The sequence below is a fragment of the Phoxinus phoxinus genome (assembly GCF_949152265.1).
Source record: "Phoxinus phoxinus genome assembly, chromosome: 11".
Taxonomy (NCBI): domain Eukaryota; kingdom Metazoa; phylum Chordata; class Actinopteri; order Cypriniformes; family Leuciscidae; genus Phoxinus; species Phoxinus phoxinus.
Window position 1 is genome coordinate 11,382,668 of NC_136886.1, and position 72,089 is coordinate 11,454,756.

Genomic DNA, 72,089 nt, shown 5'->3' on the forward strand with positions numbered 1-72,089 from the left:
TGCGCCCAACAAGTATGTCAGATGTGGCTGCATTAAGCATCACCAGAATGACTCCAGTATAGGGTCTATTTAGAGACAAAACCTAGACAATTAGCCAGCTCATTATGGAACCTATGTGAAAAGCAAATCTGGATTAGCCCATACTCTGCAGAGACATTCAAGTCTACTAGAGAAAATCTTTCTTACGGTGCACTACATCATAGCTTTTTCCCAAAAGGCTGCAGCAGTGACGTGCTGCCTCTGTCACTCGGTGTCCTCGTGACATGAAAAGCTGAGCTGAAGACACTTAGCTTCCTCTGAGAATGAAAGAGAGGACTGTTGATAAGGGCAGCACTGCAGTAAATCAGATTGGTGGAATAAGAGAAACGTTTGGCTGAAAATGTACTTGTTTCTGATCAAAGTCTGTGCATATTATTCATATCTACACTCAGAAAAAAGGTACAAAAGCTGTCACTGGGGCGGTATACCCTTTCAAAAGGTAACCCTTTGTAGAATGCATATTAGTACCCCAAAGGTACATATTGGTACAAAAACATATTAGTACCTACATATTGGAACCCTTTGAAAGAATATCACGCAGGGACAGCTTTTGTAATTTTTTTGTGTATATGGCTGTAAAAAGTGTAAAAAATAAAGTGTAGTACAGTTTACTTGTTTGAATGATTAATGTTTCATGGTCTGCATTAAAATATAATGAATGAATGAATGAATGAATGAATGGATGAATGGATGAATGAATGAATGAATGAATGAATGAATGAATGAATGAATGAATGAATGAATGAATGGATGGATGAATGAATGAATGAATGAATGAATGAATGAATGAATGAATGAATGAATTTGAAAGGGGAAAATCATTCACAATCATTCAGAGCTCAAAAATATCTTCCTAAATTTCCATCAGGTTAGAACAAAGATTGATATCCATTCTATGCTTTATAATTCAGATATTACGAATTACAAGGCTCTTGTTCTTTAGTGAATTCTTTAGTGTCATTTCTAATCACGCTAGTGCAAACGAGGCAAAGCAAACTTGTAAACACGCGAGGCTCACAATCACATAGGCCTATCTTAGCCATCAAAAAAGTAATTACAATAGGGTATTTGCTTTGTAAAATAAAGGTAAGATGAACATTTAGCTGGAATTCAGATTTTGTATCTTGCCTTGAGATCTGTGACAGATGGCAAATGTTAAAGGGCGGCTTAGTCCTTATTAGTGGAACTTAATTTTCTATTGGCAGGAGACATGCTATTAAAAGTGATGTCTTTGCAAATGTTTCAATATATTATATGTTCATTTTACTCACTCACTCACTCACGCACTCACCCACTCGCATGTGCATAAGGTCAGCTCAGTTTAACTGATGCACATAGTATTTCAAGGGCTGAGGCCAAGAAAGAGTATTAGGTGGCTCAGATAGGCACTCAGGCCTAATCTGGGATTAACAATACAGCTCCGCAGATTGCCTTAAGGATTTCTCAGGTCTCATTAGCATGGCTGGGATGACCATGTTGATGCCAGAGCTGGTGATATCGGTATAGTGCCACAAATGCCTGCCACTTTTTTTCAGTCGATCACTAATCTCTCAAAGTGCTGGTTCACCAGGACAAAAACACTGCCTGGTAGCATAGCATGTTTTTTTTCTGACAATGCAATTATACAAACATAAATAAATTAAGATAAAATAAAAGTAACACATTTTAATATTATTTTCTGAAAAAAAGTCAAAGGATGTAATTGTCAATTCAAATAAATCATAAAAAGGGAAAGAAATCAATAAAAAAAAACAAAAAACAGAGCAATTACAAACATTAACGTTACGTTTCAGTTTGTTGTAAAAAAAAGAAAAAAAGGCATTGCTAATGAATATTAATTAGAAGACGAGCCGTACTCTCCGCCCACGACCACATCGAACGGTCATCTCATCGGAGGAGCTGAAGACTCCTGAGCGCATCCTTTAGCAGTCTATTCAAAATGTGGACATTTAGGAGACACACATTAGAAAAAGTGGGTGGAAACTGATGTCCAAAAATGCTAACTCGAATTAGTTCATTAAAGATGGGATTTTACATAACATTAAGCAGGATCACCAACTGCTTCAACCAAAGAGCAACTTGAACAGGATTTCTGGCTGAATCTGGTGCCATACATCTGTTGGACTACTAAATATTGTTGCTTCACAGGTAAGGTTAATCGATTACATGTTTACTAGACTGGTGTAAATGTTAAAAATTGGCTTTGAAGGTGTTGTAGATGCCCCATACTTTGTTGTCTTTGTTGTTCGTTAGTGTTTCCGACAGCATTTGTTGACGAGTCGATAAATAACTCGACAAGTCACTAAAATATTGCATAATGTCTCAATAAGGCTAGCAACAAATGGAAATGAGTTAACAGGATTCCCTTTCAGAGCGTTTTGGCGCACGTGCAGCAGTGCGCAGCTCTCCAACTAAACCGTTTAGTGACAATAAAGCAGTCCAGGTTTTCACTTGTTGTCGATATGTAGCCTAATTCTACTGTAATATATGAAAACGTTTTTGTATAAGGAAAATACTGAATTAACATAAATTATTACTTTATATACAATACATAGTATTTTAACATTATACAAATTTACTAACATATAAAGTTAGGAACTGTAAATATACAGTCACCCCATAATGCTTGTAATGATCCTCAATGTATTTTTACAGTGAAATTCTAGAAACCTCAAATTTTGGTACTGTAAACAAGAAATACATTAATTTAAAATAATAATGTATTTATTACTCTGTTTAATTTACTCTGTAAGTTTATTATTTAACGTATTCACCGATTAAGCATTTAAAACAAAAGAATCAAGAGAGCTGGTTTATCAAACCTGGTTTATTAAATTTATGATGACAGTACAACGAATGGAAAGAAAGACCACCCTGGGCTTGTCAAAGTTTTGATGTATTGTTTAGGGTGGGCACCGGGGACTTCAGATGCTCAGAAGACAAGAACCGTGATGGATGAAATCAGGACTGCTGACAAGAAGTTGCTGCGTGTCCTCAGCATAAGCATCATTCTAGATTTGGAATAGATTACACGAATAGCGTTGGTGGTGTTAGTCTAATTAGACTAATCTTCCCAGCCACAACAATACAATAAAACTAAACGTCATTAGATGGAGAAAGCCCAGCATCGCTCTTTTGGTCAAAGACCCTGAAACCACAAAGCAATATTTTGGTGAAAAAACGGTTTAGGAAATTTACTGTCATTTTTGTTGCATATGAAAAAGATGCTGTTTTTAATAAATGTATCACTCAGTTTAACCAAAAATAAAATTTCAACCGATTCTTGCTATATGCAGTTACACTTTCTAAGACGTCTATATACATGGTGGCAATCAAGTGGCTTTAAAGTACATCTGGGTCATGATCTAGCATAGAGATGGGCCGCTGATCTTGTTTAGTGTTTAAGCAGTAAGTATTTTTAGATGATGTGTGTTTAGATGGCATTGCTGTCAGAGTAAAAATGGGTTTGCAGAGATCAAGTCAATAACAGGTTCTTGTAATCTCTTCAGATTTTAATTCCACTGAACTTTGGGGTGACCTGATACAACGTTACTATCTGCAATGATTTCAGCCCATTGAAAGCCTTATTTCATTATGCTTTTCAGCATAATTTATTTTCTAAGATCAAAAACATGCTTTAAATGTTTAATAATTCATGCTTTTTTGTCATGGTGTTGTCCTTTGTTTGTCCTTATTATCAAGCACTGGATGCCTAGAATAGGCAAAGAAAAAAATGGCGAAGATTTGTACAGAGCAATCGTTCCCATCCCGACACAAGCTCTCGGTCCGGGCCTCTAAAGATGACCTGGATCAGACTGAAAATGGCGTAAGCAGGTTAGAATAACAAGACATGACCTTAAAGGGTTAGTTCAGGCAAAATGTTTAATTCTGTCATTAATTACCCACTCTCATGTCATTCCAAAACCGTAAGACTTTCATTCATCTTTGGAACAAAAAATTATCTTTTTGATGCAAGAGCTTTCTGTCCCTCCATTGACAGCCTACGCAACTACCACTTTCAAGCCCCAGAAAGGTAAATACATCTTTAAAGTATTCCATGTGACTCCAGACTCAACCTCAATTTTATGAATCGACGCAAGTGCTAACAAAAAAAAAAACTAACAACACAACACAGTCTTGTGAACGTGTGTAAATTATGTTTTTATGTACAAAAAAAGCACTCGCATCGCTTCATAAAATTGAGGTTAAACCACTGGAGTCACATGGACTACTTTAAAGATGTCTTTACTACCGTTCTGGGGCCTGGAAGTGGTAGTTGCCTAGGCTGTCAATGGAGGAACAGAAAGCTCTCAGATTTCATAAAAAATATTTAAAAAATTTGTTCCAAAGATGAATGAAAGTCTCATGGGTTTGGAACGACATGAGGGTAATTGATGACAGAATTTTAATTTATGGGTGAACTATCCCTTTAAAAAGGTCAAATAGTTTTTTTTAAAAAATCCTTTTTGTGCATCATTTACAATGTAGATGTTTTTTGTGTCAAAAAGTGTTTTTAATGGACAGTGAAATGGTTTGAGTGAATTTCCCGACTTTAATTTTGGTTTTCACAGACTGTTTTAGTAAACTAATTTTTTAAGTAATGACCTCTTCGCTAATGAAACATGAAGCTCTTAACCGAAGGATGCGGGTTTGTCGTCAGGTCAAATGTAGTGGACTCTTCCACCCTTTAATAACAGCTTTTTTGAAAATCTTTTTTGAAAAGTTCACAAAACAATATATGCTGAAAACAGCTGGAATTAGACTGAAATGATCTGGGATCTTGTTGATAATAAACTATAAAAAGTCGCTCTATCGGAACATTTAGAAATTTTAAGATTCTTCAGGAAGATACAATACGATTAAAAAGTTTGGGGTCAGTAAGATTTTATTTTTGAAAGAAATTAATGCTTTTATTCAGCAAGGATGCATTAAATTGATCAAAAGTGACATTTATAATGTTACAAAAGATTTTTATTTCAAATAAACGCTGTTATTTTGAACTCTCAATTCTTCAAAGAATTATTAGCTTCAAAGAAAAAATATTATCATGGTTTCCCCAAAAATATTAATCAGCAAAACTGTTTTCAACATTGATAAGAAATTAGTTGAGCAGCAAATCAGCATATTAGAATGATTTATGAAGGATCATGTGACACTGAAGACTGGAGTAATGATGCTGAAAATTCAGTTTTGCATCACAGGAATAAATTACATATTAAAATATAAAACAGCTATTTTAAATTGAAGTAATATTTCACAATTGTAGCCTACTGTTTTTGCTGTAAAAATGCAGCCTTGTTGAGCATAGAAGACTTCTTTCAAAAACATCAAAAATATTACAGACCCCAAACCTTTGTATGCAAGTGCTACACTGTGCTTTTTCTGATTGAACAGAAATAAAACGAAGTTTGGATCACTTTCTCACATTTTATTCTAACTAGTTCTGGTGTTTTGCCATTTTTGCTGCTTAGTTTCAATAGTTTCCATTTTGGAACATTATTTGAGTTCTGAAACATAATTCCCCCCGCACCTTTTCTCAGGGCACATTCTCTATGTGAGGACACCTCCTCTGACATGCAGGGGATCATTTCTACTGGAACCAGCCAGTTTCAGGAGTCCAGGAGAAGCTCTTACACAGGTGCTGGGGCTATGGCAAGGTAACATCCGAACTAAAGCTTGAACCTAGTTCACCATGTGACCCCTGATTACCACTAAACCAAGTCAAATGCACACTGAGCAGGAGATCTGTAGTAGTGAAATCTGGTTTTAACATGGAAAGAAGTGAACCTCTCATCAACCAAGCCAACAAAGTTTTAATGCGTCAAGTGTGCATTTGACATGGGTGGAACAGAAAGCTACATACTGTACAAAGAGCTTGGAAGTGTTTCTGTTTGACATCTTACGGTCTCCCAGGCTCACCCAATTTCTGGTAATGCTGAGGAACTGGGCTTCACACAGGCTTCACAGAGAGGTTGAGCGTCCCGACTCCTTCTTGGAGCGATTCCGTGGACCTGACCTCAAAGACTTATCTAGCCAAGGAAGTAATGCCCGATCCTCTATAGGCCTCCCTGACAAGCCTCATAAGAGGAAGTAAGTCACGATTTTCTGTACAGTTTCTTTGTACAGACAAAGATGCCTTTGGTATAAGGAGTCCTTGAAAATGAAAGATACGTGCAGGGAATCATGCTGGATCTTTGTGGAAAAATATCCATATTGTGTGCAGATGATTCATAAAACAGATCACAGAGCTGAGGATTCATTACTTGTTGGACCAGAGGTTATAAAATGAAAACAGTATGTAGATTTCCATGTAGAAATGTCCTTTAGGTAAAAGAGTTTTGCAATAAATTGTAGAATAGAAACAGATGTTGACCGTCACTGTAGATATAGATACTAAATCAGCAGTAGTGATTCTCTAGTTATCATAGAATCAGATCCCTCAGAATTTAATCCACAATAATAACACCAATATGAATGACTTTTGCTCCTAAAGAAAAGCTGGTTATTGGCCTCTGGCAGTTTACAATATGAACAACTGCAACAACACAGATGAGTAAGTACCCTGTAGAAACAGCTCCACAATATATAACCCCCTATTTAATACATTATAAATATGAACTAAAATATGTATATGGTAGATACTAGATTGTAGAATCCTAAATAATGAATGAATACTAATAGTGATGTATCTCAAATATGCAGTTAACAACAACAGATGATAGTCTGTCATGTTTTGTTTGAATTTAGTACATTGCCTTCACAGTGAATATTGGTAGTGTTAATGGTAGTGCTGCCCTCTGCAGGTTAAGATGAGAGATTACTAGTGGTAGTTCACAGTAGTGACCCGTAGATTTCGGACTAGTTGCGAATTCAAATAAAAACAACCCAAAATGTTACCTTCAGCAAAAAGGAGGACAAAAAGGAAGAAATAAAAAAAGATGAGAAAAAGGATGGAGACAAAAAGGAAGAGAAAAAAGATGAGAAGGAAGAGAAAAAAGACGAGAAAAAAGATGAGAAAAAGGATGAGAAAAAGGATGAGAAAAAAGATGAAAAAAAGGATGAGAAAAAAGATGAAAAAAAAGACGAAAAGAAGGATGATAAGAAAGATGATAAAAAGAAAGATGCTCCTCCTCCGCCGTGAGTATGCCACAAATGACATTTTAGTTTTAGTGGTCGATATTTACACAGTCTCGTCTAACAGTAATATCTTAAGATGAATGCTGTGATTTAGTATACGTGTTTATCTTTGAAAGTGGCCAGACGATAATCTAATATGTGTTTTAGGAAAGAAGTGTGGATCATGGACCCAGCCTCAGACAAGTATTACAGATGGCTTTCAGTCATTGCAGCCCCAGTGTTTTACAACCTGATGATGCTGGTGACAAGGTCTGTTCATGCAGGATCTCTCATGACATCGATACATTAAATGTGCGGAGAGATGTGGCATATGCTAAATTTTTCATATTTCTTCAGGGCCTGTTTTAATGAGCTTCAGAACTCTTACACAATGCTTTGGATCATCCTGGACTATTCGGCAGATGTAATCTACTACACAGACACATTTGTCAGAGCAAGAACAGGTATGGTGGTTACTCATTGAAAGAATAATATTGATTGAATATCTATTAAATAGGATTAATATTAAATATTAAAACACACTACCATTCAATAGTTTGGGGTCAGTTAGTTTATTTATGATAGAAAATGATACTGTTATTTAGCAAGGACACGTTAAATAGATCTAAAGTGACAATAAATGCTTTTAAATTGTTACAGAAAAATCTGATAAATGCTGTTCTTTTGAAAGAATCCTAAAAAAATCCAGAAAAAATATTAAAGGGGTCATGAACTGCATTTTTTTTAAATTCTTGTTTCATGAGGGGGGCTTATTATGTTTTAAATGTAAAAATGGTCATAATTTAGAAATAAAATGATTTGAATGCTCTGTTGGAAGGGGCGTGTCTGCTGTGAGATTTCAATGTAAACACTCACTGCTATGATTGGCTAAAATCTTTGCACATTAAATAAGTATTACATGTGGAACTCTCAAAATATTTTACTACGGTTACTATTACCTCTGTAGAGATGAACTAATCGTGAAAAGTGTTGATTATAGCATTATATTTAGATCTACTGTAGCTGATGACAGACATGTCTGTTGAGTGCATGAATGCAGTGATCTCGTTGATTTCTGTACCTTCATGAATGCTTTCATCATAACCAACAGTGCAAACACAATGTAAATAAGAGACTCAATGCGCAGTGTAGAGAGCATCATTGATTATAACGGGGAGTTTTGGCGAGAGTCCAGAACTCAGTCACTGATAAACTCACGCTCCGTGACTGACAACGCCAGCGATTGTAAAGGTTTGTTGATCGCTTACTGTATATAATTTATTCACAAATTAAATAACAGATAATTTTCATACGAAGAGAAACAATGTGAATTTGACCATTTAGTCACTGGCTTTATTTACTGACGCATAAACAGCAGTAAAATGATTTTGAGACAATGAACGTCTGACTGTACATGAATCATTACATATCAGAAATCACTGATCACAGATTAAGCATTAGAATCTAAGACAGTTACTTACATATTGTGGCATTACTGTCAAGGTCCATATCTTACAGTAAAAGTCTGTTTGCAAAGCCTGCACCAAAATTGCAGCTGATTTATCAAAGAATCCAATTAAATGTATCAAACAAGCAAATATTTCACAATATTACTGTTCTACTGTATTTGTAAACAAATACTACCAGCCTTAGTTAGCATAAGAGACTTTCAAAAATATTATGAAATCTTCAAAACCTTACCAACTTATGAATTAATGTGTATATTTGATATTAACAAGCATTACAACTAGATATTACATTAAGTTACACAAAGCTTGTTACATTTTTATTCTTAACATTTTTATTGTCATTTTCAGGGTTCTTGGAGCAGGGTCTTCTTGTCAAAGACGGCAAGAAGTTGATGGATTATTACAAGACAATCCCACAGTTTAAATACGACATGATCTCAATGATCCCGACAGATGTATTAATGCTGAAAGTGGGATTCAACAATCCTGAACTTCGCTTCAACCGCCTCTTCAAAATGGCACGTCTCTTCGAGTTCTTTGACCGCACAGAAACACGAACAAACTATCCGAACATTTTCCGTATTAGCAACCTCGTACTTTACATCCTGATTATTATTCACTGGAACGCTTGCATTTTCTTTGCAATTTCAAAAACGATTGGTTTTGGAACTGACACATGGGTATATCCTAACATCAGTCACCCTGAATATGGCCGCTTGGCCAGAAAATACATCTACTGTCTGTACTGGTCCACTCTCACTCTCACCACCATTGGAGAAACGCCACCTCCCGTTAGAGATATTGAATACTTGTTTGTCGTTATGGACTTCCTCATTGGAGTGTTGATTTTCGCTACCATTGTCGGAAACGTCGGCGCCATGATCTCCAACATGAACGCGTCTCGTGCTGATTTTCAGGCTAAGATCGACTCCATCAAGCAGTACATGCAGTTCCGTAAGGTCAGCAAGGACCTGGAGGCCAGGGTCATCAAATGGTTTGACTACCTTTGGACGGAGAAGAAAACTTGTGATGAGAAGGAAGTCTTGAAGAATCTCCCAGACAAGCTCAAAGCTGAGATAGCCATCAATGTCCATTTAGACACGCTAAAGAAGGTGCGGATCTTCCAGGATTGTGAAGCGGGACTTCTTATAGAGTTGGTGTTGAAGCTGCAACCTCAGGTGTTCAGTCCTGGAGATTACATATGTAAGAAGGGCGACATCGGCCGAGAAATGTACATCATCAAAGAAGGAAAGCTTGCCGTAGTGGCTGATGATGGCATCACGCAGTTTGTGGTGCTCAGTGACGGCGCTTACTTCGGAGAAATCAGTATCCTTGGAATCAAAGGCAGTAAAGCCGGTAACAGAAGAACGGCAAACATTCGTAGTGTCGGCTATTCTGACCTCTTCGCCCTGTCTAAAGATGATCTCGTGGAAGCGCTTACCGAGTACCCAGATGCCAAAAAAGCCCTGGAGGAGAAAGGAAAGGCTATTTTAAGAAAAGACAACCTTCTTGATGAGGCGGTGGCAAGCGCAGGTGCAGATCCCAAAGATCTGGACGAGAAGGTTCACCGCCTAGAGAGCAACCTTGAAATCATGACTAGCAAATTTGCCAAGCTCATGGCAGAGTACATGTCCTACCAGGGAAAGATCAAACAAAGGATAACCAACATGGAGAGCAAAGTGAAAACACTACGAGTCGAAGATCTCTCTGAGGTTGTTGAGGACAAAAAAGAAGAAAAGAAGACAAAATAGTTAACAGCATAGACATTGGGGTTAAAGGGGTTTCCTTTCTATGTACATATTCCTTAACATAGAATATTACTTTTAAACTGTTTATACTTATCTATTTATACATTTTACATATGACAACATTGTACTAATTGCCACACGTGTGTTAAAACTGAACACTTGTTTAATATATGCAGTATGGAACAACTCGGATGGCATAAAATGCAGGATTTTGTTTATATGCCCTCAGGAGAGATACACTATCGTTCAAAAGTTTAGGGTTGGCAAGCTTTTTTCAAAGAAGTCTCTTATGCTCACCTAGGCTGCATTTTTTTGATTTTCAAAAATACAGTATTATTACTATTTAAAACATGCTGATTTGGTGCTCAAGAAACATTTCTTATGATCAATGTTGGAAAAAGGTGTGCCGTTTAATATTTTTCTGAAAACCATGAAATGTTTTTTTTTTCAGGATCCTTTGATAAATAGAAAGGTCAAAAGAAAAGTATTGATTTTAAATAGATTTTTTTTGTAACATTATACATATTTCCTGTCAATTTCATGCTTAATAAAAGTATTAATTTCTTAAGAATTTATTTTAAAAATGACCCCAAACTTTTGAATGGTAGCATATGTTTATGGTGCATCCCAAAAACAAGTAAAAAGGGTACTTCAGACTGTATCAGGGCTACACTTGCAGACAAGGCATTAATACTCTAATTGTTCATTTGGCAGAAGCGTGAGGATATATAATTTATTCCTTTGATGATGATCTGATTAAGCTCATTGAACAATTACATTATTTCAATAATATATTACTAATAGAGTTGCTCGAAAAGAAAAAACTTAACCACATAGACCATGATAAAAACATCCCAAACACAAAGCATAACATTTCAGTGTACAAACAAAAGTACCCAAATGTGTTCTTTAATAAATGTTCTACCAAATGTTGTTCGTTTGATAAAAGCATTTCATTTAAAAGTAATGTAAAACAGAAGATGGACTTCTCAACAGACAAGGTATATGTGTGTGAGTTTAATACATGAAACGGATCATGTTAAGGATCAGAAACTACACTTGGAAAGATAACCTGGTATAGAAAAGGACAAGGTGACTGACTAACATATATATATATATATATATATATATATATATATATATATATATATATATATATATATATATACACGTCTACATTTACCTTATTTAAATGATTTATCTAAATTATTTTTTTTAAGTACCAGTCTGATGCCAAACACCATGACTGAATCCTAAAATGACTAAAATCTTAGTTTACTAAAAGCTATACAGTATTTTGACTTTGATATTGTGTTGGATATGTTAAAACAGACATTTAAATGGTGTATTTTTCCACTATAAACCGGGAATACGTAAAAAAAAAAAAAGCTGAATCTCAACATCACATTTCCACACTTGGTTTGTTTTTTCAGTTTTGAATTTATTTAAGAATAACTTGAAACAATCAAATGTTGTCATTCTCAATATCAAGTTCTGTTTCCCCCTTTTATGTTAGCGCCATCAGCAGTGGAACAAACCACAGTCACATTTAATATGCAAGAGGGAAAATGGAAAAACAAAAAAAAATGTAGAGGGCATTGCTCAAGTGGGTTTCCAGCTATGCATGTACAAACCGGAGCGGCAATTCTCAGGATAAATGTTTGGCACGACAAGACAGTGGTACAATTTGTGCCGATTTCCCCTCATTTTCATCCAACAGTAAAGGGCCAGACACTGTGCAGAGCAAGAAAAAAAAAAGCAACTAAAACAGAAACAGTTTCTTCACGGGGCACTGTCAATTAGCATTCACCGACTAAAAGTCTGAATTTTGAATAAAAACAAGATGGATAACAAAACAAAACACTTGTAGAAAACCATTGAGAGAGTTTTATGGGAAGGTTGGATCTCTCTTTTGTAACACTACATGTTTTTGTCAGGAGTGCACCGTGAGCGTAGATTCATTTTAGCAAACAGATCAATTCTGTGCGAAAGAAGCGAAATGCAGAACACTGGCCATAAAAGAGCAGCACAGCTTGTTCAAGCGGCATTACAAACAACGCAGTTCCTCAATAAATACAGATTCCTGGACACGAAATTGAGACTAGAGCTGCTCTGTACCTTTGAAAGCATTGCTGCAAATGTGAATGGACTAGGGAAGACCTATGAAATAAAAAAATTATAATCAAAGGGCAGACCAAGAACAAACAAACAAAAAACTAAGAGACATTCTGAATATTAAGTGCACTTTCACAGTTCAACCATAATACATCAATAAAGTTCCACTTCCTCCCTTTGATCTTGCTGTTTTATTAAGTTTAGATGGTGATCAGTCCTGCAGGTGTTGAAAACTTCTAACCGTCCCTCCTTTTTTTATGACTACGAAAGCAAAAAGTGAGTGGATTTCCTGGCAGACATGACAGAAGAGATTTCATCCCTTAAAATAAATAACGCAATATCTCAGTGCATACAAAAAGGGAACCTTAACACTTACATAAGAGGGAGAGAGAGCCAAGAGTCCAGTGTGGTTTAATCAAATATTTAGGCACAGGCACACGGCCACCAGAACTTTCCCATTTTAACCCATGTCACGTTGCCTTACATTTAAACTTGATATTTACTTTTAGTTGTCGATGTAGCTGAATTCTCATTTGACGGACAAATGAAACCTCTGAGGGCGAGTGAGTTCTTTTGCGGATCCTGGAGCCTCAGAGCATGCCGAAGCCTTTGGCGTAAGTGATGGCTTTAAGGAGTCTCTCTCTAAGTTTCTCTATGGTGGCGTATTCAGGGAGGAGCAGCACGTTGAAGCAAGTATGAGAGGTGGGTAACCTGATCATAGGAGGAAAAGAAGAGTATTACTTCATTTAATACTTCTACTGCATGTTTATTGCTGTGGAAAAAACTGTATACAATGTCATTAACATGATTTTAAAAAATGGTGAGAATGTAATGCATAATTTGTTTAGCATTACTAGTGCTATTCCAGCATCTGTTTTCGATCATGCATAATGTAAGTATGTCTGGAGTGGTAAAGGTGTAAAAACTTTCTGATGCATTATGGTCCTTTCTGCGTCGATTCTGAATGGATTCAGCTGTATGGTGGCACTTACGCGTGCGCGAGAGAGACATTCTGCCTAAAGTGGTGAAAATCCAGCTTTTGTTGTTGTTTATATGTTTATATGTGGTGTTTTTAAAATGCTTTAAGACAAACCATGTGCAAATGCATAAGTCATCAACACCATTGCTGAGTATTTTCTTCTTAAAACCGCAGTGAACCACAGACAGTCTCAAAAACGCAGTTTGAAATTGATATTGTACCTGGTGTTTCTGACATCACAAACTACCTTGTCACCGATCACGTCAACGTGTGATCGTCAGCGAGTGGATCTCTGAGATGTTGTGAGTGAGTGGAGGCGGGGCTAATTTGCATATTCATGTATACTAAATGAGGCAAGGGTGTAGAGTTACATTCAAGCTATTTTAAAGCAAGGAAAAAAACATGTAAATACGTAATTTTGAGTTTAAAGGGATAAAATTGACTACAGGACTTTAAGATTCAACTGATCTGATACATGATCATGCAACTATTTGAATACGGTGTGGTGTCAAAAACAGAACTCATTGTCCGAAAGTGTAGAGGCAGTATTTGAGTTTACCTGTCTGAGTCAGGGCCATTTTTGGCAATAATCATCTTGAGTTTGCCTAAACCTCCAACTGGAGCTCTATCTGTGCCAGTGGTGAACTGAAGAAAAAGCCTCTTCTTCTCCTGTCCAAATGAGTGCACGGTCTCCCAGAAATCCCTAATGAGAGACAAAAATATCCTTTTTCATCATTTTATACCACATATGAAGTAGGTTTTAAAATTAGTGGTCCGCTGATATCGTTCTTGCAAATGCTGATGCCATTATCTAGAGCGCAGGATTACTGATGGACAATATAAGGCCCAATGCCCATATTTAATTGACAGCAACTAGATGACAGTCTCGCACACGCACACACACACTTTTATTAAGCCTCCACATACTTAATAATGCGACAGTCTTTGTTGTATCCTCCATCATATTCTGTACTCTCTTCAAGTGCTAGGAAGTCAAGATTCTGCATGAGAAAGAATCAAATGGGTTTATAAGTATGGACGTGCCACATGTGAGAACATCCTCGAGATAGTTAACAATCTGTAGCCAACGTACCCTGCTGCCACATATAAGCAGCTCAATTTCCTCTGGTCGAAACAGATACTTCAGTGGAGACTCATTAGTGACCATGTGGAATCCTCTTCTGAAGGCCTTGAACTGTTTCTCCACACTTTTGTTCAGCATGTACTCTGCATAGAGTGCCACAAAATCCTGCAGAGACCCACTTCATGTTATGCGTATACTTGCAGATATGAAAATGTTAGTGGTTTTAAAAGTTGAATGAATGAATGTAATGCTTGTAAAAGTGAACTAACCTTTCTGTTCTCATTGGTAACTGGGATTTTATCACCGCCTTCCTTTAAATCATACATTAGTGGGTTTCCAAACAGGTCTGTTTGTGAGATCTGGAAGGTAATCATCATGTCTTCTTCCACATTACCTTCATATTCCTGTAGGTCCTTCAGACTCTGATAAAGAACCTGCAGAAACACACAATCAGCATCATTTTGAAAGAACATATATAATCATTCTCTTTGCACTGATACTACAAGCCTTTTTTATTTGCTAATCCAGTCGATTTAATAATTGCTATGTGACAGCAAGAATCTATTTAGATAATTATTCTTAATTATATTGGTTTGTATAGACATTACATACGGTCTTGTTGGATTTTGCCAGATTTTAATCTATATTTAAATCTGCCTGCATGTGAAAAAAGTATGCACAACTTTTTCTAAAATGTAGTTTAAATCGATTTACATGTAAACTTTAAAAATGCACACGACTGTTCAAAAGTTTGGGATCAGACACTTTAAAACAAAACAAAAAAGTTCACATGCAAAAGACACATTCAGCAAAGACACATTAAATTGATCAAAAGTGACGGTAAAGACTTTTACAAAACAAGATGAATGGTTTCCACAAAAATATTAAGCAGCACACCTGTTTTCAACATTAATAATAAGTATTGTTTATTTCTTGTAAACCAAATCAGCATATTAGAATTTGTGCGACACTGAAGACTGGCATTCAAATAATGCAGCCTTGGTGAGCATAAGACACTTCGTTCAAAAACATAAAATCTTACTGACCCCAAACTTTCTGTAATATTCGTGTTTTCAAAAATAAATGCTTGACTAGGATTGCTGAAGAACAAAGAAATGTAACCAGGCAAGTATTACCGGATGCGAGTCTGCAAGGTCTCGAAACGTTCCTTTCTTTCCCATTAATTTTCTGTAAACCACCATAGGGAAGTGCACATCGAGAATGCAATTATTGTAGATAGCTAGGCCCAGGACGATGCCTATCAAGGTGAATTGGCCTTCATTTTCAAACGATGAAGGGTTGAACCAGAAAAGCTTTGTGCTTTCATCATAGGTAAACATGCCTGTGGATTAAACAGAAAGAGAAAGCGTAAGATGGGTGCACAACAGATGTCAACCACCTCAACCTTAATGAATCAAGATGACAACGAGACACATCTGAAGTTCTGAGAGGAACGTTAAGGCCTGGTTTCACAAACGGGGCTTAGATTAAGCCAGGATTAGGGTTTAGTTCAATTAGGATATTTAAGTAACTTTTATAAACATGCCTTAGAGAAAACATTAATGTTGTGCGTCTTGAGACAAAACAATGGCATCTTGAGACAAAATAATGGCATCTTGAGACAAAACAATGGCATTGACATTTTAAGATATCTCAGTGCAAGTTGCTTTCGGTTAAAACAGCTCAAACATGCATTTTGTGACTAGCTAAGCCTTGTCTAAAACTGGGGGTAAGCCTACTAGGCCATACAAACAGTAACCTATCCATTCCAGTATGAATGAATATGAATTAAATTTAAATTAAATTGAACTTTGCGTTAGGATGCATGAAGAAAGACAAAGTCAAGTAGGAATTAAGTCCTCGTAATATTGTTAAAATACACCAATGACTGCCTGCAAGATGGCTGTGCTGACTGGCCCAATTATATCATATGCCTCTATCATGCGTGTTGACACATTAAAAAAACAATTCAACAGCAGTAGGGCTGTGCAGTGAATCAAATTTTAGTTTTGGTTTCGATTTTTGCTTCCAAGATTAGAAAACATGATAATCAAGATAAAATAATCATTGTGCCGCATGCCGTTCCTTTCCTTTAAAGCGGTGTGCTTTCGCCCCTCCTTAAAAGCCTAAACTTAACGTTCCAAATCAGTCAAATCATGTAACGTGACTGTCGTAAAATATAGTCTACTGCGGGACATGCTTTATTTTAAAAAGAGTTTTTAAAAGCGCATTAAACTGTGAAATTTGCGCATAAACAGTCAAATGTACACAACAATATGTAAAAATGTCTGTCTTGGTGAGAATTTACATAATGATGTCATAATGACAGGTAAATAAACAGTTGGGAAAGAAATGGGATGCGTGTCATTATATTAGATCCATGCATTTTGTCTTAAAGCCTAATGCAAATATCTGCTGCTGTTCGTCATTAATGTTAAACAAAAGACAAAATCACTGACTGCTCTTACTGAATCAAAGTCAATGTATATTTAATTCATACAGTGAAGAGCATGCAGTGTTTTAAAGTTTAACTCAGGGTTTAATGACTATTTTAGTCCATTGACTTGTTCCAGTCTGGATATTCTCAATAGCACATCTCAAAATGGAGAAGGTCGCGATTCAGATTGTGGATCATGATGGTTTGTTATAAGATCATGATATAAAATATTGAGAAGATCACCCCCCACTAGAAGAAAATTAGGAATTATTAATGATAATTACCTATATCTGGGTTAAAGATCTCCTCTACGACCAGTTGAAAGAACTCTTTGGATACTCCTCCTTCATCCACTCCTTGCTCACCCTCAAACTCCACATACAGCTGCTTCTTCAGGTCTGCTGGGTTTTCCATGGCAATCATCTCCAACTAAAAAAAAATCAATCACACATTCATTTTACATCCACAAATCATCTTCAAAAAGGATAAACTATACACAACACAAATATATAACTTTTTGAGCTCATTGGGACCTACCCTGACAAGAGCATCATCAATGACGTGGTCTCTGCGCACTTTGAGTCGCAGATAGGGGTTCAGCTGTTGTCCCTGCACCAAACTGTAGAGGGCAGTAATCCTGCGCTCGCTGTACATGCGGATCCGGTTGTCATAGTACAGGCCAAGATTCTTAGTCACAGGGTTAAGAATGAACGGGCAGGTCATAAAGGAGAACTTGCTCTCGGTCTCCACTTTAAAGAAAGTGTAGTCTTTGTCCATTTCCAGCACATCATTGAGCGGTTCATTGATGTACTCCTCGAAGGGGATGAGGGGTTTTCGACAGTCCGAGGCACGAATGCCTAGTTCCGTCTCCAGCGGATCCACCCGAGGGCCTTTCTTATTGCGTCGTTCCTCGCCCAGCAGCTCCTGCAGAGTCAACTCACTCGACTCCGGGATCGGCTCGTCGTCCTCCTCCTCGTTGTGACCTGTGTCTAGGTCGCCGCCCAACACGTTTGCATAGTAGACGATTTTCAAGCACTTGGTGGCTGCCACCACTCCATCATCCTCGTTGACCAGGTTTTCGCTGCTGAACTCGTTGCTGATGACTGTGTAGGTAATAAGCTGCTGGAAAGTCTCGACCAGACGTCGGATCTGGTCTGTGCCGTACTGCGACCACAACCACGCAAGCTTAGCCAGAGCCGGAAGAGGTAGCTTGCTCATTGCCTTACAGAATTGCGGCAGTGCGATTTCTAAGTATTCCGGACTGTGGAGGTTACTGTTCTCCATGACGATAATGAAGACGTTCAGGTAATTAGGGTCGGTGGCGTACACGTTGTGATAGGTGAGGTCACACTCTACGTTGGGCGACAGGTATACTAACGCGTTGAGGAATGCTGCTTCAATCTTCTCGTTCGATAATAGTCTGTCGTACACTCTTCTAACTGCCTCAATGTCTACAGAAACTTCTACAGGATCAAACTTTTGGACGTTGTTCTCCCCGTGAGACAGCCCATCTCCACTTGACGCTGAGGCTTCGGGTTCCACCTCCATCGCCGTGGACGAACCAGAGGCCGTTTCTTTCTCATCTTCGTCTTTGTCCTCATCCTTGGCCTGAAGGGACTTGAGCTCTTCCTTGGTATGTTGCTTCGCCTTGCGGAAACTCTGGACCAGACTCTCCGCACTTGAGAAAACCCTACCGATGACGCGAATTAGAGGAGAATAATCCTCAGACTCACTGCAGAGGCTCAGGATTTCATACACCTTCTCCTCCGTCAAGAAATTCAGATCTGCCAAAGAACAGAGTAACGCACATTTAAACATTTGCGAAGATTCCATTATTGAAAATGTCAATACTATTAGTATCGACAGAAATTCTGCTATCATGACAACGTTATTCACCTCTAAAGTCCTCCCTTGCGGGTTGTAGGTCCTTATGGTTCATCTTCCCGTTGCTGCAAGCAGAGAAGTTGTGGGCTCCTTTGGCACTGTTTTCCGGGAAGGCTGAACTGGCTCCTTTCTTAGAGGGATGAGGATCACACAGTTTGGCATTATTCTTATATAACTCCAGGGCCTTGATGGCCGCTGCATTGTTATCCATGCGCTGGAAACCCGGAGAAGAGCCACAAGCCTCATTCGTGCAGGCATCATTTCCACAGCCCTCTGTTAACTGGTGGTAGTAGCGCTCAATTAAATGCTTTGCAGCCGCTCGCTTCCTGCATCAGACATTCAAACAGGACAGCAGGGGGGATTAGTATGGTTCAATCCCGAAATAAGTGCAGAATAGTGCAAATACTTCTCTGCTCAATCAAACTTAAAGAAAACCGTCCATTTAAATTCTCTAACAGCCATCAAAACATGACTGTTGCATGTGCACATGACTGGCCTAATCTCAAAACGAAGGAAAAAGCAAGCATTAAACCTTAAATTCTTTAAGAGAATTATTAATCTGAATAACAGAATGATACGAGTCAAAATCTGCTAATGTAAAAAAAAAAAATCATGTAAAAATGTATCATCTTTTATTGGAAAATTTAACAACATTTTATCAAACTTTGATAATTGCATCAATCTTTTAAACAAAATGAGAAGATGGTGATCAAACTACATTTTATAAAATTCATCTGTCAAGTTCCCGAATCTTACATCAGCATGAGAGTAAAATTGGATGACCAGGGACTCAACTCAAGGACACTCTTTTAACAGTTTGTCTATTGCCAAAATTATGAAAAAAAAAAAGATCAGTTAAGAATAGGAAATTATTTTAAATATTCAAATCAGGAATGTCAGAATCAGAATGAGTAGTTTGTGCATAAAAAAAATGTCCTTCAAAATAGGCTACACTATAAAATACCCAGCCAAAAAAAAAAAGTCACTGTCTGGATTTAAAATCCAAATGCTTAAGAGTCTATGATGTTTTCATGTTCATGTTAACAGTTCTTCTAACCCTAGTTGATGGTGTGTGTAGCTTTTCATTTCTTAAACAACCATGTAGGAAGAAGCATCATGGCCATATTCCAGGATGACAACATCAAGATTCATCAGGCTCAAATTGTGAAAGAATGGTTGTAGGGATCATAAAGAATAATTTTCACACATGAATCCAGACCTTAAATTCATTGAAAGTCTTTGGTATGTGCTGGAGTAGATTTTACAGAGTGCTCGACTCTTGAATTGCCAATACATAATACTGACCAAAATTTGATGCACCTCTTGATGGAAATACATGTTTGATGTTATTGTGATGTTATTGCAGATTTTGACTCATATCTATAATGTTGCTACTCATGCAAAATGCTTTTTGCACTGACACCAAAATACCATGCATTGATCAGTCACAATGTGTTAAAAAAAAAACATTTAATTTACATTTATGTCTTCATATCATCATTATTATGACGCCATTCTAATATTAAGTTTTGGGTTCAACAGGTTGCTCTATTGACAGCATTTGTGGCTTAATATGGAATTAAATAAAAAATAATTGACTCGTCCCTTAGTATAAAAAACAAACAAACAAGCAAATAAAAATAAGCAACAGTAACAATTTACAATGGAAGTAAATGGAGGCAGATTTCCTTGGGGTTATACATGAAGCATATATAAAAGCATACATGAAGCTTGTATTTTTATTACAGCTTTCAAAAAACTCTTTATTAAAAAAATTCTTGAATGACACTTTAAGTGAATAAACTTCTGGTTATGTGCCATCAACGAAATATATAATAATTTTGAGGTCTTATGGCTTATACATTTTTTAAAACACTGCAATAATGTTTATTGCTTGGCCTTGTGTACTTCCAAGTGTATTACTGTAACATGACTTCTTTTAACGAGCCACCAGTGTGGTCAATAGTGCTTTTTCAACCAACCCACAAGGTGCGGACACATTAGTGAAATTTCAGGTAAAAAATTATGTGGGCAAAAAAAGAGACTAGCTGTCGATAAAGTAGCGATGCATAAAACACCGCTCACACAGACAGAAGTCACTTACTTTCAAACCAAGCAGCTTTCTGTTGGTCAACATCGTGAATTCACATGAGCAAAATAGTTCCCTAAATCTGCTTGGGAAACTTTTTTGCCCGCACACAGAAAACACTTAACCGTGCAGATTCCTGTTGAACAACAGTTTCGCCCAGAAATTGTAAATGTGACCGCACCTTTAGGATTATTCTTAATGCAAACTGTAAAATTGAGTCAGTAATTTGCAAACTGGCCATGTATGTTGATAAAAAAAGACGGTATAAACAAAGACACTTACATTAGACTTGCTTAAAGTTTCCAATATCACACTCTTCTTCAGCTTTGAACTCAAAGAGACCAAAAGATGGTCAGGTAGCAATCCTGCAGATTAACAGAGAGAACAGTCACTCACTCACACCAGTAACTTTACTGCTACATTAGAGACAATATCCACAGATGACTGGGAATATAGTTCACTTAATGCTGACTGATGAAAGGGATTAAAAATACCTCATTAACAACTGACAGAGACAGGCCAGGATGATAGAGAAACATTTTACTGTTGGTAAACACGAACTAACGTGCATCACGGGGCAGAATGTCATCATAGATAGTCTTAAAACTGAAACTACTACATAGACAGTAATTTGGGACCCTATGATGTCCAAACATACTGACTAGGTACGTGAGTCAGCTCGCCGGTATCTGACACGCACATGTGTCTGCAAGAACAGCAGCAACATAAACCTAAAAAGAGGCCATAGCTAAAAACACACCGTGTGCTTTCGCATTAGTACCATCCTGTGTACCGGTAAACAGTCGTTTACCCCGAGCAGGAGGAGGAGAGGCCGCAGAGGGGCAGGCAGGGGGTATGACAGTGCACAAACAACTTCAACCTTGCACACACACGGTCAGTCTACTTCAGATCATTTTAAAACAAACGAACACACACCCAATAGTCACGAATAAAGTGTGTTGATGATAATCGTTGCGCTTAAGGCAGAGTGAGAGCAGCAGATCTTGTAACCTTGCAGTAACTGTCATGGGGAGTAATGGCACGAAAGAGCTGAGTAACTAGTTAGCCTAGCTGCAGCTAACGTTAACCACAGTCTTGACAGTTAGACGCAACGTATGGGGTTTACTTAACGGTTATTGTTGCATAATAAAAAACGATGGAGTAATAAGGATATCGGCACTAAACAGATTTCGCTTGTTTATCAGAAACTCCCTCCGTCCCTCCCCAGAGCGGTTTAGCAGCGCGGCTAACTGGCCTAACAGCGCTTATTACGGCTTCGATCGAGCGCGATCGGGATGGGAAAAGGAGGGATTAATGTTTTGACAGCTTACTTCTGAAGATGTTCTGATGCAGACGAAAGAATCGGGTCTTTCAACATCACAATCGCTCGGTGTGCGGCGTGTATTCAACTCCAACCCCTCCACAAAATATTCGCGGCCATCTTGATCAACTGAGGCAAACACGGAGAGCGATCCCACAATGCACCGAGGCACGAAGACGACCATCAGTGTAAAACACGCCACAGACCTCTGGCAGTCAGTCAAGATGTGTGGAATACTGTGGAACGTTTAATATGGTATGCATGTGCTTACCGTACAAACTAACTTTTAAAACATGACTCAAGAGTCTTTGAAAATGTCACTATACATATATCAAAACCGAAACCATTGTAATATTAAGATTCATCAGCAGATGGCAGAATCCGAAAGGAAAAAAGCAAAACCTAGAGTTGCATTTGCTGGTGGAAATACCATGGAAATACCAGTAGCCGAGCCTGTCGATCGATACTGCTCTCATCGAACTAGTAGAGGGATTTTGATTTATCTCAGTGATTCGAATCGTTTGAGTCGGTTTACCAAATATATTTATCATTCATTTATGCTGTTTACAGAGGAACAATATCTTTGGAGTCACTTTCAAAATATTTTTTTAAACATAATTATGATATCTATGATAGTTATTTGTCATACATGCAGTTTACATAATATGACGCGGGAGCAATTGTTTGTCCAAAAAAACCGTTTCCCATCCACTGGAAAAGCTGGGCTTACTTGCTTGCTTATTTATTTATTTAATGCGTGTCCTTTCATCTAAATGGCAGTCTTTGTGACTTTTCCTACTCTTGAAATACTTCATACTTCAGTGCAAACAAATACTTAAAATAGTTTTTAAATTATTTTTTATAATAAATCAACTAAAAAGAATTGTAAAAGGGAGTGGAAATGGCAAATGAACCAATGAGTGGCCCTCTGCAGCCATCTACTGGTTATAGTGGTAATTTCATGTCACTTTCATGTTAAAAGTGTGTTTTCCATCGGGTGACAGAAATCCTCCACTGAAGCATGATACATTTTTTCCGTGTTATCTCCATGAATTAAACTTATAAATGTAGATCTTCATTAAAGTTAATTTTACTGCAAAAATGTTGCTAAAAAAATAAGTGTTTAAAAATATTAGGCCTACGTGTTGAAAAAACATTTTTGAGCCCCCCTAATATTGAAATCGCCCCTGGTTCACGTATGTTGAGAGAAAATGTTCTTAAAACAACATTCATGCAACATCCTTTTTTTATGTTATTTGTAGTTGATGAATGTTTTTTTTTGCAATGCTGAGAGAAATTTTTATTATAGGAACAATATTATCGGGATGTCCTTATGATGTTATCTTTATCGTTCTTTGTTACGGCTCTTTAATGAGTCATTGAATCATTTACATGTGTAATGAGTCACTGAATAATTTGCTCAACCGATTTGTTAAAAAATCACATTGCACATTCACAAGAGAAATAAGTCTTTGCGTATCTATAAATACTGAGAGACTTTAGGTTTTCAATAACGGGCCAATCACAATTCAGTTGTCACTGTTATTAACATTTGAATGTTGAACATTCTGTCAGTGTAAAGGCCCATTCACACCAAGAAAGATAACTATTATGATATAACTAGCCTACATTAGCATCCACACCAATGAACAATAATGCTGTTTACTATTAGAGCGTGCTGCAATTACAGGATGTTGTCTGTTGTCAGGATGTTGTCAATGTTTTTACTGCGCATCAGCTGGAAAAACTCGTTCCGAAAGTGATTTCAACAATATCGTTCCTTTGTGTCTTTGTTAGCCTATTATTGTTCCCTAAAAAATTAGAACATTATTAAAACTTTACTGTTATTATGGTCCTTGGTGTCAATGGAATATTCCAGAATTGAATATAAACCTATATTTTTTGAAATGGATAAAATGACAAAAAAAGGAAAATAGCACACATAAGACTGAATTTTTCTAATTAGTAAAGTTCGAATATAGTTTGTATATTGGTTTAGGGTGAATTTATCGCAGAAGGTAATGTTTAGTGGTTTAGAAAAAACCTGACAAGAATGTTAAAGAACAAATAAAGTGTTCCCTTGCAAGCACTGTAATGAAATATCCGTGAATAACCGAGTTTGAATACAGGAAGCACAAACTGAATAGCTTCCTATTTACTGGTTTCCATAAGACTTAGTCTGTTCCTGTATTGACAACCTATCACGTCACCAGACCCTGTTCACATCTCACTAGCCTTTTACAGCTGCAAGCAGCAGCAGTTGCGAAAGACTTCATTACCATTTATTGATCTGAACTTTTGTTCTTTATCTAACAGTGTAACACTGATTTATCAATTTGCTCAGACGTTTCTTAACAAAAATCGCAGATGTATCACAATAGCATGATGGTACGACTGCAGTAACTGAATATTTTAGAGTCAGCACAGTACATGGAGAAATTGTTAGATATTTGAACATCTAACTCTTATCCCAAGCTATTCATCACTGTAAAATGTATGAAAATCACCCGTTAGATTACACATGCATCCCACTGTGTGTTTTGCTTATCTCACAGGCTTACAAGAAAACCCCCCTTGAAAGACACAAGAGGCATTCTGTAAATTCGGAGGAAGCTCTTGTAGGCTTGAATAATGGAAAAGGTGACTTTATGATGATGCAGCTGTGGAGAATGAGGATCTCATGAATATAGACAGCTGTTTAGCCTGGAGTCAACATGGTTTGAGATCCCACCCCACTCATACAAATCTGCTCAAGCATTATGAGATGGAAAGACTGAACTAATCTAAAGAGTGCAGTTGTCGTGCTGCATTTCTATGGTAGACAAGAGGAGAAAACTATAGGCTATTCATATTTTTTTTTAATACAGAGACTCTGCATATGTTCAAAAAATGTTCATGGAATTAGCCTGCACTAAAGCACTAAAGACTTAAAAAGGCTTTTGGCCTAAAAAAAAAAAAAAAAAAGGATTACGTTTAGTGTAGTCTGTAAAATACTTAACCTATGAACATGCAAAAACACAGTAGAATAGTAATATTGCGCGATATTATTCACATTTAAAATAACTGTTTTTTATTTAAATGTTTTAAAATCAACGTTCCTGTGATCAAAGCTGCATTTTCAGTATCACTTCTTCAGTCTTCAGTGTCACATGATCCTCCGGGAATCATTATGATTCCTTGGCGCTCAAGAAACATGAAACTGAAATCCGTTTTTGCGGCTTACTGTTTTTGTAGAAACAGTACCGTTCAATAGTTTTAGTTAAGTATGATTTTTACTTTTCTGCAATTGATCAAATGTGTCAATAAGGCTTTTATAATGTTACAAAAGATTAGAATTTTAAATAAATAGTGTTCTTTTGACCTTTCTATTCATCAAAGATTCCTGAAAAAAAATGTGTTCAATTGATATTATAAGAAATGTTTCTTGAGCAGCAAATCATCATATTAGGATGTTTACTGACGGATCATGTGACACTGAAGACTGGAGCAATGATGCTGAAAATTCAGCTGTGCATCGCAGGAATAACTTACATTATAAAATGTGTTTAAAATAGCAAATAGTTATTTTATTTGTGAGCAAGATACATTTTCAAAAACATCTTAAAGATTCTACAGTTATATTATGTATTTCTGAAGTTAGTGATGGCTTCGAGGGGACTTTTTGCAACTGGGGAGGCTGTTTTTCACCACAAGCCCTCGGCCAGGTTGGCCACGTAAAGCGAGAGCCCATGAAACCCAGAACACTTCAGGCTCTTTTGTGAGATTAAAAAGTGCCCAACGCTTTAGGACACTCACTGCAGAACATAAACAAGCTACCAGTGAAAGACACGGCCATTATTTGACACACAAATAGTCAATTTGACATGCTATCTAAGGGTTAATTTCAGCCTAGAGTAAGTACACAGACCTCCACAGGGACTGCTGTAGAAATACACTCACACTGCTGACATGCAGTCAAGGTCTCTTGTGATGTTGTGTTCTCTTTCTAGACTGACGCTATAGGATTTAGGGCATGAGGTGATGAAGCACGGTTGAACGCATTGATTTGTAGGGTTGGAAATGCAAGATCACAATAATTTGACAGATTTATATTAAATCAGATTTGTAATGTGTTCCCCAGAATACATACTGTATATTTGAAAATTTTAAGGAGCACTTTATGAAAAACTGATTTTATCCGAATGGTTTGTCTTCCCACTGAAGAAAAAATAACCACCACTGTCTTTTATCCATTCATTTAATTTTAATTCCTGCAGCCTTTTCAAATACCAGAGGTCTAAAAAATTTATGAATCTGCTATGTGCTGAAGAATTCGATTTTTTAAGTAATTCATAACAAAATGGAATGTTGGGGGGAAAGTCTGTTGCTGTGGAGAAAAAGGACATCATACAATGAATGGATACATACCTTGAATTATTTCATTTAAAAGAAAAAGAGACATTATAGCTCCCACAAACCAATAAACAAACAGTAAGTGAATTGTCAATGTCTGAGGGGTCCTTTCCTTTCCCTCTCCATGTGTGCAAAAAAGCATCAATCTTCCAAGCTGTACCCTTGAGTCACATAGCCTATAAAGACTGAGAGCAAACTGGATTTGCAGCAAGTGTGATGGCCGAACAAATGGAAGCAAACATTGTGGTAACAGTTGAGGTGATTTCTCCATCAATTTGCCAAAAGATAACATCTTTGAGAAATGGAACGGTAGGTTATATTTGTTACTTGTTAGGGTTACTAACACTAAAACCTTTAATTAATATCCTGATAATAACCATACATATGTATGGAAATATTATGGATTTTTTTTTTCGGATGAAAAAAGCATTTATAGGGCTATATAGGATTGTTTGCTATCAAATGAAAGACGGAATTATATAAGCTTATCCAATACGTTTCCTGTCAAGGGGTAAGTTGAATCATTAGGCAATGTGAAGAATTTACATTTTATATAATAATAATATAATAATAAGCTATTTATGAATGCCCATACTCTACAGTCTTATTTTGCTGCATATAATTACCAATTTCCTTAATCACCCATAAAAGGCTCAATGCAGAACATAATAATTTAGTAATAGTAATAATTTAGCCCTAATTTCTTTCTTTCTTTCTTTCTTTCTTTCTTTCTTTCTTTCTTTCTTTCTTTCTTTCTTTCTTTCTTTCTTTCTTTCTTTCTTTAAATTGTTATTTTTATTTCTTATGCATAGGTTGTGATTATTTCATGATTATTTGAATTCCTTTTCTATATAAAGCACTTTGAATTACCATTGTATATGACATGTGCTACATAAATAAACTTGCTGTTAGACACTCATTCTTAGTTTCATTGTCATGGACTTTTAGTTTGTTTTCACCAGTTGCCTGTCTTCCTTTGTTTAGTTTTCCCGCCACTCTTTAGTTGTCATGGTAACAGATATGATTAGTTTTCAGTTCAGTTGTGTGTCATTAATTACCCCCTTTAACCGTAATTAACCATTTGCAGTGTTTGTATCACTCATTGTCCGTTTAAGTTTCCTCATAGCGGTTAGTTTCTTTTACTCATCTTGTTTGTATTGCCTTTTGAGTGGATTATTAAAGACGTTATACCTGATCTTCATCTTCATCTTCATCTCCATCGTGTGTTCCTTGCAACCGTTGGCGACACTTGCCTTGCCTTGCCCAATATAATATACGAGAATACAATTAAATATAATTTATATGGACATATTAATTGTTTTATATGAGTATTAATAGCTGTATTAAGATGAATATTATTAACATTATTGTGTGAAAATATGCATAGATGCAAATAGAGAACACTGTATGCCGGTTAAGCAGGAATTTAAAATAAAAGCAATCATACAGGCTATTGGTTGGGCTTCTAATCTGGACAGCTGTGTAGGACAAGCTGGCATGCAATGAGAGGGAGAGAGTGTGTGTTAGATAATTCCGACTGAAAAACAGCCCACTGACCATTCTAGAAAGTCCCCTTGGGGCTCAATCTTCCTCTCCCGCCATGTTTAAAATGCATTAGGAATATGTTCCCGTTGACCTTTGGAAGAGCAAGAAGGTCCAGTTATATTTGTCATATAGCTGTCCCCTCATCGCCTCGCTCCCTGTGACCTTTTCAGCAGGCCTGTTTAACAGGGTGATAAACTACAGCTTTAGGAGTAATGCTAGCTGCTACTGGACTCGGAAATCATTTTGAAATGATAAAGAGCGGATAGAAAGGGTTCTGGAGAATGTTTCTGTATTTTATTCACAGTGTGACAACTGAATTCTGATGTATTGCCCCACTTGTACTTAAAAAGATGTCACAATGCTAAAAAAAGAGAGATAAACATATTAACTAGTTTCTACTCAACTGTTATATAATTTACACACTTCATCACCAACATGCTATTTGGTTTTGTTCACTTATTTTCACACAGAGCAAAAAACAACAACAACAAAAAACAAGCAAAATCAAAATGCCAGAATGAGACATGAAGGACAGCACATTTGTATTTATTAGGATTCAGCAAGCATCCACACACAACAAGACCTTCTTGTCTTTTTTTTGTGTGAGAGCAAAGACATTACTTCAGGTTTACTGTTTTAAAGCAGCCAGTGCTTTTGCTATAATTTAAATGGATTTGGTCTTCCTGAGAAAATCCATAAATAAGTATTCCTGATTAGGTTGTAATTGCTTCTTCTAAAAATGACCGGTAGAAAGCATTCGCTTGAGTGATTGCAGCGAAAAGACATTTTATCCAGTTTCAGAACAGATACACTTTTAGGCATTATCATAATTCATTTGGTGGGATACTAAAAGGTGCTTTATAGTGTTCTCAGAATGGCTTAATTGACATTTGACAAATTATACATGAACACTTCAAGCAACATCTGTCCTCTCTTCCCCTTCTGAAACCTCAAAACAGAAGCATTTCAAGTCGACATGAAACGGAAGTTGCGATTGCATTTACTTCTCTATTGTGACATACAGGGGTTGGACAATGAAACAATATAGTGTTGGAGGTTTCATGCCCGTGGCCTGGTGGCCAATCTTCACTGAATTTACTATCCATCAGTAAGAACAGAGTGTGAAGGTTGAACTAGCAAAGAAACAGCACAGCTGTACATCAAATATTGCAGTCCACACAACAGAATGGGAGACCTATCAGAGTTCAAAAGAGGACAAATTGTTGGTGTGCATCTTGGTGGCTCATCTGTGACCAGGATAGCAAGTCTTTGTGGTGTATTGAGAGCTATCCAGAGTAATGTCAGCATGCCATCATGAAGAACCACATCCAACAGGAGTAACTGTCAACACAAGAGGAAGCTGTCTAAAAGGGACGTCCAAACCCGGATTAAATCCAAAAATCATAAAACCGCAGCTGCCCAGCTCACTGAAGAATTAAATGCGCACTTTGACTCTCCTGTTTTCACCAAAACTGTTAGTTGAGAGCTCTACAGAGTCAATATTCATGATCAGGCTGTTATAGCCAAACCTTTGGTCATTCGTGCCAATGGCAAATGTCAGTTTCATTGATGCCAACAGTGTAAATCTTGGGCTGTGGACAATGTGAAACAAGTATTGTTCTCTGATGAGTCCACCTTCACTGTCTTTTCCTCATCCGTGGGAAAGAGGCTTAACACCCAGACCCAGAGTGAAGCACGGGGGAGGTGATGGTTCAGTGATGGTTTGGGCTGCAATATCATGGCATTTCCTTCTGTGCTTGATGGGGGCGTCACTTCCAAGGACTACCGAACCATTCTGGAGGAACGTTTGCACCTAATGGTTCAAACATTGTACCCTGAAGGGGTTGCCGTGTATCAGCATGATAATTCACCAGTACACACATCAGCAAGACTTGTGACAGATTGGTTTGATGAACATGAAAGTGAAGTTGAACATCTGCCATGGCCTGTACAGTTCCCAGATCGAAATATTTTGAGCCACTTTAGGGTATTTTGGAGGAGCAAGTCAGAAAACAATTTCCTCCACCAGCATCACATAGTGACCTGGCCTGTTCTGGAAGAGAAATGGCTCAAAATCACTCTGGCCAGTGTGGAGGACTTGTATTCCCAAGATAAATTAATGCTGTTTTAACCGCAAAAGGACGCCTCACACCATACTAATAAATGATTGTGTTCTAAAACCAGGTGTTTTAGTTTCATTGTCCAACCACTGTATATCAAAGTGAAGCGGCTTCCTAAACAAGAAAAACATTAGGGCGGGACTTCATTTTGTCCATGGAGAATTGATTGAATGGTTAGACGGTTGTGATTTCCTATTGCTGTGATTTCATATGAGTGACAGGTTTTCCCTCTCTCGCGCCAGCAAACACGACATCAGGACGTCGTTATGAATCATTAATAATAAATACCGCAATATTTCCTATAAAAACAATAAGAATTGTTCATTTTGATTTCATGATGATTCCAATACACTACGAAGGTTAAAATGTGTGTAGAACAGATTGAAGAGTTCTAATCATTGGAGTAATAAGTTAATTCATGGCTATTGTTCAAACAGAAGCAGCGAGGAGCTCTTTAACATGACAGTCTTCAGTATGCACACGAGAGCTCATCGCTCTGTGCTTTCCTTCTCATCAGCTTTTACAATCTGGTTAAATGGCACTGACGAAGAAACGCTCATCAATCAGCCAGCCCCTGAGCCTTTCTGTCTTAATTCATTTTAATCTTGGATGGAAGCCATCAAAGTCACTCTCTCAAAGGCCTAATGGGCAAACAACTTTGCTAAGATCAGCACAAGACCTTTTTCAAAGGCAGAATGATACTGTTGTTGTAATCAACTGAGCGAGAAGAAAAATAACCATAAAGTGTTGATTTTTTTTTCCAACTTTTTTATTGAGTAAAGTGTTGATTCTTTATGTGTCTATTGTCTGTGTTTATACAGGGGAGAGTAGGGTAAGCAAAGCATGCAGTGACACTTTTTACTTAAATTATCCTCTAGGCAAGGAGAAATGAGGTAAAACTAATGCGTTTAATTATATTTCAGGATGCCTGCTATCAAATGTAATGAGAAGAAATCGTCTATAACACAGGCCCAAAGGGGTAAGCTGTGCCATGTCAAGGAGCAAGATGAATCATTCAATCATAAAAAAATAAAAATAAATAAAAAAAGAACATAAAATATATATATATATATATATATAAATAAATATAGCTGCAAGCAGCGATTACGGGCCCAAGCCGGTGGCACCACCACCCCGGTGCCTTTAGTTGCACTAAAGGCACCGAGGTGGCGGTGCCACCGGCTTGGGCCCTCCATCGCTGCTTGCAGCTATATTTATTTATATATATATATATATATATAAAAAAACCGCCACCCCGGTGCCTTTAGGGTTCCTGTGCACAACGGGCAATAACGTAACTCCACTTTGACTGTCGAGAAGAAGTCTGCTTTAGAGCTTGCATCAGTGTGGGTTCTGCAAAAGTGCGCATCGAGGGCACATATAAGAAAAAAAATTGTATATATACATATATATATTTACCGGTATGTGTGTATATCCCCCCCCCAACCCCCCCCCCCCCCCCCCCTATTTTTAACATGTATATTAGATATATGTATATATATATATATATATATATATATATATATATATTATTAAAATGTTTGGGTGCTAAACTATTCTTTATTATAGGCTTTGTATTTCACTCACGTTCCAATATTGAAAAATGATCCTCTTCAAATACGCAAAAATGTGCTTGGAGCGGTGCTTACTGTGAACGGTACGAACTGTACAACTGACTATTTAAACAGAGCAGTGTAATTTTTATATGTTAGGTTGACTATTATATTAAGGCTATAATGTACATACTGCGATGTCAAGATTGCAATGCACGTGTGTGTGTGTGTGTGTGTGTGTTGTTTTGTTCATACAGAACATCATTCAAACTGCAAGTGTTTCCTTATATTTGTGTACACTCGCAATAAAACACATTGGGCTTTTGTTAAACTATAAACTCTTGTCAAACTGTAACCTACAACTGTCACCCAACCAAAATATCTCTCTCTCTCTCTCTCACACACACACACACACACACACACACACACACACACACACACACACACACACACACACACACACACACACACACACACACACACACACACACACACACACACACACACACACACAGTTTAAAAGCAAAAAAAATTTATCCAACCTCATTTAAAAACAGTCTGTCGGTGCCATCTTTTGGACATTCATCATATTGCATTGGTTTTAATTTCTTGTCCTCAAACAGAGCAGTAATCTGTTTATTTTAAGCAGCAAAGATCAGCAGCAGGAGTCCGATTTCATTTACTGTAAGAACAATAGGCTATTGGACTCACAATTCAAGCAATCCACCCCGAACTATAGAGCCAAATCATGAAACTAAAAAGCGCACGGTTGAGACAAAGAAAATTTTACTTGCCCAACCTGATTAGAACATGACCCGGGACTTGAACTCATTTTTTTTGTGGATGGAGCTTAACTGCCATCAGTTTAAAGAATATCTTTGCCCAGGTCCCGGGTCATCGTTTTTTGTTTTTTTTCATACTTTCCTATCATTGTTAAAAGGCAAAAGATATTCTTTAAACTGATGGCAGTTAAGCTCCATCCACAAAAAAATTGAGTTCAAGTCCCGGGTCATGTTTTTTTTTTTTCATACTTTTGGGATTTTGACGACAGGTCCCGGGGTCATCGTTTTTTTTTTTTTTTCATACTTTCCTATCATTGTTAAAAGGCAAAAGATATTCTTTAAACTGATGGCAGTTAAGCTCCATCCACAAAGAAATTGAGTTCAAGTCCCGGGTCATGTTTTTTTTTTTTTTTTTTGTATTTTCATACTTTTGGGATTTTGACGACAGGTCCCGGGTCATCGTTTTTTTTTTTTTTTCATACTTTCCTATCATTGTTAAAAGGCAAAAGATATTCTTTAAACTGATGGCAGTTAAGCTCCATCCACAAAAAAATTGAGTTCAAGTCCCGGGTCATGTTTTTTTTTTTTCCATACTTTAGGGATTTTGACGACAGGTCCCGGGTCATCGTTTTTTTTTTTTTTCATACTTTCCTATCATGGTTAAAAGGCAAAATATATTCTTTAAACTGATGGCAGTTAAGCTCCATCCACAAAAAAAATTGAGTTCAAGTCCCGGGTCATGTTTTTTTTTTTTTTTTTTCATACTTTTGGGATTTTGACGACAGGTCCCGGGTCATGTTTTTTTTTGTTTTTTGTTTTTTCATACTTTTGGGATTTTGACGACAGGTCCCGGGTCATCGTTTTTTTTTTTTTTTCATACTTTCCTATCATGGTTAAAAGGCAAAAGATATTCTTTAAACTGATGGCAGTTACGCTCCATCCACAAAGAAATTGAGTTCAAGTCCCGGGTCATGTTTATTTTTTTTTATTTTTTTTTCATACTTTTGGGATTTTGACGACAGGTCCCGGGTCATCGTTTTTTTTTTTTTTTTTCATACTTTCCTATCATGGTTAAAAGGCAAAAGATATTCTTTAAACTGATGGCAGTTAAGCTCCATCCACAAAAAAATTGAGTTCAAGTCCCGGGTCATGTTTTTTTTTTTCATACTTTTGGGATTTTGACGACAGGTCCCGGGTCATCGTTTTTTTTTTTTTTTCATACTTTCCTATCATGGTTAAAAGGCAAAAGATATTCTTTAAACTGATGGCAGTTAAGCTCCATCCACAAAGAAATTGAGTTCAAGTCCCGGGTCATGTTTTTTTTTGTTTTTTGTTTTTTCATACTTTTGGGATTTTGACGACAGGTCCCGGGTCATCGTTTTTTTTTTTTTTTCATACTTTCCTATCATGGTTAAAAGGCAAAAGATATTCTTTAAACTGATGGCAGTTAAGCTCCATCCACAAAAAAATTGAGTTCAAGTCCCGGGTCATGTTTTTTTTTTTTTTCATACTTTTGGGATTTTGACGACAGGTCCCGGGTCATCGTTTTTTTTTTTTTTTCATACTTTCCTATCATGGTTAAAAGGCAAAATATATTCTTTAAACTGATGGCAGTTAAGCTCCATCCACAAAAAAAATTGAGTTCAAGTCCCGGGTCATGTTTTTTTGTTGTTTTTTTTTTCATACTTTTGGGATTTTGACGTCAGGTCCCGGGTCATCGTTTTTTTTTTTTTTTCATACTTTCCTATCATGGTTAAAAGGCAAAAGATATTCTTTAAACTGATGGCAGTTACGCTCCATCCACAAAGAAATTGAGTTCAAGTCCCGGGTCATGTTTTTTTTTTTTTTTTTTTTTTCATACTTTTGGGATTTTGACGACAGGTCCCGGGTCATCGTTTTTTTTTTTTTTTCATACTTTCCTATCATGGTTAAAAGGCAAAAGATATTCTTTAAACTGATGGCAGTTAAGCTCCATCCACAAAGAAATTGAGTTCAAGTCCCGGGTCATGTTTTTTTTTGTTTTTTAGTTTTTTAGTTTTTTCATACTTTTGGGATTTTGACGACAGGTCCCGGGTCATCGTTTTTTTGTTTTTTTTCATACTTTCCTATCATGGTTAAAAGGCAAAAGATATTCTTTAAACTGATGGCAGTTAAGCTCCATCCACAAAGAAATTGAGTTCAAGTCCCGGGTCATGTTTTTTTTTTTCATACTTTTGGGATTTTGACGACAGGTCCCGGGTCATCGTTTTTTGTTTTTTTTCATACTTTCCTATCATGGTTAAAAGGCAAAAGATATTCTTTAAACTGATGGCAGTTAAGCTCCATCCACAAAGAAATTGAGTTCAAGTCCCGGGTCATGTTTTTTTTTTTTTTTTTTTCATACTTTTGGGATTTTGACGACAGGTCCCGGGTCATCGTTTTTTTTTTTTTTTTCATACTTTCCTATCATTGTTAAAAGGCAAAAGATATTCTTTAAACTGATGGCAGTTAAGCTCCATCCACAAAGAAATTGAGTTCAAGTCCCGGGTCATGTTTTTTTTTTTCATACTTTTGGGATTTTGACGACAGGTCCCGGGTCATCGTTTTTTTTTTTTTTTCATACTTTCCTATCATGGTTAAAAGGCAAAATATATTCTTTAAACTGATGGCAGTTAAGCTCCATCCACAAAAAAAATTGAGTTCAAGTCCCGGGTCATGTTTTTTTTTTTTTTTTTTTTCATACTTTTGGGATTTTGACGACAGGTCCCGGGTCATCGTTTTTTTTTTTTTTTTCATACTTTCCTATCATGGTTAAAAGGCAAAAGATATTCTTTAAACTGATGGCAGTTAAGCTCCATCCACAAAGAAATTGAGTTCAAGTCCCGGGTCATGTTTTTTTTTTTTTTTTTTTTCATACTTTTGGGATTTTGACGACAGGTCCCGGGTCATCGTTTTTTTTTTTTTTCATACTTTCCTATCATGGTTAAAAGGCAAAATATATTCTTTAAACTGATGGCAGTTAAGCTCCATCCACAAAGAAATTGAGTTCAAGTCCCGGGTCATGTTTTTTTTTTTTTTTTTTTTCATACTTTTGGGATTTTGACGACAGGTCCCGGGTCATCGTTTTTTTTTTTTTTTTCATACTTTCCTATCATGGTTAAAAGGCAAAATATATTCTTTAAACTGATGGCAGTTAAGCTCCATCCACAAAAAAATTGAGTTCAAGTCCCGGGTCATGTTTTTTTTTTTTTTTTTTTTCATACTTTTGGGATTTTGACGACAGGTCCCGGGTCATCGTTTTTTTTTTTTTTTTCATACTTTCCTATCATTGTTAAAAGGCAAAAGATATTCTTTAAACTGATGGCAGTTAAGCTCCATCCACAAAGAAATTGAGTTCAAGTCCCGGGTCATGTTTTTTTTAGTTTTTTGTTTTTTCATACTTTTGGGATTTTGACGACAGGTCCCGGGTCATCGTTTTTTTTTTTTTTTATACTTTCCTATCATTGTTAAAAGGCAAAATATATTCTTTAAACTGATGGTAGTTAAGCTCCATCCACAAAGAAATTGAGTTCAAGTCCCGGGTCATGTTTTTTTTTTTTTCATACTTTTGGGATTTTGACGACAGGTCCCGGGTCATCGTTTTTTTTTTTTTTTTTTCATACTTTCCTATCATGGTTAAAAGGCAAAAGATATTCTTTAAACTGATGGCAGTTAAGCTCCATCCACAAAGAAATTGAGTTCAAGTCCCGGGTCATGTTTTTTTTTGGTTTTTGTTTTTCCATACTTTTGGGATTTTGACGACAGGTCCCGGGTCATCGTTTTTTTTTTTTTTTTCATACTTTCCTATCATGGTTAAAAGGCAAAATATATTCTTTAAACTGATGGCAGTTAAGCTCCATCCACAAAGAAATTGAGTTCAAGTCCCGGGTCATGTTTTTTTTTTTTCATACTTTTGGGATTTTGACGACAGGTCCCGGGTCATCGTTTTTTTTTTTTTATTATACTTTCCTATCATGGTTAAAAGGCAAAATATATTCTTTAAACTGATGGCAGTTAAGCTCCATCCACAAAGAAATTGAGTTCAAGTCCCGGGTCATGTTTTTTTTTTTTTTTTTTTTCATACTTTTGGGATTTTGACGACAGGTCCCGGGTCATCGTTTTTTTTTTTTTTCATACTTTCCTATCATGGTTAAAAGGCAAAAGATATTCTTTAAACTGATGGCAGTTAAGCTCCATCCACAAAGAAATTGAGTTCAAGTCCCGGGTCATGTTTTTTTTTTTTTTTTTTTTTTTTTTTTTTTCATACTTTTGGGATTTTGACGACAGGTCCCGGGTCATCGTTTTTTTTTTTTTTCATACTTTCCTATCATGGTTAAAAGGCAAAAGATATTCTTTAAACTGATGGCAGTTAAGCTCCATCCACAAAGAAATTGAGTTCAAGTCCCGGGTCATGTTTTTTTTTTTTTTTTTTTTTTTCATACTTTTGGGATTTTGACGACAGGTCCCGGGTCATCGTTTTTTTTTTTTTTTTTCATACTTTCCTATCATGGTTAAAAGGCAAAAGATATTCTTTAAACTGATGGCAGTTAAGCTCCATCCACAAAGAAATTGAGTTCAAGTCCCGGGTCATGTTTTTTTTTGTTTTTTTGTTTTTTCATACTTTTGGGATTTTGACGACAGGTCCCGGGTCATCGTTTTTTTTTTTTTTTATACTTTCCTATCATGGTTAAAAGGCAAAATATATTCTTTAAACTGATGGCAGTTAAGCTCCATCCACAAAGAAATTGAGTTCAAGTCCCGGGTCATGTTTTTTTTTTTTCATACTTTTGGGATTTTGACGACAGGTCCCGGGTCATCGTTTTTTTTTTTTTTTCATACTTTCCTATCATGGTTAAAAGGCAAAATATATTCTTTAAACTGTTGGCAGTTAAGCTCCATCCACAAAGAAATTGAGTTCAAGTCCCGGGTCATGTTTTTTTTTGTTTTTTTGTTTTTTCATACTTTTGGGATTTTGACGACAGGTCCCGGGTCATCGTTTTTTTTTTTTTCATACTTTCCTATCATTGTTAAAAGGCAAAAGATATTCTTTAAACTGATGGCAGTTAAGCTCCATCCACAAAAAAATTTAGTTCAAGTCCCGGGTCATGGTTTTTTTTTTTTTTTTTTTCATACTTTTGGGATTTTGACGACAGGTCCCGGGTCATCGTTTTTTTTTTTTTTCATACTTTCCTATCATGGTTAAAAGGCAAAATATATTCTTTAAACTGATGGCAGTTAAGCTCCATCCACAAAGAAATTGAGTTCAAGTCCCGGGTCATGTTTTTTTTTTTTTTTTTTTTTTTTTTTTTTCATACTTTTGGGATTTTGACGACAGGTCCCGGGTCATCGTTTTTTTTTTTTCATACTTTCCTATCATGGTTAAAAGGCAAAAGATATTCTTTAAACTGATGGCAGTTAAGCTCCATCCACAAAGAAATTGAGTTCAAGTCCCGGGTCATGTTTTTTTTATTTTTTTTTCATTTTTTTTTTCATACTTTTGGGATTTTGACGACAGGTCCCGGGTCATCGTTTTTTTTTTTTCATACTTTCCTATCATGGTTAAAAGGCAAAAGATATTCTTTAAACTGATGGCAGTTAAGCTCCATCCACAAAGAAATTGAGTTCAAGTCCCGGGTCATGTTTTTTTTTTTTTTTTTTTTCATACTTTTGGGATTTTGACGACAGGTCCCGGGTCATCGTTTTTTTTTTTTTTTCATACTTTCCTATCATTGTTAAAAGGCAAAAGATATTCTTTAAACTGATGGCAGTTAAGCTCCATCCACAAAGAAATTGAGTTCAAGTCCCGGGTCATGTTTTTTTTTGGTTTTTGTTTTTCCATACTTTTGGGATTTTGACGACAGGTCCCGGGTCATCGTTTTTTTTTTTTTTTTCATACTTTCCTATCATGGTTAAAAGGCAAAAGATATTCTTTAAACTGATGGCAGTTAAGCTCCATCCACAAAAAAATTGAGTTCAAGTCCCGGGTCATGTTTTTTTTTTTTCCATACTTTTGGGATTTTGACGACAGGTCCCGGGTCATCGTTTTTTTTTTTTTTTCATACTTTCCTATCATGGTTAAAAGGCAAAAGATATTCTTTAAACTGATGGCAGTTAAGCTCCATCCACAAAAAAATTGAGTTCAAGTCCCGGGTCATCGTTTTTTTTTTTTTTTCATACTTTCCTATCATGGTTAAAAGGCAAAATATATTCTTTAAACTGATGGCAGTTAAGCTCCATCCACAAAGAAATTGAGTTCAAGTCCCGGGTCATGTTTTTTTTTGTTTTTTAGTTTTTTAGTTTTTTCATACTTTTGGGATTTTGACGACAGGTCCCGGGTCATCGTTTTTTTTTTTTTTTCATACTTTCCTATCATGGTTAAAAGGCAAAAGATATTCTTTAAACTGATGGCAGTTAAGCTCCATCCACAAAGAAATTGAGTTCAAGTCCCGGGTCATGTTTTTTTTTTTTTTTTTTTTTATACTTTTGGGATTTTGACGACAGGTCCCGGGTCATCGTTTTTTTTTTTTTTTTCATACTTTCCTATCATGGTTAAAAGGCAAAATATATTCTTTAAACTGATGGCAGTTAAGCTCCATCCACAAAAAAATTGAGTTCAAGTCCCGGGTCATGTTTTTTTTTTTTTTTTTTTTTTTTTTCATACTTTTGGGATTTTGACGACAGGTCCCGGGTCATCGTTTTTTTTTTTTTTTTCATACTTTCCTATCATTGTTAAAAGGCAAAAGATATTCTTTAAACTGATGGCAGTTAAGCTCCATCCACAAAGAAATTGAGTTCAAGTCCCGGGTCATGTTTTTTTTAGTTTTTTTTTTTTTCATACTTTTGGGATTTTGACGACAGGTCCCGGGTCATCGTTTTTTTTTTTTTTTTTTCATACTTTCCTATCATGGTTAAAAGGCAAAAGATATTCTTTAAACTGATGGCAGTTAAGCTCCATCCACAAAGAAATTGAGTTCAAGTCCCGGGTCATGTTTTTTTTTGGTTTTTGTTTTTCCATACTTTTGGGATTTTGACGACAGGTCCCGGGTCATCGTTTTTTTTTTTTTTTTCATACTTTCCTATCATGGTTAAAAGGCAAAATATATTCTTTAAACTGATGGCAGTTAAGCTCCATCCACAAAGAAATTGAGTTCAAGTCCCGGGTCATGTTTTTTTTTTTTCATACTTTTGGGATTTTGACGACAGGTCCCGGGTCATCGTTTTTTTTTTTTTTTCATACTTTCCTATCATGGTTAAAAGGTAAAAGATATTCTTTAAACTGATGGCAGTTAAGCTCCATCCACAAAAAAATTGAGTTCAAGTCCCGGGTCATGTTTTTTTTTTTCATACTTTTGGGATTTTGACGACAGGTCCCGGGTCATCGTTTTTTTTTTTTTATTATACTTTCCTATCATGGTTAAAAGGCAAAATATATTCTTTAAACTGATGGCAGTTAAGCTCCATCCACAAAGAAATTGAGTTCAAGTCCCGGGTCATGTTTTTTTTTTTTTTTTTTTTCATACTTTTGGGATTTTGACGACAGGTCCCGGGTCATCGTTTTTTTTTTTTTTCATACTTTCCTATCATGGTTAAAAGGCAAAAGATATTCTTTAAACTGATGGCAGTTAAGCTCCATCCACAAAGAAATTGAGTTCAAGTCCCGGGTCATGTTTTTTTTTTTTTTTTTTTTTTTTTTTTTCATACTTTTGGGATTTTGACGACAGGTCCCGGGTCATCGTTTTTTTTTTTTTTCATACTTTCCTATCATGGTTAAAAGGCAAAAGATATTCTTTAAACTGATGGCAGTTAAGCTCCATCCACAAAGAAATTGAGTTCAAGTCCCGGGTCATGTTTTTTTTTTTTTTTTTTTTTTCATACTTTTGGGATTTTGACGACAGGTCCCGGGTCATCGTTTTTTTTTTTTTTTTTCATACTTTCCTATCATGGTTAAAAGGCAAAAGATATTCTTTAAACTGATGGCAGTTAAGCTCCATCCACAAAGAAATTGAGTTCAAGTCCCGGGTCATGTTTTTTTTTGTTTTTTTGTTTTTTCATACTTTTGGGATTTTGACGACAGGTCCCGGGTCATCGTTTTTTTTTTTTTTTATACTTTCCTATCATGGTTAAAAGGCAAAATATATTCTTTAAACTGATGGCAGTTAAGCTCCATCCACAAAGAAATTGAGTTCAAGTCCCGGGTCATGTTTTTTTTTTTTCATACTTTTGGGATTTTGACGACAGGTCCCGGGTCATCGTTTTTTTTTTTTTTTCATACTTTCCTATCATGGTTAAAAGGCAAAATATATTCTTTAAACTGTTGGCAGTTAAGCTCCATCCACAAAGAAATTGAGTTCAAGTCCCGGGTCATGTTTTTTTTTGTTTTTTTGTTTTTTCATACTTTTGGGATTTTGACGACAGGTCCCGGGTCATCGTTTTTTTTTTTTTTCATACTTTCCTATCATTGTTAAAAGGCAAAAGATATTCTTTAAACTGATGGCAGTTAAGCTCCATCCACAAAAAAATTTAGTTCAAGTCCCGGGTCATGTTTTTTTTTTTTTTTTTTTTCATACTTTTGGGATTTTGACGACAGGTCCCGGGTCATCGTTTTTTTTTTTTTTTCATACTTTCCTATCATGGTTAAAAGGCAAAAGATATTCTTTAAACTGATGGCAGTTAAGCTCCATCCACAAAGAAATTGAGTTCAAGTCCCGGGTCATGTTTTTTTTTTTTTTTTTTTTCATACTTTTGGGATTTTGACGACAGGTCCCGGGTCATCGTTTTTTTTTTTTTTTCATACTTTCCTATCATGGTTAAAAGGCAAAATATATTCTTTAAACTGATGGCAGTTAAGCTCCATCCACAAAGAAATTGAGTTCAAGTCCCGGGTCATGTTTTTTTTTTTTTTTTTTTTTTTTTTTTTTCATACTTTTGGGATTTTGACGACAGGTCCCGGGTCATCGTTTTTTTTTTTTTTCATACTTTCCTATCATGGTTAAAAGGCAAAAGATATTCTTTAAACTGATGGCAGTTAAGCTCCATCCACAAAGAAATTGAGTTCAAGTCCCGGGTCATGTTTTTTTTATTTTTTTTTTATTTTTTTTTTCATACTTTTGGGATTTTGACGACAGGTCCCGGGTCATCGTTTTTTTTTTTTCATACTTTCCTATCATGGTTAAAAGGCAAAAGATATTCTTTAAACTGATGGCAGTTAAGCTCCATCCACAAAGAAATTGAGTTCAAGTCCCGGGTCATGTTTTTTTTATTTTTTTTTCATTTTTTTTTCATACTTTTGGGATTTTGACGACAGGTCCCGGGTCATCTTTTTTTTTTTTCATACTTTCCTATCATGGTTAAAAGGCAAAAGATATTCTTTAAACTGATGGCAGTTAAGCTCCATCCACAAAGAAATTGAGTTCAAGTCCCGGGTCATGTTTTTTTTTTTTTTTTTTTTTTTTCATACTTTTGGGATTTTAACGACAGGTCCCGGGTCATCTTTTTTTTTTTTTTTTTCATACTTTCCTATCATGGTTAAAAGGCAAAAGATATTCTTTAAACTGATGGCAGTTAAGCTCCATCCACAAAGAAATTGAGTTCAAGTCCCGGGTCATGTTTTTTTTTGTTTTTTTGTTTTTTCATACTTTTGGGATTTTGACGACAGGTCCCGGGTCATCGTTTTTTATTTTTTATCATACTTTCCTATCATGGTTAAAAGGCAAAATATATTCTTTAAACTGTTGGCAGTTAAGCTCCATCCACAAAGAAATTGAGTTCAAGTCCCGGGTCATGTTTTTTTTTGTTTTTTTGTTTTTTCATACTTTTGGGATTTTGACGACAGGTCCCGGGTCATCGTTTTTTTTTTTTTTCATACTTTCCTATCATTGTTAAAAGGCAAAAGATATTCTTTAAACTGATGGCAGTTAAGCTCCATCCACAAAAAAATTGAGTTCAAGTCCCGGGTCATGTTTTTGTTTTTTGTTTTTTTCATACTTTTGGGATTTTGACGACAGGTCCCGGGTCATCGTTTTTTTTTTTTTTTCATACTTTCCTATCATGGTTAAAAAGTAAAAGATATTCTTTAAACTGATGGCAGTTAAGCTCCATCCACAAAAAAATTGAGTTCAAGTCCCGGGTCATGTTTTTTTTTTTCATACTTTTGGGATTTTGACGACAGGTCCCGGGTCATCGTTTTTTTTTTTTTTCATACTTTCCTATCATGGTTAAAAGGCAAAAGATATTCTTTAAACTGATGGCAGTTAAGCTCCATCCACAAAGAAATTGAGTTCAAGTCCCGGGTCATGTTTTTTTTTTTTCCATACTTTTGGGATTTTGACGACAGGTCCCGGGTCATCGTTTTTTTTTTTTTTTCATACTTTCCTATCATGGTTAAAAGGCAAAATATATTCTTTAAACTGATGGCAGTTAAGCTCCATCCACAAAGAAATTGAGTTCAAGTCCCGGGTCATGTTTTTTTTAGTTTTTTAGTTTTTTAGTTTTTTCATACTTTTGGGATTTTGACGACAGGTCCCGGGTCATCGTTTTTTTTTTTTTTTTTTCATACTTTCCTATCATGGTTAAAAGGCAAAAGATATTCTTTAAACTGATGGCAGTTAAGCTCCATCCACAAAGAAATTGAGTTCAAGTCCCGGGTCATGTTTTTTTTTGGTTTTTGTTTTTCCATACTTTTGGGATTTTGACGACAGGTCCCGGGTCATCGTTTTTTTTTTTTTTTTCATACTTTCCTATCATGGTTAAAAGGCAAAATATATTCTTTAAACTGATGGCAGTTAAGCTCCATCCACAAAGAAATTGAGTTCAAGTCCCGGGTCATGTTTTTTTTTTTTCATACTTTTGGGATTTTGACGACAGGTCCCGGGTCATCGTTTTTTTTTTTTTTTCATACTTTCCTATCATGGTTAAAAGGTAAAAGATATTCTTTAAACTGATGGCAGTTAAGCTCCATCCACAAAAAAATTGAGTTCAAGTCCCGGGTCATGTTTTTTTTTTTCATACTTTTGGGATTTTGACGACAGGTCCCGGGTCATGTTTTTTTTTTTTTTTTTTTTTTTTTTTTTTCATACTTTTGGGATTTTGACGACAGGTCCCGGGTCATCGTTTTTTTTTTTTTTCATACTTTCCTATCATGGTTAAAAGGCAAAAGATATTCTTTAAACTGATGGCAGTTAAGCTCCATCCACAAAGAAATTGAGTTCAAGTCCCGGGTCATGTTTTTTTTATTTTTATTTTATTTTTTTTTTCATACTTTTGGGATTTTGACGACAGGTCCCGGGTCATCGTTTTTTTTTTTTCATACTTTCCTATCATGGTTAAAAGGCAAAAGATATTCTTTAAACTGATGGCAGTTAAGCTCCATCCACAAAGAAATTGAGTTCAAGTCCCGGGTCATGTTTTTTTTATTTTTTTTTCATTTTTTTTTCATACTTTTGGGATTTTGACGACAGGTCCCGGGTCATCTTTTTTTTTTTTCATACTTTCCTATCATGGTTAAAAGGCAAAAGATATTCTTTAAACTGATGGCAGTTAAGCTCCATCCACAAAGAAATTGAGTTCAAGTCCCGGGTCATGTTTTTTTTTTTTTTTTTTTTCATACTTTTGGGATTTTGACGACAGGTCCCGGGTCATCGTTTTTTTTTTTTTTTCATACTTTTCTATCATGGTTAAAAGGCAAAAGATATTCTTTAAACTGATGGCAGTTACGCTCCATCCACAAAGAAATTGAGTTCAAGTCCCGGGTCATGTTTTTTTTTTTTTTTTTTTTTTTTTCATACTTTTGGGATTTTAACGACAGGTCCCGGGTCATCTTTTTTTTTTTTTTTTTCATACTTTCCTATCATGGTTAAAAGGCAAAAGATATTCTTTAAACTGATGGCAGTTAAGCTCCATCCACAAAGAAATTGAGTTCAAGTCCCGGGTCATGTTTTTTTTTGTTTTTTTGTTTTTTCATACTTTTGGGATTTTGACGACAGGTCCCGGGTCATCGTTTTTTATTTTTTATCATACTTTCCTATCATGGTTAAAAGGCAAAATATATTCTTTAAACTGTTGGCAGTTAAGCTCCATCCACAAAGAAATTGAGTTCAAGTCCCGGGTCATGTTTTTTTTTGTTTTTTTGTTTTTTCATACTTTTGGGATTTTGACGACAGGTCCCGGGTCATCGTTTTTTTTTTTTTTCATACTTTCCTATCATTGTTAAAAGGCAAAAGATATTCTTTAAACTGATGGCAGTTAAGCTCCATCCACAAAAAAATTGAGTTCAAGTCCCGGGTCATGTTTTTGTTTTTTGTTTTTTTCATACTTTTGGGATTTTGACGACAGGTCCCGGGTCATCGTTTTTTTTTTTTTTTCATACTTTCCTATCATGGTTAAAAAGTAAAAGATATTCTTTAAACTGATGGCAGTTAAGCTCCATCCACAAAAAAATTGAGTTCAAGTCCCGGGTCATGTTTTTTTTTTTCATACTTTTGGGATTTTGACGACAGGTCCCGGGTCATCGTTTTTTTTTTTTTTCATACTTTCCTATCATGGTTAAAAGGCAAAAGATATTCTTTAAACTGATGGCAGTTAAGCTCCATCCACAAAGAAATTGAGTTCAAGTCCCGGGTCATGTTTTTTTTATTTATTTTTTATTTATTTTTCCATACTTTTGGGATTTTGACGACAGGTCCCGGGTCATCGTTTTTTTTTTTTTTTTCATACTTTCCTATCATGGTTAAAAGGCAAAAGATATTCTTTAAACTGATGGCAGTTAAGCTCCATCCACAAAAAAATTGAGTTCAAGTCCCGGGTCATGTTTTTTTTTTTTCCATACTTTTGGGATTTTGACGACAGGTCCCGGGTCATCGTTTTTTTTTTTTTTTCATACTTTCCTATCATGGTTAAAAGGCAAAAGATATTCTTTAAACTGATGGCAGTTAAGCTCCATCCACAAAAAAATTGAGTTCAAGTCCCGGGTCATGTTTTTTTTTTTTCCATACTTTTGGGATTTTGACGACAGGTCCCGGGTCATCGTTTTTTTTTTTTTTTCATACTTTCCTATCATGGTTAAAAGGCAAAATATATTCTTTAAACTGATGGCAGTTAAGCTCCATCCACAAAGAAATTGAGTTCAAGTCCCGGGTCATGTTTTTTTTAGTTTTTTAGTTTTTTAGTTTTTTCATACTTTTGGGATTTTGACGACAGGTCCCGGGTCATCGTTTTTTTTTTTTTTTTTTCATACTTTCCTATCATGGTTAAAAGGCAAAAGATATTCTTTAAACTGATGGCAGTTAAGCTCCATCCACAAAGAAATTGAGTTCAAGTCCCGGGTCATGTTTTTTTTTGGTTTTTGTTTTTCCATACTTTTGGGATTTTGACGACAGGTCCCGGGTCATCGTTTTTTTTTTTTTTTTCATACTTTCCTATCATGGTTAAAAGGCAAAATATATTCTTTAAACTGATGGCAGTTAAGCTCCATCCACAAAGAAATTGAGTTCAAGTCCCGGGTCATGTTTTTTTTTTTTCATACTTTTGGGATTTTGACGACAGGTCCCGGGTCATCGTTTTTTTTTTTTTTTCATACTTTCCTATCATGGTTAAAAGGTAAAAGATATTCTTTAAACTGATGGCAGTTAAGCTCCATCCACAAAAAAATTGAGTTCAAGTCCCGGGTCATGTTTTTTTTTTTCATACTTTTGGGATTTTGACGACAGGTCCCGGGTCATGTTTTTTTTTTTTTTTTTTTTTTTTTTTTTTCATACTTTTGGGATTTTGACGACAGGTCCCGGGTCATCGTTTTTTTTTTTTTTCATACTTTCCTATCATGGTTAAAAGGCAAAAGATATTCTTTAAACTGATGGCAGTTAAGCTCCATCCACAAAGAAATTGAGTTCAAGTCCCGGGTCATGTTTTTTTTATTTTTTTTTTATTTATTTTTTCATACTTTTGGGATTTTGACGACAGGTCCCGGGTCATCGTTTTTTTTTTTTCATACTTTCCTATCATGGTTAAAAGGCAAAAGATATTCTTTAAACTGATGGCAGTTAAGCTCCATCCACAAAGAAATTGAGTTCAAGTCCCGGGTCATGTTTTTTTTATTTTTTTTTCATTTTTTTTTCATACTTTTGGGATTTTGACGACAGGTCCCGGGTCATCTTTTTTTTTTTTCATACTTTCCTATCATGGTTAAAAGGCAAAAGATATTCTTTAAACTGATGGCAGTTAAGCTCCATCCACAAAGAAATTGAGTTCAAGTCCCGGGTCATGTTTTTTTTTTTTTTTTTTTTCATACTTTTGGGATTTTGACGACAGGTCCCGGGTCATCGTTTTTTTTTTTTTTTCATACTTTTCTATCATGGTTAAAAGGCAAAAGATATTCTTTAAACTGATGGCAGTTACGCTCCATCCACAAAGAAATTGAGTTCAAGTCCCGGGTCATGTTTTTTTTTTTTTTTTTTTTTTTTCATACTTTTGGGATTTTAACGACAGGTCCCGGGTCATCTTTTTTTTTTTTTTTTTCATACTTTCCTATCATGGTTAAAAGGCAAAAGATATTCTTTAAACTGATGGCAGTTAAGCTCCATCCACAAAGAAATTGAGTTCAAGTCCCGGGTCATGTTTTTTTTTGTTTTTTTGTTTTTTCATACTTTTGGGATTTTGACGACAGGTCCCGGGTCATCGTTTTTTATTTTTTATCATACTTTCCTATCATGGTTAAAAGGCAAAATATATTCTTTAAACTGTTGGCAGTTAAGCTCCATCCACAAAGAAATTGAGTTCAAGTCCCGGGTCATGTTTTTTTTTGTTTTTTTGTTTTTTCATACTTTTGGGATTTTGACGACAGGTCCCGGGTCATCGTTTTTTTTTTTTTTCATACTTTCCTATCATTGTTAAAAGGCAAAAGATATTCTTTAAACTGATGGCAGTTAAGCTCCATCCACAAAAAAATTGAGTTCAAGTCCCGGGTCATGTTTTTGTTTTTTGTTTTTTTCATACTTTTGGGATTTTGACGACAGGTCCCGGGTCATCGTTTTTTTTTTTTTTTCATACTTTCCTATCATGGTTAAAAAGTAAAAGATATTCTTTAAACTGATGGCAGTTAAGCTCCATCCACAAAAAAATTGAGTTCAAGTCCCGGGTCATGTTTTTTTTTTTCATACTTTTGGGATTTTGACGACAGGTCCCGGGTCATCGTTTTTTTTTTTTTTCATACTTTCCTATCATGGTTAAAAGGCAAAAGATATTCTTTAAACTGATGGCAGTTAAGCTCCATCCACAAAGAAATTGAGTTCAAGTCCCGGGTCATGTTTTTTTTATTTATTTTTTATTTATTTTTCCATACTTTTGGGATTTTGACGACAGGTCCCGGGTCATCGTTTTTTTTTTTTTTTTCATACTTTCCTATCATGGTTAAAAGGCAAAAGATATTCTTTAAACTGATGGCAGTTAAGCTCCATCCACAAAAAAATTGAGTTCAAGTCCCGGGTCATGTTTTTTTTTTTTCCATACTTTTGGGATTTTGACGACAGGTCCCGGGTCATCGTTTTTTTTTTTTTTTCATACTTTCCTATCATGGTTAAAAGGCAAAATATATTCTTTAAACTGATGGCAGTTAAGCTCCATCCACAAAGAAATTGAGTTCAAGTCCCGGGTCATGTTTTTTTTAGTTTTTTAGTTTTTTAGTTTTTTCATACTTTTGGGATTTTGACGACAGGTCCCGGGTCATCGTTTTTTTTTTTTTTTCATACTTTCCTATCATGGTTAAAAGGCAAAAGATATTCTTTAAACTGATGGCAGTTAAGCTCCATCCACAAAGAAATTGAGTTCAAGTCCCGGGTCATGTTTTTTTTTTTTTTTTTTTTCATACTTTTGGGATTTTGACGACAGGTCCCGGGTCATCGTTTTTTTTTTTTTTTTCATACTTTCCTATCATGGTTAAAAGGCAAAATATATTCTTTAAACTGATGGCAGTTAAGCTCCATCCACAAAAAAATTGAGTTCAAGTCCCGGGTCATGTTTTTTTTTTTTTTTTTTTTCATACTTTTGGGATTTTGACGACAGGTCCCGGGTCATCGTTTTTTTTTTTTTTTCATACTTTCCTATCATTGTTAAAAGGCAAAAGATATTCTTTAAACTGATGGCAGTTAAGCTCCATCCACAAAGAAATTGAGTTCAAGTCCCGGGTCATGTTTTTTTTAGTTTTTTGTTTTTTCATACTTTTGGGATTTTGACGACAGGTCCCGGGTCATCGTTTTTTTTTTTTTTTATACTTTCCTATCATTGTTAAAAGGCAAAATATATTCTTTAAACTGATGGTAGTTAAGCTCCATCCACAAAGAAATTGAGTTCAAGTCCCGGGTCATGTTTTTTTTTTTTTCATACTTTTGGGATTTTGACGACAGGTCCCGGGTCATCGTTTTTTTTTTTTTTTTTCATACTTTCCTATCATGGTTAAAAGGCAAAAGATATTCTTTAAACTGATGGCAGTTAAGCTCCATCCACAAAGAAATTGAGTTCAAGTCCCGGGTCATGTTTTTTTTTGGTTTTTGTTTTTCCATACTTTTGGGATTTTGACGACAGGTCCCGGGTCATCGTTTTTTTTTTTTTTTTCATACTTTCCTATCATGGTTAAAAGGCAAAATATATTCTTTAAACTGATGGCAGTTAAGCTCCATCCACAAAGAAATTGAGTTCAAGTCCCGGGTCATGTTTTTTTTTTTTCATACTTTTGGGATTTTGACGACAGGTCCCGGGTCATCGTTTTTTTTTTTTTTTCATACTTTCCTATCATGGTTAAAAGGTAAAAGATATTCTTTAAACTGATGGCAGTTAAGCTCCATCCACAAAAAAATTGAGTTCAAGTCCCGGGTCATGTTTTTTTTTTTCATACTTTTGGGATTTTGACGACAGGTCCCGGGTCATCGTTTTTTTTTTTTTATTATACTTTCCTATCATGGTTAAAAGGCAAAATATATTCTTTAAACTGATGGCAGTTAAGCTCCATCCACAAAGAAATTGAGTTCAAGTCCCGGGTCATGTTTTTTTTTTTTTTTTTTTTCATACTTTTGGGATTTTGACGACAGGTCCCGGGTCATCGTTTTTTTTTTTTTTCATACTTTCCTATCATGGTTAAAAGGCAAAAGATATTCTTTAAACTGATGGCAGTTAAGCTCCATCCACAAAGAAATTGAGTTCAAGTCCCGGGTCATGTTTTTTTTTTTTTTTTTTTTTTTTTTTTTCATACTTTTGGGATTTTGACGACAGGTCCCGGGTCATCGTTTTTTTTTTTTTTCATACTTTCCTATCATGGTTAAAAGGCAAAAGATATTCTTTAAACTGATGGCAGTTAAGCTCCATCCACAAAGAAATTGAGTTCAAGTCCCGGGTCATGTTTTTTTTTTTTTTTTTTTTTTCATACTTTTGGGATTTTGACGACAGGTCCCGGGTCATCGTTTTTTTTTTTTTTTTTCATACTTTCCTATCATGGTTAAAAGGCAAAAGATATTCTTTAAACTGATGGCAGTTAAGCTCCATCCACAAAGAAATTGAGTTCAAGTCCCGGGTCATGTTTTTTTTTGTTTTTTTGTTTTTTCATACTTTTGGGATTTTGACGACAGGTCCCGGGTCATCGTTTTTTTTTTTTTTTATACTTTCCTATCATGGTTAAAAGGCAAAATATATTCTTTAAACTGATGGCAGTTAAGCTCCATCCACAAAGAAATTGAGTTCAAGTCCCGGGTCATGTTTTTTTTTTTTCATACTTTTGGGATTTTGACGACAGGTCCCGGGTCATCGTTTTTTTTTTTTTTTCATACTTTCCTATCATGGTTAAAAGGCAAAATATATTCTTTAAACTGTTGGCAGTTAAGCTCCATCCACAAAGAAATTGAGTTCAAGTCCCGGGTCATGTTTTTTTTTGTTTTTTTGTTTTTTCATACTTTTGGGATTTTGACGACAGGTCCCGGGTCATCGTTTTTTTTTTTTTTCATACTTTCCTATCATTGTTAAAAGGCAAAAGATATTCTTTAAACTGATGGCAGTTAAGCTCCATCCACAAAAAAATTGAGTTCAAGTCCCGGGTCATGTTTTTTTTTTTTTTTTTTTTCATACTTTTGGGATTTTGACGACAGGTCCCGGGTCATCGTTTTTTTTTTTTTTTCATACTTTCCTATCATGGTTAAAAGGCAAAAGATATTCTTTAAACTGATGGCAGTTAAGCTCCATCCACAAAGAAATTGAGTTCAAGTCCCGGGTCATGTTTTTTTTTTTTTTTTTTTTCATACTTTTGGGATTTTGACGACAGGTCCCGGGTCATCGTTTTTTTTTTTTTTTCATACTTTCCTATCATGGTTAAAAGGCAAAATATATTCTTTAAACTGATGGCAGTTAAGCTCCATCCACAAAGAAATTGAGTTCAAGTCCCGGGTCATGTTTTTTTTTTTTTTTTTTTTTTTTTTTTTTCATACTTTTGGGATTTTGACGACAGGTCCCGGGTCATCGTTTTTTTTTTTTTTCATACTTTCCTATCATGGTTAAAAGGCAAAAGATATTCTTTAAACTGATGGCAGTTAAGCTCCATCCACAAAGAAATTGAGTTCAAGTCCCGGGTCATGTTTTTTTTATTTTTTTTTTATTTTTTTTTTCATACTTTTGGGATTTTGACGACAGGTCCCGGGTCATCGTTTTTTTTTTTTCATACTTTCCTATCATGGTTAAAAGGCAAAAGATATTCTTTAAACTGATGGCAGTTAAGCTCCATCCACAAAGAAATTGAGTTCAAGTCCCGGGTCATGTTTTTTTTATTTTTTTTTCATTTTTTTTTCATACTTTTGGGATTTTGACGACAGGTCCCGGGTCATCTTTTTTTTTTTTCATACTTTCCTATCATGGTTAAAAGGCAAAAGATATTCTTTAAACTGATGGCAGTTAAGCTCCATCCACAAAGAAATTGAGTTCAAGTCCCGGGTCATGTTTTTTTTTTTTTTTTTTTTCATACTTTTGGGATTTTGACGACAGGTCCCGGGTCATCGTTTTTTTTTTTTTTTCATACTTTTCTATCATGGTTAAAAGGCAAAAGATATTCTTTAAACTGATGGCAGTTACGCTCCATCCACAAAGAAATTGAGTTCAAGTCCCGGGTCATGTTTTTTTTTTTTTTTTTTTTTTTTCATACTTTTGGGATTTTAACGACAGGTCCCGGGTCATCTTTTTTTTTTTTTTTTTCATACTTTCCTATCATGGTTAAAAGGCAAAAGATATTCTTTAAACTGATGGCAGTTAAGCTCCATCCACAAAGAAATTGAGTTCAAGTCCCGGGTCATGTTTTTTTTTGTTTTTTTGTTTTTTCATACTTTTGGGATTTTGACGACAGGTCCCGGGTCATCGTTTTTTATTTTTTATCATACTTTCCTATCATGGTTAAAAGGCAAAATATATTCTTTAAACTGTTGGCAGTTAAGCTCCATCCACAAAGAAATTGAGTTCAAGTCCCGGGTCATGTTTTTTTTTGTTTTTTTGTTTTTTCATACTTTTGGGATTTTGACGACAGGTCCCGGGTCATCGTTTTTTTTTTTTTTCATACTTTCCTATCATTGTTAAAAGGCAAAAGATATTCTTTAAACTGATGGCAGTTAAGCTCCATCCACAAAAAAATTGAGTTCAAGTCCCGGGTCATGTTTTTGTTTTTTGTTTTTTTCATACTTTTGGGATTTTGACGACAGGTCCCGGGTCATCGTTTTTTTTTTTTTTTCATACTTTCCTATCATGGTTAAAAAGTAAAAGATATTCTTTAAACTGATGGCAGTTAAGCTCCATCCACAAAAAAATTGAGTTCAAGTCCCGGGTCATGTTTTTTTTTTTCATACTTTTGGGATTTTGACGACAGGTCCCGGGTCATCGTTTTTTTTTTTTTTCATACTTTCCTATCATGGTTAAAAGGCAAAAGATATTCTTTAAACTGATGGCAGTTAAGCTCCATCCACAAAGAAATTGAGTTCAAGTCCCGGGTCATGTTTTTTTTATTTATTTTTTATTTATTTTTCCATACTTTTGGGATTTTGACGACAGGTCCCGGGTCATCGTTTTTTTTTTTTTTTTCATACTTTCCTATCATGGTTAAAAGGCAAAAGATATTCTTTAAACTGATGGCAGTTAAGCTCCATCCACAAAAAAATTGAGTTCAAGTCCCGGGTCATGTTTTTTTTTTTTCCATACTTTTGGGATTTTGACGACAGGTCCCGGGTCATCGTTTTTTTTTTTTTTTCATACTTTCCTATCATGGTTAAAAGGCAAAATATATTCTTTAAACTGATGGCAGTTAAGCTCCATCCACAAAGAAATTGAGTTCAAGTCCCGGGTCATGTTTTTTTTAGTTTTTTAGTTTTTTAGTTTTTTCATACTTTTGGGATTTTGACGACAGGTCCCGGGTCATCGTTTTTTTTTTTTTTTCATACTTTCCTATCATGGTTAAAAGGCAAAAGATATTCTTTAAACTGATGGCAGTTAAGCTCCATCCACAAAGAAATTGAGTTCAAGTCCCGGGTCATGTTTTTTTTTTTTTTTTTTTTCATACTTTTGGGATTTTGACGACAGGTCCCGGGTCATCGTTTTTTTTTTTTTTTTCATACTTTCCTATCATGGTTAAAAGGCAAAATATATTCTTTAAACTGATGGCAGTTAAGCTCCATCCACAAAAAAATTGAGTTCAAGTCCCGGGTCATGTTTTTTTTTTTTTTTTTTTTCATACTTTTGGGATTTTGACGACAGGTCCCGGGTCATCGTTTTTTTTTTTTTTTCATACTTTCCTATCATTGTTAAAAGGCAAAAGATATTCTTTAAACTGATGGCAGTTAAGCTCCATCCACAAAGAAATTGAGTTCAAGTCCCGGGTCATGTTTTTTTTAGTTTTTTGTTTTTTCATACTTTTGGGATTTTGACGACAGGTCCCGGGTCATCGTTTTTTTTTTTTTTTATACTTTCCTATCATTGTTAAAAGGCAAAATATATTCTTTAAACTGATGGTAGTTAAGCTCCATCCACAAAGAAATTGAGTTCAAGTCCCGGGTCATGTTTTTTTTTTTTTCATACTTTTGGGATTTTGACGACAGGTCCCGGGTCATCGTTTTTTTTTTTTTTTTTCATACTTTCCTATCATGGTTAAAAGGCAAAAGATATTCTTTAAACTGATGGCAGTTAAGCTCCATCCACAAAGAAATTGAGTTCAAGTCCCGGGTCATGTTTTTTTTTGGTTTTTGTTTTTCCATACTTTTGGGATTTTGACGACAGGTCCCGGGTCATCGTTTTTTTTTTTTTTTTCATACTTTCCTATCATGGTTAAAAGGCAAAATATATTCTTTAAACTGATGGCAGTTAAGCTCCATCCACAAAGAAATTGAGTTCAAGTCCCGGGTCATGTTTTTTTTTTTTCATACTTTTGGGATTTTGACGACAGGTCCCGGGTCATCGTTTTTTTTTTTTTTTCATACTTTCCTATCATGGTTAAAAGGTAAAAGATATTCTTTAAACTGATGGCAGTTAAGCTCCATCCACAAAAAAATTGAGTTCAAGTCCCGGGTCATGTTTTTTTTTTTCATACTTTTGGGATTTTGACGACAGGTCCCGGGTCATCGTTTTTTTTTTTTTATTATACTTTCCTATCATGGTTAAAAGGCAAAATATATTCTTTAAACTGATGGCAGTTAAGCTCCATCCACAAAGAAATTGAGTTCAAGTCCCGGGTCATGTTTTTTTTTTTTTTTTTTTTCATACTTTTGGGATTTTGACGACAGGTCCCGGGTCATCGTTTTTTTTTTTTTTCATACTTTCCTATCATGGTTAAAAGGCAAAAGATATTCTTTAAACTGATGGCAGTTAAGCTCCATCCACAAAGAAATTGAGTTCAAGTCCCGGGTCATGTTTTTTTTTTTTTTTTTTTTTTTTTTTTTCATACTTTTGGGATTTTGACGACAGGTCCCGGGTCATCGTTTTTTTTTTTTTTCATACTTTCCTATCATGGTTAAAAGGCAAAAGATATTCTTTAAACTGATGGCAGTTAAGCTCCATCCACAAAGAAATTGAGTTCAAGTCCCGGGTCATGTTTTTTTTTTTTTTTTTTTTTTCATACTTTTGGGATTTTGACGACAGGTCCCGGGTCATCGTTTTTTTTTTTTTTTTTCATACTTTCCTATCATGGTTAAAAGGCAAAAGATATTCTTTAAACTGATGGCAGTTAAGCTCCATCCACAAAGAAATTGAGTTCAAGTCCCGGGTCATGTTTTTTTTTGTTTTTTTGTTTTTTCATACTTTTGGGATTTTGACGACAGGTCCCGGGTCATCGTTTTTTTTTTTTTTTATACTTTCCTATCATGGTTAAAAGGCAAAATATATTCTTTAAACTGATGGCAGTTAAGCTCCATCCACAAAGAAATTGAGTTCAAGTCCCGGGTCATGTTTTTTTTTTTTCATACTTTTGGGATTTTGACGACAGGTCCCGGGTCATCGTTTTTTTTTTTTTTTCATACTTTCCTATCATGGTTAAAAGGCAAAATATATTCTTTAAACTGTTGGCAGTTAAGCTCCATCCACAAAGAAATTGAGTTCAAGTCCCGGGTCATGTTTTTTTTTGTTTTTTTGTTTTTTCATACTTTTGGGATTTTGACGACAGGTCCCGGGTCATCGTTTTTTTTTTTTTTCATACTTTCCTATCATTGTTAAAAGGCAAAAGATATTCTTTAAACTGATGGCAGTTAAGCTCCATCCACAAAAAAATTTAGTTCAAGTCCCGGGTCATGTTTTTTTTTTTTTTTTTTTTCATACTTTTGGGATTTTGACGACAGGTCCCGGGTCATCGTTTTTTTTTTTTTTTCATACTTTCCTATCATGGTTAAAAGGCAAAAGATATTCTTTAAACTGATGGCAGTTAAGCTCCATCCACAAAGAAATTGAGTTCAAGTCCCGGGTCATGTTTTTTTTTTTTTTTTTTTTCATACTTTTGGGATTTTGACGACAGGTCCCGGGTCATCGTTTTTTTTTTTTTTCATACTTTCCTATCATGGTTAAAAGGCAAAATATATTCTTTAAACTGATGGCAGTTAAGCTCCATCCACAAAGAAATTGAGTTCAAGTCCCGGGTCATGTTTTTTTTTTTTTTTTTTTTTTTTTTTTTTCATACTTTTGGGATTTTGACGACAGGTCCCGGGTCATCGTTTTTTTTTTTTTTCATACTTTCCTATCATGGTTAAAAGGCAAAAGATATTCTTTAAACTGATGGCAGTTAAGCTCCATCCACAAAGAAATTGAGTTCAAGTCCCGGGTCATGTTTTTTTTTTTTTATTTTTTTTTTTTTTTTCATACTTTTGGGATTTTGACGACAGGTCCCGGGTCATCGTTTTTTTTTTTTCATACTTTCCTATCATGGTTAAAAGGCAAAAGATATTCTTTAAACTGATGGCAGTTAAGCTCCATCCACAAAGAAATTGAGTTCAAGTCCCGGGTCATGTTTTTTTTATTTTTTTTTCATTTTTTTTTTCATACTTTTGGGATTTTGACGACAGGTCCCGGGTCATCTTTTTTTTTTTTCATACTTTCCTATCATGGTTAAAAGGCAAAAGATATTCTTTAAACTGATGGCAGTTAAGCTCCATCCACAAAGAAATTGAGTTCAAGTCCCGGGTCATGTTTTTTTTTTTTTTTTTTTCATACTTTTGGGATTTTGACGACAGGTCCCGGGTCATCGTTTTTTTTTTTTTTTTATACTTTCCTATCATTGTTAAAAGGCAAAAGATATTCTTTAAACTGATGGCAGTTAAGCTCCATCCACAAAGAAATTGAGTTCAAGTCCCGGGTCATGTTTTTTTTTTTTTTTTTTTTCATACTTTTGGGATTTTGACGACAGGTCCCGGGTCATCGTTTTTTTTTTTTTTTCATACTTTTCTATCATGGTTAAAAGGCAAAAGATATTCTTTAAACTGATGGCAGTTACGCTCCATCCACAAAGAAATTGAGTTCAAGTCCCGGGTCATGTTTTTTTTTTTTTTTTTTTTTTTTCATACTTTTGGGATTTTAACGACAGGTCCCGGGTCATCGTTTTTTTTTTTTTTTTTCATACTTTCCTATCATGGTTAAAAGGCAAAAGATATTCTTTAAACTGATGGCAGTTAAGCTCCATCCACAAAGAAATTGAGTTCAAGTCCCGGGTCATGTTTTTTTTTGTTTTTTTGTTTTTTCATACTTTTGGGATTTTGACGACAGGTCCCGGGTCATCGTTTTTTTTTTTTTATCATACTTTCCTATCATGGTTAAAAGGCAAAATATATTCTTTAAACTGTTGGCAGTTAAGCTCCATCCACAAAGAAATTGAGTTCAAGTCCCGGGTCATGTTTTTTTTTGTTTTTTTGTTTTTTCATACTTTTGGGATTTTGACGACAGGTCCCGGGTCATCGTTTTTTTTTTTTTTCATACTTTCCTATCATTGTTAAAAGGCAAAAGATATTCTTTAAACTGATGGCAGTTAAGCTCCATCCACAAAAAAATTGAGTTCAAGTCCCGGGTCATGTTTTTGTTTTTTGTTTTTTTCATACTTTTGGGATTTTGACGACAGGTCCCGGGTCATCGTTTTTTTTTTTTTTTCATACTTTCCTATCATGGTTAAAAAGTAAAAGATATTCTTTAAACTGATGGCAGTTAAGCTCCATCCACAAAAAAATTGAGTTCAAGTCCCGGGTCATGTTTTTTTTTTTCATACTTTTGGGATTTTGACGACAGGTCCCGGGTCATCGTTTTTTTTTTTTTTCATACTTTCCTATCATGGTTAAAAGGCAAAAGATATTCTTTAAACTGATGGCAGTTAAGCTCCATCCACAAAGAAATTGAGTTCAAGTCCCGGGTCATGTTTTTTTTATTTATTTTTTATTTATTTTTTCATACTTTTGGGATTTTGACGACAGGTCCCGGGTCATCGTTTTTTTTTTTTTTTTTCATACTTTTCTATCATGGTTAAAAGGCAAAAGATATTCTTTAAACTGATGGCAGTTAAGCTCCATCCACAAAGAAATTGAGTTCAAGTCCCGGGCCATGTTTTTTTTTGGTTTTTGTTTTTCCATACTTTTGGGATTTTGACGACAGGTCCCGGGTCATCGTTTTTTTTTTTTTTTCATACTTTCCTATCATGGTTATAAGGTAAAAGATATTCTTTAAACTGATGGCAGTTAAGCTCCATCCACAAAAAAATTGAGTTCAAGTCCCGGGTCATGTTTTTTTTTTTCATACTTTTGGGATTTTGACGACAGGTCCCGGGTCATCGTTTTTTTTTTTTTTTCATACTTTCCTATCATTGTTAAAAGGCAAAAGATATTCTTTAAACTGATGGCAGTTAAGCTCCATCCACAAAGAAATTGAGTTCAAGTCCCGGGTCATGTTTTTTTTAGTTTTTTGTTTTTTCATACTTTTGGGATTTTGACGACAGGTCCCGGGTCATCGTTTTTTTTTTTTTTTATACTTTCCTATCATTGTTAAAAGGCAAAATATATTCTTTAAACTGATGGTAGTTAAGCTCCATCCACAAAGAAATTGAGTTCAAGTCCCGGGTCATGTTTTTTTTTTTTCATACTTTTGGGATTTTGACGACAGGTCCCGGTTCATCGTTTTTTTTTTTTTTTTCATACTTTCCTATCATGATTAAAAGGCAAAAGATATTCTTTAAACTGATGGCAGTTAAGCTCCATCCACAAAGAAATTGAGTTCAAGTCCCGGGTCATGTTTTTTTAATTTTTTTTTAATTTTTTTTTTCATACTTTTGGGATTTTGACGACAGGTCCCGAGTCATCGTTTTTTTTTTTTTTCATACTTTCCTATCATGGTTAAAAGGCAAAAGATATTCTTTAAACTGATGGCAGTTAAGCTCCATCCACAAAGAAATTGAGTTCAAGTCCCGGGTCATGTTTTTTTTTGTTTTTTTGTTTTTTCATACTTTTGGGATTTTGACGACAGGTCCCGGGTCATCGTTTTTTTTTTTTTTATACTTTCCTATCATGGTTAAAAGGCAAAATATATTCTTTAAACTGATGGCAGTTAAGCTCCATCCACAAAGAAATTGAGTTCAAGTCCCGGGTCATGTTTTTATTTTTTCATACTTTTGGGATTTTGACGACAGGTCCCGGGTCATGTTTTTTTTTTTCATACTTTTGGGATTTTGACGACAGGTCCCGGGTCATCGTTTTTTTTTTTTTTTTCATACTTTCCTATCATTGTTAAAAGGCAAAAGATATTCTTTAAACTGATGGCAGTTAAGCTCCATCCACAAAGAAATTGAGTTCAAGTCCCGGGTCATGTTTTTTTTTGTTTTTTTGTTTTTTCATACTTTTGGGATTTTGACGACAGGTCCCGGGTCATCGTTTTTTTTTTTTTTTATACTTTCCTATCATGGTTAAAAGGCAAAATATATTCTTTAAACTGATGGCAGTTAAGCTCCATCCACAAAGAAATTGAGTTCAAGTCCCGGGTCATGTTTTTATTTTTTCATACTTTTGGGATTTTGACGACAGGTCCCGGGTCATCGTTTTTTTTTTTTTTTCATACTTTCCTATCATGGTTAAAAGGCAAAATATATTCTTTAAACTGATGGCAGTTAAGCTCCATCCACAAAGAAATTGAGTTCAAGTCCCAGGTCATGTTTTTTTTTTTTCATACTTTTGGGATTTTGACGACAGGTCCCGGGTCATCGTTTTTTTTTTTTTTTCATACTTTCCTATCATGGTTAAAAGGCAAAATATATTTTTTAAACTGATGGCAGTTAAGCTCCATCCACAAAGAAATTGAGTTCAAGTCCCGGGTCATGTTTTTTTTTGGTTTTTGTTTTTCCATACTTTTGGGATTTTGACGACAGGTCCCGGGTCATCGTTTTTTTTTTTTTTTTCATACTTTCCTATCATGGTTAAAAGGCAAAAGATATTCTTTAAACTGATGGCAGTTAAGCTCCATCCACAAAAAAATTGAGTTCAAGTCCCGGGTCATGTTTTTTTTTTTCCATACTTTTGGGATTTTGACGACAGGTCCCGGGTCATCGTTTTTTTTTTTTTTTCATACTTTCCTATCATGGTTAAAAGGCAAAAGATATTCTTTAAACTGATGGCAGTTAAGCTCCAACCACAAAGAAATTGAGTTCAAGTCCCGGGTCATGTTTTTTTTTGTTTTTTTGTTTTGTCATACTTTTGGGATTTTGACGACAGGTCCCGGGTCATCGTTTTTTTTTTTTTTTCATACTTTCCTATCATTGTTAAAAGGCAAAAGATATTCTTTAAACTGATGGCAGTTAAGCTCCATCCACAAAGAAATTGAGTTCAAGTCCCGGGTCATGTTTTTTTTTTTCATACTTTTGGGATTTTGACGACAGGTCCCGGGTCATCGTTTTTTGTTTTTTTTCATACTTTCCTATCATGGTTAAAAGGCAAAAGATATTCTTTAAACTGATGGCAGTTAAGCTCCATCCACAAAGAAATTGAGTACAAGTCCCGGGTCATGTTTTTTTTTGTTTTTTGTTTTTTCATACTTTTGGGATTTTGACGACAGGTCCCGGGTCATCGTTTTTTTTTTTTTTTTCATACTTTCCTATCATGGTTAAAAGGCAAAATATATTCTTTAAACTGATTGCAGTTAAGCTCCATCCACAAAGAAATTGAGTTCAAGTCCCGGGTCATGTTTTTTTTTTGTTTTTTTGTTTTTTCATACTTTTGGGATTTTGACGACAGGTCCCGGGTCATCGTTTTTTTTTTTTTCATACTTTCCTATCATTGTTAAAAGGCAAAAGATATTCTTTAAACTGATGGCAGTTAAGCTCCATCCACAAAGAAATTGAGTTCAAGTCCCGGGTCATGTTTTTTTTTGTTTTTTTGTTTTTTCATACTTTTGGGATTTTGACGACAGGTCCCGGGTCATCGTTTTTTTTTTTTTTTTATACTTTCCTATCATGGTTAAAAGGCAAAATATATTCTTTAAACTGATGGCAGTTAAGCTCCATCCACAAAGAAATTGAGTTCAAGTCCCGGGTCATGTTTTTTTTTTTTCATACTTTTGGGATTTTGACGACAGGTCCCGGGTCATCGTTTTTTTTTTTTTTTTCATACTTTCCTATCATGGTTAAAAGGCAAAATATATTCTTTAAACTGATGGCAGTTAAGCTCCATCCACAAAGAAATTGAGTTCAAGTCCCAGGTCATGTTTTTTTTTTTTCATACTTTTGGGATTTTGACGACAGGTCCCGGGTCATCGTTTTTTTTTTTTTTTCATACTTTCCTATCATGGTTAAAAGGCAAAATATATTTTTTAAACTGATGGCAGTTAAGCTCCATCCACAAAGAAATTGAGTTCAAGTCCCGGGTCATGTTTTTTTTTGGTTTTTGTTTTTCCATACTTTTGGGATTTTGACGACAGGTCCCGGGTCATCGTTTTTTTTTTTTTTTTCATACTTTCCTATCATGGTTAAAAGGCAAAAGATATTCTTTAAACTGATGGCAGTTAAGCTCCATCCACAAAAAAATTGAGTTCAAGTCCCGGGTCATGTTTTTTTTTTTCCATACTTTTGGGATTTTGACGACAGGTCCCGGGTCATCGTTTTTTTTTTTTTTTCATACTTTCCTATCATGGTTAAAAGGCAAAAGATATTCTTTAAACTGATGGCAGTTAAGCTCCATCCACAAAGAAATTGAGTTCAAGTCCCGGGTCATGTTTTTTTTTTTTTCATACTTTTGGGATTTTGACGACAGGTCCCGGGTCATCGTTTTTTTTTTTTTTTCATACTTTCCTATCATGGTTAAAAGGCAAAAGATATTCTTTAAACTGATGGCAGTTAAGCTCCATCCACAAAGAAATTGAGTTCAAGTCCCGGGTCATGTTTTTTTTTGTTTTTTTGTTTTGTCATACTTTTGGGATTTTGACGACAGGTCCCGGGTCATCGTTTTTTTTTTTTTTTTATACTTTCCTATCATTGTTAAAAGGCAAAAGATATTCTTTAAACTGATGGCAGTTAAGCTCCATCCACAAAGAAATTGAGTTCAAGTCCCGGGTCATGTTTTTTTTTTTCATACTTTTGGGATTTTGACGACAGGTCCCGGGTCATCGTTTTTTTTTTTTTCATACTTTCCTATCATTGTTAAAAGGCAAAAGATATTCTTTAAACTGATGGCAGTTAAGCTCCATCCACAAAGAAATTGAGTTCAAGTCCCGGGTCATGTTTTTTTTTTTGTTTTGTTTTTTTTCATACTTTTGGGATTTTGACGACAGGTCCCGGGTCATCGTTTTTTTTTTTTTTTTCATACTTTCCTATCATGGTTAAAAGGCAAAAGATATTCTTTAAACTGATGGCAGTTAAGCTCCATCCACAAAGAAATTGAGTTCAAGTCCCGGGTCATGTTTTTTTTTTTTCATACTTTTGGGATTTTGACGACAGGTCCCGGGTCATCGTTTTTTTTTTTTTTTCATACTTTCCTATCATGGTTAAAAGGCAAAATATATTCTTTAAACTGATGGCAGTTAAGCTCCATCCACAAAGAAATTGAGTTCAAGTCCCGGGTCATGTTTTTTTTTTTTCATACTTTTGGGATTTTGACGACAGGTCCCGGGTCATCGTTTTTTTTTTTTTTCCATACTTTCCTATCATGGTTAAAAGGCAAAATATATTCTTTAAACTGATGGCAGTTAAGCTCCATCCACAAAGAAATTGAGTTCAAGTCCCGGGTCATGTTTTTTTTTTTTCATACTTTTGGGATTTTGACGACAGGTCCCGGGTCATCGTTTTTTTTTTTTTTTCATACTTTCCTATCATGGTTAAAAGGCAAAATATATTTTTTAAACTGATGGCAGTTAAGCTCCATCCACAAAGAAATTGAGTTCAAGTCCCGGGTCATGTTTTTTTTTGGTTTTTGTTTTTCCATACTTTTGGGATTTTGACGACAGGTCCCGGGTCATCGTTTTTTTTTTTTTTTCATACTTTCCTATCATGGTTAAAAGGCAAAAGATATTCTTTAAACTGATGGCAGTTAAGCTCCATCCACAAAAAAATTGAGTTCAAGTCCCGGGTCATGTTTTTTTTTTTTCCATACTTTTGGGATTTTGACGACAGGTCCCGGGTCATCGTTTTTTTTTTTTTTTCATACTTTCCTATCATGGTTAAAAGGCAAAAGATATTATTTAAACTGATGGCAGTTAAGCTCCATCCACAAAAAAATTGAGTTCAAGTCCCGGGTCATGTTTTTTTTTTTCCATACTTTTGGGATTTTGACGACAGGTCCCGGGTCATCGTTTTTTTTTTTTTTCATACTTTCCTATCATGGTTAAAAGGCAAAAGATATTCTTTAAACTGATGGCAGTTAAGCTCCATCCACAAAGAAATTGAGTTCAAGTCCCGGGTCATGTTTTTTTTTTTTTTTTTTTTTTCATACTTTTGGGATTTTGACGACAGGTCCCGGGTCATCGTTTTTTTTATTTTTTTTCATACTTTCCTATCATGGTTAAAAGGCGAAAGATATTCTTTAAACTGATGGCAGTTAAGCTCCATCCACAAAAAAATTGAGTTCAAGTCCCGGGTCATGTTTTTTTTTTTCATACTTTTGGGATTTTGACGACAGGTCCCGGGTCATCGTTTTTTTTTTTTTTTTCATACTTTCCTATCATGGTTAAAAGGCAAAAGATATTCTGTAAAACTGATGGCAGTTAAGCTCCATCCACAAAGAAATTGAGTTCAAGTCCCGGGTCATGTTTATTTTTTTTAATTTTTTTTTCATACTTTTGGGATTTTGACGACAGGTCCCGGGTCATCGTTTTTTTTTTTTTTTCATACTTTCCTATCATGGTTAAAAGGCAAAAGATATTCTTTAAACTGATGGCAGTTAAGCTCCATCCACAAAGAAATTGAGTTCAAGTCCCGGGTCATGTTTTTTTTAGTTTTTTAGTTTTTTTGTTTTTTCATACTTTTGGGATTTTTACGACAGGTCCCGGGTCATGTTTTTTTTTGTTTTTTGTTTTTTCATACTTTTGGGATTTTGACGACAGGTCCCGGGTCATCGTTTTTTTTTTTTTTTCATACTTTCCTATCATGGTTAAAAGGCAAAATATATTCTTTAAACTGATGGCAGTTAAAGCTGCAGTCCGTCGTTTTTCCTCTTTGTCGCCATCTCTGTTAGAAATCTGCAATTGCAGTTATTCGCGGAATTATTAACTGTGCGTGGGTAGTAAATCGGCATGAAACAGCGCAGATGAACACAATGTATTGAGGCTGCTGCGTCGCTGTGGATACTGTAACGTTACTGTCATCAGCAATCTCAGAGTATACTTTTTGAAAGTGTCAACATTAGAATTTTCATCGGAAAATGTCATCTGAACAAGTAAGTAACATTCACTTTTGTTCTGACCAAATTCGGGGGGTGGGGGGAAGCATTGCAGTAGCTATATCATGCTGATTAAATCTAACGATTGCTTATATCACGTCAAAACGTGAAAAATATATTTTTTTTGTAGCCACTCTGAAGTCCGAAGTCTTTGTGTTTTACAACTGGTGAATCTCCAGTTGTCACTGGTGATTGTCGCTTTAAACTTTCGGGATCCGCCATACCAAGTGCTAAGCTAAACCTCCACCTCCATCATATCCACACACGCTAGCCGGGGACTCCTTCTCTATGTGTACAGAAGTGACGTAATGACGCAAAGACATGCTCGAAATTCTAGCGGAAATCCACCAGTACCACTGGAATTAAAATCATTATTACAAGCTTACCGTTTTGAATCGAGGTAAGGCAAGCAGATCGTTTTGAACACTGGCTGGTTACGTTTTTTTTCAAAAATGTCTTTTTTGATATTTTTAAACCCAAAAAAGTGCCGGACTGCAGCTTTAAGCTCCATCCACAAAAAAAATTGAGTTCAAGTCCCGGGTCATGTTTTTTTTAGTTTTTTAGTTTTTTTGTTTTTTCATACTTTTGGGATTTTGACGACAGGTCCCGGGTCATCGTTTTTTTTTTTTTTCATACTTTCCTATCATGGTTAAAAGGCAAAAGATATTCTTTAAACTGATGGCAGTTACGCTCCATCTACAAAGAAATTGAGTTCAAGTCCCGGGTCATGTTTTTTTTTGTTTTTTGTTTTTTCATACTTTTGGGATTTTGACGACAGGTCCCGGGTCATCGTTTTTTTTTTTTTTTTTTTTCATACTTTTGGGATTTTGACGACAGGTCCCGGGTCATCGTTTTTTTTTTTTTTTCATACTTTCATATCATGGTTAAAAGGCAAAAGATATTCTTTAAACTGATGGCAGTTGAGCTCCATCCACAAAGAAATTGAGTTCAAGTCCCGGGTCATGTTTTTTTTTTTTCATACTTTTGGGATTTTGACGACAGGTCCCGGGTCATCGTTTTTTTTTTTTTTTCATACTTTCCTATCATGGTTAAAAGGCAAAATATATTCTTTAAACTGATGGCAGTTAAGCTCCATCCACAAAAAAAATTGAGTTCAAGTCCCGGGTCATGTTTTTTTTTTTTCATACTTTTGGGATTTTGACGACAGGTCCCGGGTCATCGTTTTTTTTTTTTTTTCATACTTTCCTATCATGGTTAAAAGGCAAAATATATTCTTTAAACTGATGGCAGTTAAGCTCCATCCACAAAAAAAATTGAGTTCAAGTCCCGGGTCATGTTTTTTTTTTTTTTTTTTTTCATACTTTTGGGATTTTGACGACATGTCCCGGGTCATCGTTTTTTTTTTTTTTTCATACTTTCCTATCATGGTTAAAAGGCTAAAGATATTCTTTAAACTGATGGCAGTTAAGCTCCATCCACAAAGAAATTGAGTTCAAGTCCCGGGTCATGTTTTTTTTAGTTTTTTAGTTTTTTAGTTTTTTCATACATTTGGGATTTTGACGACAGGTCCCGGGTCATCGTTTTTTTTTTTTTTTTTCATACTTTCCTATCATGGTTAAAAGGCAAAAGATATTCTTTAAACTGATGGCAGTTAAAGCTGCAGTCCGTCGTTTTTCCTCTTTGTCGCCATCTCTGTTAGAAATCTGCAATTGCAGTTATTCGCGGAATTATTAACTGTGCGTGGGTAGTAAATCGGCATTTTTTTTTTCATACTTTTGGGATTTTGACGACAGGTCCCGGGTCATCGTTTTTTTTTTTTTTTTCATACTTTCCTATCATGGTTAAAAGGCAAAATATATTCTTTAAACTGATGGCAGTTAAGCTCCATCCACAAAAAAAATTGAGTTCAAGTCCCGGGTCATGTTTTTTTTTTTTTTTTTTTTCATACTTTTGGGATTTTGACGACAGGTCCCGGGTCATCGTTTTTTTTTTTCTTCATACTTTCCTATCATGGTTAAAAGGCTAAAGATATTCTTTAAACTGATGGCAGTTAAGCTCCATCCACAAAAAAATTGAGTTCAAGTCCCGGGTCATGTTTTTTTTTTTTCCATACTTTTGGGATTTTGACGACAGGTCCCGGGTCATCGTTTTTTTTTTTTTTTCATACTTTCCTATCATGGTTAAAAGGCAAAAGATATTCTTTAAACTGATGGCAGTTAAGCTCCATCCACAAAGAAATTGAGTTCAAGTCCCGGGTCATGTTTTTGTTTTGTTTTTTTGTTTTGTCATACTTTTGGGATTTTGACGACAGGTCCCGGGTCATAGTTTGTTTTGTTTTTTCATACTTTCCTATCATTGTTAAAAGGCAAAAGATATTCTTTAAACTGATGGCAGTTAAGCTCCATCCACAAAAAAATTGAGTTCAAGTCCCGGGTCATGTTTTTTTTTTTTCCATACTTTTGGGATTTTGACGACAGGTCCCGGGTCATCGTTTTTTTTTTTTTTTCATACTTTCCTATCATGGTTAAAAGGCAAAAGATATTATTTAAACTGATGGCAGTTAAGCTCCATCCACAAAAAAATTGAGTTCAAGTCCCGGGTCATGTTTTTTTTTTTCCATACTTTTGGGATTTTGACGACAGGTCCCGGGTCATCGTTTTTTTTTTTTTTCATACTTTCCTATCATGGTTAAAAGGCAAAAGATATTCTTTAAACTGATGGCAGTTAAGCTCCATCCACAAAGAAATTGAGTTCAAGTCCCGGGTCATGTTTTTTTTTTTTTTTTTTTTTTCATACTTTTGGGATTTTGACGACAGGTCCCGGGTCATCGTTTTTTTTTTTTTTTTTCATACTTTCCTATCATGGTTAAAAGGCGAAAGATATTCTTTAAACTGATGGCAGTTAAGCTCCATCCACAAAAAAATTGAGTTCAAGTCCCGGGTCATGTTTTTTTTTTTCATACTTTTGGGATTTTGACGACAGGTCGGGTCATCGTTTTTTTTTTTTTTTTCATACTTTCCTATCATGGTTAAAAGGCAAAAGATATTCTGTAAAACTGATGGCAGTTAAGCTCCATCCACAAAGAAATTGAGTTCAAGTCCCGGGTCATGTTTATTTTTTTTTATTTTTTTTTCATACTTTTGGGATTTTGACGACAGGTCCCGGGTCATCGTTTTTTTTTTTTTTTCATACTTTCCTATCATGGTTAAAAGGCAAAAGATATTCTTTAAACTGATGGCAGTTAAGCTCCATCCACAAAGAAATTGAGTTCAAGTCCCGGGTCATGTTTTTTTTAGTTTTTTTGTTTTTTTGTTTTTTCATACTTTTGGGATTTTTACGACAGGTCCCGGGTCATGTTTTTTTTTGTTTTTTGTTTTTTCATACTTTTGGGATTTTGACGACAGGTCCCGGGTCATCGTTTTTTTTTTTTTTTTATACTTTCCTATCATGGTTAAAAGGCAAAATATATTCTTTAAACTGATGGCAGTTAAAGCTGCAGTCCGTTGTTTTTCCTCTTTGTCGCCATCTCTGTTAGAAATCTGCAATTGCAGTTATTCGCGGAATTATTAACTGTGCGTGGGTAGTAAATCGGCATGAAACAGCGCAGATGAACACAATGTATTGAGGCTGCTGCGTCGCTGTGGATACTGTAACGTTACTGTCATCAGCAATCTCAGAGTATACTTTTTGAAAGTGTCAACATTAGAATTTTCATCGGAAAATGTCATCTGAACAAGTAAGTAACATTCACTTTTGTTCTGACCAAATTCGGGGGGTGGGGGGAAGCATTGCAGTAGCTATATCATGCTGATTAAATCTAACGATTGCTTATATCACGTCAAAACGTGAAAAATATATTTTTTCTGTAGCCACTCTGAAGTCCGGAGTCTTTGTGTTTTACAACTGGTGAATCTCCAGTTGTCACTGGTGATTGTCGCTTTAAACTTTCGGGATCCGCCATACCAAGTGCTAAGCTAAACCTCCACCTCCATCATATCCACACACGCTAGCCGGGGACTCCTTCTCTATGTGTACAGAAGTGACGTAATGACGCAAAGACATGCTCGAAATTCCAGCGGAAATCCACCAGTACCACTGGAATTAAAATCATTATTACAAGCTTACCGTTTTGAATCGAGGTAAGGCAAGCAGATCGTTTTGAACACTGGCTGGTTACGTTTTTTTTCAAAAATGTCTTTTTTGATATTTTTAAACCCAAAAAAGTGCCGGACTGCAGCTTTAAGCTCCATCCACAAAAAAAATTGAGTTCAAGTCCCGGGTCATGTTTTTTTTAGTTTTTTAGTTTTTTTGTTTTTTCATACTTTTGGGATTTTGACGACAGGTCCCGGGTCATCGTTTTTTTTTTTTCATACTTTCCTATCATGGTTAAAAGGCAAAAGATATTCTTTAAACTGATGGCAGTTAAGCTCCATCCACAAAGAAATTGAGTTCAAGTCCCGGGTCATGTTTTTTTTTGATTTTTTGTTTTGTCATACTTTTGGGATTTTGACGACAGGTCCCGGGTCATAGTTTGTTTTGTTTTTTCATACTTTCCTATCATTGTTAAAAGGCAAAAGATATTCTTTAAACTGATGGCAGTTAAGCTCCATCCACAAAGAAATTGAGTTCAAGTCCCGGGTCATGTTTTTTTTTTTTTTTTTTCATACTTTTGGGATTTTGACGACAGGTCCCGGGTCATCGTTTTTTTTTTTTTTTCATACTTTCCTATCATGGTTAAAAGGCAAAAGATATTCTTTAAACTGATGGCAGTTAAGCTCCATCCACAAAAAAATTGAGTTCAAGTCCCGGGTCATGTTTTTTTTTTTCATACTTTTGGGATTTTGACGACAGGTCCCGGGTCATCGTTTTTTTTTTTTTTTCATACTTTCCTATCATGGTTAAAAGGCAAAATATATTTTTTAAACTGATGGCAGTTAAGCTCCATCCACAAAGAAATTGAGTTCAAGTCCCGGGTCATGTTTTTTTTTGGTTTTTGTTTTTCCATACTTTTGGGATTTTGACGACAGGTCCCGGGTCATCGTTTTTTTTTTTTTTTCATACTTTCCTATCATGGTTAAAAGGCAAAAGATATTCTTTAAACTGATGGCAGTTAAGCTCCATCCACAAAAAAATTGAGTTCAAGTCCCGGGTCATGTTTTTTTTTTTTCCATACTTTTGGGATTTTGACGACAGGTCCCGGGTCATCGTTTTTTTTTTTTTTTCATACTTTCCTATCATGGTTAAAAGGCAAAAGATATTATTTAAACTGATGGCAGTTAAGCTCCATCCACAAAAAAATTGAGTTCAAGTCCCGGGTCATGTTTTTTTTTTTCCATACTTTTGGGATTTTGACGACAGGTCCCGGGTCATCGTTTTTTTTTTTTTTCATACTTTCCTATCATGGTTAAAAGGCAAAAGATATTCTTTAAACTGATGGCAGTTAAGCTCCATCCACAAAGAAATTGAGTTCAAGTCCCGGGTCATGTTTTTTTTTTTTTTTTTTTTTTCATACTTTTGGGATTTTGACGACAGGTCCCGGGTCATCGTTTTTTTTTTTTTTTTTCATACTTTCCTATCATGGTTAAAAGGCGAAAGATATTCTTTAAACTGATGGCAGTTAAGCTCCATCCACAAAAAAATGAGTTCAAGTCCCGGGTCATGTTTTTTTTTTTCATACTTTTGGGATTTTGACGACAGGTCCCGGGTCATCGTTTTTTTTTTTTTTTTCATACTTTCCTATCATGGTTAAAAGGCAAAAGATATTCTGTAAAACTGATGGCAGTTAAGCTCCATCCACAAAGAAATTGAGTTCAAGTCCCGGGTCATGTTTATTTTTTTTAATTTTTTTTTCATACTTTTGGGATTTTGACGACAGGTCCCGGGTCATCGTTTTTTTTTTTTTTTCATACTTTCCTATCATGGTTAAAAGGCAAAAGATATTCTTTAAACTGATGGCAGTTAAGCTCCATCCACAAAGAAATTGAGTTCAAGTCCCGGGTCATGTTTTTTTTAGTTTTTTAGTTTTTTTGTTTTTTCATACTTTTGGGATTTTTACGACAGGTCCCGGGTCATGTTTTTTTTTGTTTTTTGTTTTTTCATACTTTTGGGATTTTGACGACAGGTCCCGGGTCATCGTTTTTTTTTTTTTTTCATACTTTCCTATCATGGTTAAAAGGCAAAATATATTCTTTAAACTGATGGCAGTTAAAGCTGCAGTCCGTCGTTTTTCCTCTTTGTCGCCATCTCTGTTAGAAATCTGCAATTGCAGTTATTCGCGGAATTATTAACTGTGCGTGGGTAGTAAATCGGCATGAAACAGCGCAGATGAACACAATGTATTGAGGCTGCTGCGTCGCTGTGGATACTGTAACGTTACTGTCATCAGCAATCTCAGAGTATACTTTTTGAAAGTGTCAACATTAGAATTTTCATCGGAAAATGTCATCTGAACAAGTAAGTAACATTCACTTTTGTTCTGACCAAATTCGGGGGGTGGGGGGAAGCATTGCAGTAGCTATATCATGCTGATTAAATCTAACGATTGCTTATATCACGTCAAAACGTGAAAAATATATTTTTTCTGTAGCCACTCTGAAGTCCGAAGTCTTTGTGTTTTACAACTGGTGAATCTCCAGTTGTCACTGGTGATTGTCGCTTTAAACTTTCGGGATCCGCCATACCAAGTGCTAAGCTAAACCTCCACCTCCATCATATCCACACACGCTAGCCGGGGACTCCTTCTCTATGTGTACAGAAGTGACGTAATGACGCAAAGACATGCTCGAAATTCCAGCGGAAATCCACCAGTACCACTGGAATTAAAATCATTATTACAAGCTTACCGTTTTGAATCGAGGTAAGGCAAGCAGATCGTTTTGAACACTGGCTGGTTACGTTTTTTTTCAAAAATGTCTTTTTTGATATTTTTAAACCCAAAAAAGTGCCGGACTGCAGCTTTAAGCTCCATCCACAAAAAAAATTGAGTTCAAGTCCCGGGTCATGTTTTTTTTAGTTTTTTAGTTTTTTTGTTTTTTCATACTTTTGGGATTTTGACGACAGGTCCCGGGTCATCGTTTTTTTTTTTTTTCATACTTTCCTATCATGGTTAAAAGGCAAAAGATATTCTTTAAACTGATGGCAGTTACGCTCCATCTACAAAGAAATTGAGTTCAAGTCCCGGGTCATGTTTTTTTTTGTTTTTTGTTTTTTCATACTTTTGGGATTTTGACGACAGGTCCCGGGTCATCGTTTTTTTTTTTCATACTTTCCTATCATGGTTAAAAGGCAAAAGATATTCTTTAAACTGATGGCAGTTAAGCTCCATCCACAAAGAAATTGAGTTCAAGTCCCGGGTCATGTTTTTTTTTGTTTTTTTGTTTTTTCATACTTTTGGGATTTTGACGACAGGTCCCGGGTCATCGTTTTTTTTTTTTTTTTCATACTTTCCTATCATGGTTAAAAGGCAAAATATATTCTTTAAACTGATGGCAGTTAAGCTCCATCCACAAAAAAAATTGAGTTCAAGTCCCGGGTCATGTTTTTTTTTTTTCATACTTTTGGGATTTTGACGACAGGTCCCGGGTCATAGTTTGTTTTGTTTTTTCATACTTTCCTATCATTGTTAAAAGGCAAAAGATATTCTTTAAACTGATGGCAGTTAAGCTCCATCCACAAAGAAATTGAGTTCAAGTCCCGGGTCATGTTTTTTTTTTTTTTTTTTTCATACTTTTGGGATTTTGACGACAGGTCCCGGGTCATCGTTTTTTTTTTTTTTTTCATACTTTCCTATCATGGTTAAAAGGCAAAATATATGCTTTAAACTGATGGCAGTTAAGCTCCATCCACAAAAAAAATTGAGTTCAAGTCCCGGGTCATGTTTTTTTTTTTTTTTTTTTTCATACTTTTGGGATTTTGACGACAGGTCCCGGGTCATCGTTTTTTTTTTTTTTTCATACTTTCCTATCATGGTTAAAAGGCAAAAGATATTCTTTAAACTGATGGCAGTTAAGCTCCATCCACAAAGAAATTGAGTTCAAGTCCCGGGTCATGTTTTTTTTTTTTTTTTTTTCATAC

At 35.4% G+C, this 72,089-nt stretch overlaps 2 protein-coding genes across 5 annotated transcripts; one reads left to right on the forward strand and one right to left on the reverse strand.

The window, feature by feature from the left end:
* The first annotated feature begins 1,494 nt into the window (after positions 1-1,494).
* On the forward strand, positions 1,495-11,308 carry cnga3a (cyclic nucleotide gated channel subunit alpha 3a). Of its 2 annotated transcripts, XM_079628994.1 has the most exons (8): positions 1,495-2,187; positions 3,742-3,873; positions 5,580-5,696; positions 6,533-6,592; positions 6,943-7,176; positions 7,324-7,425; positions 7,513-7,619; positions 8,973-11,308. In XM_079628994.1, exons 2-8 carry the CDS (start codon positions 3,773-3,775, stop codon positions 10,373-10,375), a joined length of 2,124 nt encoding a protein of 707 aa, XP_079485120.1. In that variant the 5' UTR covers positions 1,495-2,187; positions 3,742-3,772; the 3' UTR covers positions 10,376-11,308. The 2 variants fall into 2 exon arrangements, with proteins under 2 accessions (XP_079485120.1, XP_079485121.1); XM_079628995.1 differs by lacking the exons at positions 6,533-6,592; positions 6,943-7,176 and adding an exon at positions 5,953-6,129 and having other exon boundaries at positions 1,881-2,187.
* A 484-nt stretch (positions 11,309-11,792) lies between these two features.
* Positions 11,793-22,637, reverse strand: ube3a (ubiquitin protein ligase E3A). Of its 3 annotated transcripts, none has more exons than XM_079629013.1 (11): positions 22,292-22,637; positions 21,243-21,325; positions 18,884-19,197; positions 17,525-18,771; positions 17,272-17,416; positions 15,687-15,892; positions 14,820-14,984; positions 14,560-14,715; positions 14,394-14,467; positions 14,026-14,169; positions 11,793-13,198 (listed from the first exon to the last, which is right to left on the reverse strand). In XM_079629013.1, coding segments are annotated over exons 2-11 (2,574 nt in total). In that variant the 5' UTR covers positions 21,245-21,325; positions 22,292-22,637; the 3' UTR covers positions 11,793-13,077. The 3 variants fall into 3 exon arrangements, with proteins under 3 accessions (XP_079485139.1, XP_079485141.1, XP_079485140.1); XM_079629015.1 differs by having other exon boundaries at positions 18,884-18,997; positions 22,292-22,443; XM_079629014.1 differs by having other exon boundaries at positions 18,884-19,001; positions 22,292-22,443.
* Between the last annotated feature and the right edge of the window lie 49,452 nt (positions 22,638-72,089).

Bases quoted from the DNA above. Each gene is read 5' to 3' on its own strand.
- cnga3a (XM_079628994.1), top strand. From the start codon at position 3,773: ATGGCGAAGATTTGTACAGAGCAATCGTTCCCATCCCGACACAAGCTC. The intron at 7,426-7,512 runs GTCTGTTCATGC...ATATTTCTTCAG, and splicing joins CTGATGATGCTGGTGACAAG to GGCCTGTTTTAATGAGCTTC. The intron at 7,620-8,972 runs GTATGGTGGTTA...TGTCATTTTCAG, and splicing joins ATTTGTCAGAGCAAGAACAG to GGTTCTTGGAGCAGGGTCTT.
- ube3a (XM_079629013.1), bottom strand. The intron at 18,772-18,883 runs GTGAATAACGTT...GTTCTTTGGCAG, and splicing joins CGCAAGGGAGGACTTTAGAG to ATCTGAATTTCTTGACGGAG. The intron at 13,199-14,025 runs GTAAACTCAAAT...TCCTATGATCAG, and splicing joins AATGGCCCTGACTCAGACAG to GTTACCCACCTCTCATACTT.